General features: G+C 46.1%; 2 protein-coding genes across 2 annotated transcripts; both read left to right on the top strand.

Moving 5' to 3' along the window:
- Positions 1–10,545: 10,545 nt before the first annotated feature.
- LOC124670841 lies at positions 10,546–42,971 on the top strand. The gene is made up of 6 exons (XM_047207312.1): positions 10,546–10,579; positions 33,118–34,191; positions 35,071–35,075; positions 36,395–36,487; positions 42,110–42,689; positions 42,916–42,971. The coding sequence occupies exons 1-6, from the start codon at positions 10,546–10,548 to the stop codon at positions 42,969–42,971; spliced, it is 1,842 nt and encodes a 613-aa protein (XP_047063268.1).
- An 8,238-nt stretch (positions 42,972–51,209) lies between these two features.
- Positions 51,210–56,419, top strand: LOC124677312 (dynein assembly factor with WDR repeat domains 1-like). The gene is made up of 8 exons (XM_047213312.1): positions 51,210–51,476; positions 53,275–54,423; positions 54,600–54,690; positions 54,894–55,051; positions 55,127–55,178; positions 55,286–55,365; positions 55,462–55,555; positions 55,674–56,419. Exons 2-8 carry the CDS (start codon positions 53,356–53,358, stop codon positions 56,168–56,170), a joined length of 2,040 nt encoding a protein of 679 aa, XP_047069268.1. The 5' UTR covers positions 51,210–51,476; positions 53,275–53,355; the 3' UTR covers positions 56,171–56,419.
- Positions 56,420–59,779: the final 3,360 nt, after the last annotated feature.

The following is a 59,779-nucleotide window of genomic DNA, read 5'->3' as shown; positions in this document are numbered from 1 at the left end:
ATCGAATCATTGTCTGCAAACCCTAATTTTCATAATCGTCGAGTACTTTTCGGCTGAAACCTTCGAGATCTACTTGCCCTCTACTTCTAACTAAACCCTAGCCTACAATCCATAGGCATTGACAAGTTAATCCCTTGTCACCTTGCCCACTGTGATAGATTTGTCGATGAAGTCGTAACTGTCGACATCGCTTGAGTCATCGCTTATATATGAGTCCGCGGATGACTCGAACGATACGTCGCCGAAGATCTTGGCGAGTTTCTCTCTTGCTCTGGTGCTGACGTAACGTGTTTCCGAAGTTTCTTCTTCTCCTGACTCGGTTGACGATGTATAGCTTGAAAAATCGGAATCGACCGCCGACGATCCCGACGAAATCGGAATTTCGACACGATACGATCCTTCCTTCTCGACGCGAAAGTGAAACCTTCCGAACGTCATCTCCATGGGCTCCGCCAGATACGCATATGCATCCAAACGGGAGGGTGGGTGAGGAACAAAATCGATAAGACCGAGCAGCGATCCGTTTACCTCGATCCATTGTGTTGCTTGCGGTTGACGATGTCGAAGATCTTGAACGTGCCATCGAGATCAGATCCTTACGCCTCTAGTTCCCACAGTACGGCGCCAATTGACAAGGTATCGACTTGTCAATGCCTATGGATTATAGGCTAGGGTTTAGTTAGAAGTAGAGGGCAAGTAGATCTCGAAGGTTTCAGCCGAAAAGTACTCGACGATTATGAAAACTAGGGTTTGTGAACAATGATTCGATGATCTCTTCGTCCCTCGACTCCCCCTTTATATAAGAGGCGGAGCCGAGGGTTTCGTTTTGTACAAGTTACAGAGTCCAGGACGGTTTCCAACTCATCCCGCCAGATTACAAACAACACTTCCTATTACAACTCTACTTTCCTTAATATATCTTGGGCTCCCGAATCTTCTTATTCTTCGGGTAGTGGGCCTTCATTAAACCCCGGGTACTATCTTTGGCAAGCCCATTTGGGATGCCTATGTCAGCGCGAGCTTGCCAGGTTTGACGAGATCATATCTGTATCTATACTTGTTTATGCCTTGAGTCTGATGGGTTCGTTGCATAGAAAACAAAATAATTTCCTACCGCCAAGACGAATAAATCCAAGATCTAATCTATGGAAAAGCCAAGATCTAATCTATGAGATCGGAGCAACGAGATGAATGTGAGACTAACCCTCGAAGATTCCAAAGCCTACGAGATTAGATCTCGTTGTTGATGTAGTCGATCATCCAGTGCTGCAATCCGGCAGCACTTCCATACTCGGTCGTGCGTACGGTGTCGATGAAGCCCATCCTCTCCCCATTCCAGCGGGCAGCGGAGGTGTGGTAGATCCCCTCGGAATCCCAGCAGCACGACGGCATGGTGGTGGAGGTGGAGGAGAAATTCCTGCAGGGCTTCGCCAAGCCTGCGCAGGAAGAAGGAGGAGGGAGAGAGGGGCGGCTAGGGCTTGGGGGATGATGTGCTGCGCCCCAGCCCTCCCTCCCTCTTATATAGGCGTGGGGGGGCTGCCTTGGCCCCTCCTCCAAGCCTTTGGGTCGGCCAAAACAAGGGGGCAACTTCCCCCCAAGTTAAGTCCCTATTTTCAAGGGATTTGATCTTATCCACTTGATCCAACCACATGGGCCTTGGGGGGCTGGTGTGCTTGGCCCATGTGGGCCTATGTGACCCTCTCCGGTCCATGTTGGTCGTCCGGGATAGGTGGGCCCCACTATGGTACCCTCCGGAACCTTCTAGAACCTCCGGTACAATATCGAAAAATCCTGAACTTTTCCGGTAACCCTGAAAATGACTTCCCATATATGAATCTTATTCTCCGGACCATTCCGGACCTCCTCGTGATGTCTTGGATCCCATCCGAGACTCCGAACAAACTTCGGTATCCATCTCATATTCCGAATCTACTTATGTGACATCGAACCTTAAGCGCGTCACCCTACGGTTCGTGAACTATGCAGACATGGTCGAGACTCCTCTCCGACCAATAACCAATAGCGGGACCTGGAGATCCATAATGGATCCCACACATTCAACGATAACTTAGTGATCGATTGAACCATTTACATACGATACCGATTCCCTTTGTCACGCGATACTTTACTTGTCCGAGGTTCGATCATCGGTATCTCCATACCTTGTTCAACCTCGTTACCGACAAGTACTCTTTACTCGTACCGTGGTATATCATCTCTTGTGACCCGGTGATACGTCTCCGACGTATCGATAATTTCTTATGTTCTATGCCATATTATTGATGATACCTACATGTTTTATGCACACTTTATGTCATATTCGTGCATTTTCTGGAACTAACCTATTAACAAGATGCCGAAGTGCCGATTCTCGTTTTCTGCTATTTTTTGTTTCAGAAATCCTAGTAACGAAATATTCTCGGAATTGGACGAAATCAAAGCCCAGGGGCCTATTTTTCCACGAAGCTTCCAGAAGTCCGAAGTCGAGACGAAGAGGGGCCACGGTGTGGCCAAACCCTAGGGCGGCGCGGCCCCACCCCTGGCCGCGCCGGCCTATGGTGTGGGCCCCCCGTGCCGCCTCCTGACTTGCCCTTCCGCCTACTTAAAGCCTCCGTGACGAAACCCCCAGTACCGAGAGCCACGATACGGAAAACCTTACTGAGACGCCGTCGCCGCCGATCCCATCTCGGGGATCCAGGAGATCGCCTCCGGCACCCCGCCGGAGAGGGGAATCATCTCCCGGAGGACTCTACACCGCCATGGTCGCCTCCGGAGTGATGAGTGAGTAGTTCACCCCTGGACTATGGGTCCATAGCAGTAGCTAGATGGTTGTCTTCTCCTCATTGTGCTTCATTGTTGGATCTTGTGAGCTGCCTAACATGATCAAGATCATCTATCTGTAATTCTATATGTTGTGTTTGTCGGGATCCGATGGATAGAGAATACTATGTCATGTTAATTATCAAGTTATTATACATGTGTTGTTTATGATCTTGCATGCTCTCCGTTTCTAGTAGAGGCTCTGGCCAAGTTTTTACTTTTAACTCCAAGAGGGAGTACTTATGCTCGATAGTGGGTTCATGCACGCATTGACACTGGGACAGTGACAGAAAGTTCTAAGGTTGTGTTGTGCTGTTGCCACTAGGGATAAAACATTGGCGCTATGTCCGAGGATGTAGTTGTTGATTACATTACGCACCATACTTAATGCAATTGTCTTGTTTAGCAACTTAATACCGGAGGGGGTTCGGATGATAACCTGAAGGTGGACTTTTTAGGCATAGATGCAGTTGGATGGCGGTCTATGTACTTTGTCGTAATGCCCAATTAAATCTCACTATACTTATCATGTCATGTATGTGCATTGTTATGCCCTCTCTATTTGTCAATTGCCCGACTGTAATTTGTTCACCCAACATGCTTTTATCTTATGGGAGAGACACCTCTAGTGAACTGTGGACCCCGGTCCATTCTTTAATACTGAAATACAAATCTGTCTGCAATACTTGTTTTTACTATTTTCTCTGCAAACAATCATCTTCCACACAATACGGTTAATCCTTTGTTACAGCAAGCCGCTGAGATTGACAACCTCACTGTTTCGTTGGGGCAAAGTACTTTGGTTGTGTTGTGCAGGTTCCACGTTGGCGCCGGAATCTCTGGTGTTGCGCCGCACTACATCCCGCCGCCATCAACCTTCAACGTGCTTCTTGGCTCCTCCCGGTTCGATAAACCTTGGTTTCTTTCGAGGGAAAACTTGCTGCTGTGCGCATCATACCTTCCTCTTGGGGTTGCCCAACGAACGTGTGAAATACACGCCATCAAGCTCTTTTTCTGGCGCCGTTGCCGGGGAGATCAAGACACGCTGCAAGGGGAGTCTCCACTTCTCAATCTCTTTACTTTGTTTTTGTCTTGCTTTATTTTATTTACTACTTTGTTTGCTGCATTATATCAAAACACAAAAAAAATTAGTTGCTAGTTTTACTTTATTTATTGACTTGTTTGCTATATCGAAAACACAAAAAAATTAGTTTACTTGCATTTACTTTATCTAGTTTGCTTTATTTACTACTATTAAAATGGCTACCCCTGAAAATACTAAGTTGTGTGACTTCACTAGCACAAATAACAATGATTTCCTATGCACACCTATTGCTCCACCTGCTACTACAGCGGAATTCTTTGAAATTAAACCTGCTTTACTTAATCTTGTTATGCGAGAGCAATTTTCTGGTGTTAGTTCTGATGATGCTGCTGCTCATCTCAATAATTTTGTTGAACTATGTGAAATGCAAAAATATAAAGATGTAGATGGTGACATTATAAAATTAAAATTGTTCCCTTTCTCATTAAGAGGAAGAGCTAAAGATTGGTTGCTATCTCTCGCCTAAGAATAGTATTGATTCATGGACTAAATGCAAGGATGCTTTTATTGGTAGATATTATCCCCCTGCTAAAATTATATCTTTGAGGAGTAGCATAATGAATTTTAAACAATTAGATAATGAACATGTTGCTCAAGCTTGGGAAAGAATGAAATCTCTCGGTTAAAAATTGCCCAACCCATGGATCGACTACTTGGATGATCATCCAAACCTTCTATGCAGGACTAAATTTTTCTTCGCGGAATTTATTGGATTCAGCTGCTGGAGGTACATTTATGTCCATCACTCTTGGTGAAGCAACAAAGCTTCTTGATAATATGATGGTTAATTACTCTGAATGGCACACGGAAAGAGCTCCACAAGGTAAGAAGGTAAATTCTGTTGAAGAATCCTCTTCCTTGAATGATAAAGTTGATGCTATTATGTCTATGCTTGCGAATGATAGGACTAATGTTGATCCTAATAATGTTCCATTAGCTTCATTGGTTGCCCAAGAAGAACATGTTGATGTAAACTTCATTAAAAATAATAATTTCAACAACAATGCTTATCGGAACAATTCTAGTAATAACTATAGGCCATATCCTTATAATAATGGTAACGGTTATGCTAATTCTTATGGGAATTCTTACAACAATAATAGGAATACACCCCCTGGACTTGAAGCCATGCTTAAAGAATTTATTAGTACACAAACTGCCTTTAACAAATCATGTTGAGGAAAAGCTCAATAAAATTGATATTCTTGTTTCTAGAGTTGATAGTCTTGCCTCCGATGTTGATCTTTTGAAATCGAAAGTTATGCCTAATAGGGATATTGAAAATAAAATTGTTACTACAGAAAATGCCATCCAAGTTAGAATTAATGAGAATATAAGATTAATGGTTGAACTGCGTGCTAGGTGGGATAGAGAAGAAAATGAAAAACTAGCTAAAAAGGAAAATGTAGTTAAAGTTTGGACTATTACCACCGCTAGCAATGCTAATAATTCATATGTTGCTGCACCTCCTACTATCCATGATAAAATAATTGGTGTTGGCAATGCTTCTACTCCTAGTGCAAAGCGCGCAAAATTACCTGAAACTGTTAAAACTGCTGAAACTGCTTGTGATAAAACTGCTGAAATTTTTTCCAACCTTGGGGATGATAATCCCATTGCTTTAGATTGTAATGATTTAGATTTTGATGATTGCCACATCTCTGAAGTTATAAAGTTCTTACAAAAACTTGCTAAAAGTCCCAATGCTAGTGCTATAAACTTGGCTTTCACAAAACATATTACAAATGCTCTCATAAAAGCTAGAGAAGAGAAACTAAAACTTGAAACTTTTATTCCTAGAAAGCTAGAGGATGGTTGGGAGCCCATCATTAAAATGAGAATCAAAGATTTTGATTGTAATGCTTTATGTGATCTTGGTGCAAGTATTTCTGTTATGCCTAAAAAAGTCTATGATATGCTTGACTTGCCACCATTGAAGAATTGTTATTTGGATGTTAATCTTGCTGATAATGCTAAAAAGAAACCTTTGGGGAAAGTTGATAATGTTCATATTATGGTTAACAATAACCTTGTCCCCGTTGATTTTGTTGTCTTGGATATTGAATGCAATGCATCTTGCCCCATTATATTGGGAAGACCTTTTCTTCGAACCGTTGGTGCTACTATTGATATGAAGGAAGGTAATATTAAATATCAATTTCCTCTCAAGAAAGGTATGGAACACTTCCCTAGAAAGAGAATGAAGGTACCTTATGATTCTATCATTAGAACAAATTATGATGTTGATGCTTCATCTCTCGATGTCACTTGAGTTACACTTTCTGCGCCTAGCTGAAAGGCGTTAAAGAAAAGCGCTTATGGGAGACAACCCATGTTTTTACCTACAGTACTTTGTTTTTATTTTGTGTCTTGGAAGTTGTTTACTACTGTAGCAACCTCTCCTTATCTTAGTTTTATGTTTTGTTGTGCCAAGTAAAGTCTTTGATAGAAAAGTAAGTACTAGATTTGGATTACTCGCGCAGTTTCAGAATTCTTTGCTGTCACGAATCTGGGTCTATCTCCCTGTAGGTAGCTCAGAAAATTATGCCAATTTACGAGCATGATCCTCAGATATGTACGCAACTTTCATTCAATTTGAGCATTTTCGTTTGAGCAAGTCTGGTGCCATTTTAAAATTCGTCAATACGAACTGTTCTGTTTTGACAAATTCTGTCTTTTATTTCGCATTGCCTCTTTTGCTATGTTGGATGAATTTCTTTGATCCATTAATGTCCAGTAGCTTTATGCAATGTCCAGAAGTGTTAAGAATGATTGTGTCACCTCTGAATATTTCAATTTTTATTATGCACTAACCCTCTAATGAGTTGTTTCGAGTTTGGTGTGGAGGAAGTTTTCAAGGATCAAGAGAGGAGTATGATGCAATATGATTAAGGAGAGTGAAAGCTCTAAGCTTGGGGATGCCCCGGTGGTTAACCCCTGCATATATTAAGAAGACTCAAGCGTCTAAGCTTGGGGATGCCCAAGGCATCCCCTTCTTCATCGACAACATTATCGAGTTCCTCCCCGAAACTATATTTTTATTCGGCCACATCTTATGTACTTTGCTTGGAGCGTCGGTTTGTTTTTGTTTTTGTTTTGTTTGAATAAAATGGATCCTAGCATTCACTTTATGGGAGAGAGACACGCTCCGTTGTTGCATATGGACAAATATGTCCTTAGGTTCTACTCATAGTATTCATGGCGAAGTTTCTCCTTCGTTAAATTGTTATATGGTTGGAATTGGAAAATGCTACATGTAGTAACTCTAAAATGTCTTGGATAATTTGATACTTGGCAATTGTTGTGCTCATGTTTAAGCTCTTGCATCATATACCTTGCACCCATTAATGAAGAAATACTTAGAGCTTGCTAATTTGGTTTGCATATTTAGTTTCTCTAGAGTCTAGATAACATCTAGTATTGAGTTTTGAACAACAAGGAAGACGGTATGGAGTCTTACAATGTTTACCATATGTCTTTTATGTGAGTTTTGCTGTACCGTTCATCCTTGTGTTTGTTTCAAATAGCCTTGCTAGCCTAAACCTTGTATCGAGAGGGAATACTTCTCATGCATCCAAAATACTTGAGCCAACCACTATGCCATTTGTGTCCACCATACCTACCTACTACATGGTATTTATCCGCCATTCCAAAGTAAATTGCTTGAGTGCTACCTTTAAAATTCCATCATTCACCTTTGCAATATATAGCTCATGGGACAAATAGCTTAAAAACTATTGTGGTATTGAATATGTACTTATGCACTTTATCTCTTATTAAGTTGCTTGTTGAGCGGTAACCATGTTTCGGGGACGCCATCAACTATTCCTTGTTGGATATCATGTGAGTTGCTATGCATGTCCGTCTTGTCTCGAAGCAAGAGAGATCTACCACCTTCATGGTTGGAGCATGCATATTGTTAGAGAAGAACTTTGGGCCGCTAACTAAAGCCATGATTCATGGTGGAAGTTTCAGTTTGGACACATATCCTCAATCTCATATGAGAATAATAATTGTTGCCACATGCTTATGCATAAAAGAGGAGTCCATTATCTGTTGTCCATGTTGTCCCGGTATGGATGTCTAAGTTGAGAATAATCAAAAGCGAGAAATCCAAAATGCGAGCTTTCTCCTTAGACCTTTGTACAGTCGGCATGGAGGTACCCCATTGTGACACTTGGTCAAAACATGTGCATTGCAAAGATCCGGTAGTCCAAGTTAATTAGGACAAGGTGCGGGCACTATTAGTATACTATGCATGAGACTTGCAACTTGTAAGATATAACTGTACATAACTCATATGCTTTATTACTACCGTTGACAAAATTGTTTCATGTTTCCAAAATAAAAGCTCTAGCACAAATATAGCAATCGATGCTTTCCTCTTTGAAGGACCATTCTTTTTACTTTTATGTTGAGTCAGCTTCACCTATCTCTCTCCACCTCAAGAAGCAAACACTTGTGTGAACTGTGCATTGATTCTTACATACTTGCATATTGTACTTGTTATATTACTCTATGTTGACTATTATCCATGAGATATACATGTTACAAGTTGAAAGCAACCGCTGAAACTTAATCTTCCTTTGTGTTGCTTCAATACCTTTACTTTGATTTATTGCTTTATGAGTTAACTCTTATGCAAGACTTATTAATACTTGTCTTGAAGTACTATTCATGAAAAGTCTTTGCTTTATGATTCACTTGTTTACTCATGTCATCACCATTGTTTTGATCGCTGCATCCACTACATATGTTTACAAATAGTATGATCAAGGTTATGATGGCATATCACTTCAGAAATTATCTTTGTTATCGTTTTACCTGCTCGGGACGAGCAGAACTATGCTTGGGGATGCTTGATACGTCTCCGACGTATCGATAATTTCTTATGTTCTATGCCATATTATTGATGATACCTACATGTTTTATGCACACTTTATGTCATATTCGTGCATTTTCTGGAACTAACCTATTAACAAGATGCCGAAGTGCCAGTTGCTGTTTTCTGCTGTTTTTGGTTTCAGAAATCCTAGTAACGAAATATTCTCGGAATTGGACGAAATCAAAGCCCAGGGGCCTATTTTTCCACGAAGCTTCCAGAAGTCCGAAGACGAGACGAAGAGGGGCCACGGGGTGGCCAAACCCTAGGGCGGCGCGGCCCCACCCCCGGCCGCGCCGGCCTATGGTGTGGGCCCCCCGTGCCGCCTCTTGACTTGCCCTTCCGCCTACTTAAAGCCTCCGTGACGAAACCCCCGGTACCGAGAGCCACGATACGGAAAACCTTACCGAGACGCCGTCGCCGCCGATCCCATCTCGGGGGATCCGGAGATCGCCTCCGGCACCCTGCCGGAGAGGGGAATCATCTCCCGGAGGACTCTACACCGCCATGGTCGCTCTCGGAGTGATGAGTGAGTAGTTCACCCCTGGACTATGGGTCCATAGCGGTAGCTAGATGGTTGTCTTCTCCTCATTGTGCTTCATTGTTGGATCTTGTGAGCTGCCTAACATGATCAAGATCATCTATCCGTAATTCTATATGTTGTGTTTGTCGGGATCCGATGGATAGAGAATACCATGTCATGTTAATTATCAAGTTATTATACATGTGTTGTTTATGATCTTGCATGCTCTCCGTTTCTAGTAGAGGCTCTGGCCAAGTTTTTACTTTTAACTCCAAGAGGGAGTACTTATGCTCGATAGTGGGTTCATGCCTGCATTGACACCGGGACAAGTGATGAGAAAGTTCTAAGGTTGTGTTGTGCTCGTTGCCACTAGGGATAAAACATTGGCGCTATGTCCGAGGATGTAGTTGTTGATTACATTACGCACCATACTTAATGCAATTGTCTGTTGTTTAGCAACTTAATACTTGGAGGGGTTCGGATGATAACCTGAAGGTGGACTTTTTAGGCATAGATGCAGTTGGATGGCGGTATATGTACTTTGTCGTAATGCCCAATTAAATCTCACTATACTTATCATGTCATGTATGTGCATTGTTATGCCCTCTCTATTTGTCAATTGCCCGACTGTAATTTGTTCACCCAACATGCTTTTATCTTATGGGAGAGACACCTCTAGTGAACTGTGGACCCCGGTCCATTCTTTAATACTGAAATACAAATCTGCTGCAATACTTGTTTTTACTATTTTCTCTGCAAACAATCATCTTCCACACAATACGGTTAATCCTTTGTTACAGCAAGCCGGTGAGATTGACAACCTCACTGTTTCGTTGGGGCAAAGTACTTTGGTTGTGTTGTGCAGGTTCCACGTTGGCGCCGGAATCTCTGGTGTTGCGCCGCACTACATCCCGCCGCCATCAACCTTCAACGTGCTTCTTGGCTCCTCCTGGTTCGATAAACCTTGGTTTCTTTCTGAGGGAAAACTTGCTGCTGTGCGCATCATACCTTCCTCTTGGGGTTGCCCAACGAACGTGTGAAATACACGCCATCACCCAGTCACATGCTTGCAAGCTAATTAGACGACATTCCACCGAGAGGGCCCAGAGTATATCTATCCGTCATCGGGATGGACAAATCCCACTGTTGATCCATATGCCTCAACTCATACTTTCCGAATACTTAATCCCATCTTTATAACCACCCATTTACGCAATGGCGTTTGATGTAATCGAAGTACCCTTCCAGTGTAAGTGATTTACATGATCTCATGATCGAAGGACTAGGTAACTATGTATCGAAAGCTTATAGCAAGTTGAACTGAATGACTTGATCTCATGCTATGCTTATTTGGGTGTATGTCCATTATATCATTCACCCAATGGCATGACCTTGTTATTAACAACATCCAATGTTCATGATCACGAAACCATGATCATCTATTAATCAACAAGCTAGTTATACAAGAGGCTTACTAGGGACTCCTTGTTGTTTACATAACACACATGTATCAATGTTTCGGTTAATACAATTATAGCATGGGATGTAAACATTTATCATGAACACTAGGATATAACAATAACTAATTTATTATTGCCTCTTGGGCATATCTCCAACAGTCTCCCACTTGCACTAGAGTCAATAATCTAGTTTACATTTGTAAAGATATAACACCTTGGCCTTCTGGTGCTTATCACGTTTTGCTCACGGGAGAGGTTTTAGTCAACGGATCTGACACGCTCGTAACGTATGTATTTTGCAATTCATTTGCGTCTCAACGCATCACTCATTTTCCAAATGAGTCGGCATTAATTGTATATGCTTAGTCCTCTGGTGGAACCTTAATTCCGCAGTCTGAAATAAGTCACTAATATTGTCACACACAATATAGCTTCAAAGTTCTGATACTATCGGAACTACACCAAGTTCTCAAAGAACTCCTCGACTTAACATCCTCAGTCATTGTCAAAACAATGATATACTCTGCCTCCGTTTGTAGAATCCGTCACAATATTTAGAACTCATCTAAATCTAGCATAGACTTCTTCTAGCTCATTGTGCTACCTTTTAAATAACACTTAGCCTAATTGAGATTGAAATTTTATTTTTACATGTGACCAAACTAATATCGGTGCAACACCTTACATTGATTTGTTTGTCATTACCCATACAAAACTATATATATATCCTTGGTTCTTCTAAAGCACTCAGGGATATTCTTACTGTTGTCCAATGATCATTACATGAATCATTCTGGTATATGCTCGTAACACTTTAGAGCACATGACATCTGATTTTGTACATATTATTCATGATCTAAAATCACTCATGTGTTTTTACTCATCGAGTGTGCCAAATACACTCAAATCTTGTTAAAACTTCACATGGAAAAGAACACCTTCTTAATATTTTTATATTGAACTCCTTCAATATTCATTCTATGTACTTTGACCTAAACTTATTATGTGTTTCAATCTATCTTCATAGATCTTGACACTAAATATGTTTCAGTCCATATCCTTTCATTGAAGTTAATTCTCAATGAAACCTTTTAATCACATCAAGTATATAATTACATCATTTATAATCAATGATATGTCATCCACATATAATATTATAACTATGTCTCAGCGCTCCCACTTAATTTCTTGCAAATGCAAGCATCTTCATCGTTTCTGATGAAATCAAAAAATCTTTGACTATTTCATCCGGTGAAGATTCCAACTCCGCGATACTCACTTCATCCAATTGGAGTTTGTATACCTATCTAGTATTCCACGGACTAGCAAAACTCTTTGGTTTGTATCTAGTATACATCCTTCATACACACTTCTGGTAAGGAATGTATTTCTGCCATCCTACTATCATATCTCATAAAAGAAATATGTAGCGATTACTAGAATAATCCATATAGACTACAAGCATCGCTACGGAAGATCTAATCTTATCGTAGTCAACTCTTTGAACTTTGTCGTAAACTACTTTTCGACAAGTCGAGCTTCTTCAAGGATATTGTATCCAAGTCCATCAATTTTATAGATCCATTTACTTTCAAAAAGTATTCACCTATCTTGGATTTCATGGCGCATAGCCATTTTAACGGAGTCAGGGCCCATCATAACTTCTTTGTATGTAGTTGGTTTCTCATTGTTCAAAATCAATCATTTGTCCACAAATCATTTATTTGATCACAAAGTAAACCACATCTACAAGGTTCAATAGGTACTTTGATCTACATGACTATAACACTTTGTAGACATGGGAGCCATGATCGTCGTGGCCGCTTCCGGAACCATTTCCGATGCTGCGCTATTCTGATCATCATGCTCAGGTTCATAAACCTCATCAAGTTCTATTGTCCTCCCACTCAAATACTTCGATAGAAACAATTTCTTGGAAATAAGTAAGAAACATCGACAAACACTTTTGTCTTTGACTTCATAGTGGGAAGAATTCCCAATCAATTCTCTGGGATAACCAACAAAGACATTCATCCGATTTTGGTTGTAAACTCATTTACTTATGCTACGCATACCAAAATTTAAGAAAGGACTATTAGGGTTATACCCATGCCATAACTCATATGGTGTCACTTCATCGGATTATGATGACGCTCTATTTAGTGTAAAAGCGGTAGTCTCTAAAGCATAATACACAAAAATATAATGGCGTCATTTTATTTTATCTCATCATTAATCCAACAGGTTTGGATACGTCTCTCGGATACTCCATCATCACTATGATACTCCAAGAAACGTGAGGTTGTAGAATAATTTCACAACTCTCTTAGATGTTCGCTAAACTCGTAATTCAAATATTTCCACCATGATCCAACCATTGATATTTGACTTTTCTATTACGACGATTTCCACTTCATGCTGAAATTTATTTGAATCCATTCAAATGTTTCAAACTTCTTCCTTATCGAATAAATATATCCACATATATATACTCAATTCATTGTTGGAAGTTTTCATGAAGTAGAAGAATCTCCCGCACACAACTATGCCCAGTGAACCACATACATCATCATGTATGTTTCCATTAAGTTAGTTGCCTGTTCAACTCTTGGCCTATGAACGGTATTTTAGTCATTTTCTTTAGAAGAGATTTGCAAGCGCCAAATAATTAAGAAATCAAATGACTCCAAAAATCCATTTGCATGGAGTTCCTTCATGCGTTCCTTTCTAACATGACCTCAATGGCGGTTCCACTAATAAGTGGAATTCACATCATTTGCCTTATGGCATTTTAGCGTCAGCGTTATGCATGTGTGCTTCACCATAAAGATTTATAATAAATTATCCATCATACATGGAAGGCTGTTACAATTTGAACAACTCATTGTTTTCATTTAACCAGAACAAAACAACAATTATAAATTTCTTTATTATAAATCTGAATGGCTAGACAGAATGCCAACGACGAACATAATAACACTTTATTTTTGTTCCAGACGTGCATTCCTATCATATTCCTTTTCAGTGCTTGATGTCTACGCATGCTTCTATTCCTGTAGACAGTGTTGGGCCTCCAAGAGCAGAGGTTTGTAGAACGAGCAGCAAGTTTCCCTTAAGTGGATCACCCAAGGTTTATCGAACTCGGGGAGGAAGAGGTCAAAGATATCCCTCTCAAGCAACCCTGCAATCACGATACAACAAGTCTCTTGTGTCCCCAACACACCTAATACACTTGTCAGATGTATAGGTGCACTAGTTCGGCGAAGAGATAGTGAAATACAAGTGGTATGAATGAATATGAGCAGTAGTAACGGCGCCAGAAAAGTGCTTGCTGGCGTGCAGTTGATGGTAAACATGCAGCAGAACAGTAAACAAGCGGTGTTTGCAGTATTGGAAACAAGGCCTAGGGATCCTACTTTCACTAGTGGACACTCTCAACATTGATCACATAATAAATAAGTTCTCTTCCTTTGTGCTACATATACTCTTGTTTGATAATGAACACCATTCGTTGTGTAGGGCTACAAGAGCACCTCAATGCCGGAGTTAACAAGCTCCACAACATTCGGCATTCATGTTTAAGTAACCTTAGAGCATAATAGATCTTTGCAATCTAAACCGAGTACTAACATAGCATACACACTGTCACCATTACACTATGAAGGGGGAATAAATCACATCAATACTATCATAGTAATAATTAACTCCATAACCTACAAGAGATTATGATCATAACCTACGCCAAGTACTACACGATGCACACACTGTCACCATTACATCATGAAGGAGGAATAGACTACTTTAATAACATCACATGAGTAGCACATAGACTAATAGTGATACAAAGCTCATCATATGGATCTCAATCATGCAAAGCAATTCATGAGATCATTGTATTGAGGTACATGAGAGAGAGATTAACCACATAGCTACCGGTAGAGCCCTCAGAGTACTACTCCCTCCTCATGGGAGACAACAGCGGCGATGAAGATGGCGGTGGTGTCGATGGAGATGCCTTCCGGGGGCACTTCCCCGTCCCGACGGCGTGCCGGAACAGAGAGTCATGTCCCCCAGATCTTGGCTTCGCGATGGCGGCGGCTCTGGAAGGTTTCTCGTACCGTGGCTTTTCCGTATCGAAGATTTAGGTCAGGGAGCTTCTTATAGGCGAAGAGGCGGAGTCGGAGGGGGTACGGAGCCGCCACACAATAGGGGGCGCGGGCCCTAGCCTGGCCGCGCCAGCCCCATGTGTGGGCCCCCTGTGGCTCTCCTCTCGGTGGCTCTCGGTGTTCTGGAAGCTTCGTGGAATTCTAAGATGCTGGGCGTTGATTTCGTCCAATTCCGAGAATATTTCCTTACTAGGATTTCTGAAATCAAAAACAGCAGAAAACAGGAACTGGCACTTCGGCATCTCGTCAATAGGTTAGTTCCGGAAAATGCATAAAAACGATATAAAGTGTGAACAAAACATGTAGGTAATGTCATAAAACAAGCATGGAACATAAGAAATTACAGATACGTTTGAGACGTATCAAGCATCCCCAAGCTTAGTTCCTACTCGCCCTCGAGTAGGTAAACAATAACAATGATAATTTCTTAAGTGACATGCTACCAAGCATAATCTTGATCAGCATTATTGTAAAGCATATGAGATGAATGCAGCGATTCGAAGCAATGATGAAGACAATGAGTAAACAACTCGAATCATATAGCAAAGACTTTTCATGAATAGTACTTTCAAGACAAGCATCAATAAGACTTGCATAACAGCTTAACTCATAAGCAATAAATTCTTAGTAGAGGCATTGAAGCAACACAAAGGATGATTAAGTTTCAGCAATTGCTTTCAACTTGTAACATGTATATCTCATGGATAGTTGTCAATATAATGTAATATAACAAGTGCAATAGGTAAACATGTAAGAATCAATGCACACAGTTGACACAAGTGTTTGCTTCTAAGATAGAAAGAAGTAGGTAAACTGACTCAACATAAGGTAAAAGAAAGGCCCTTCGCAGAGGGAAGCATTGATTGCTATATTTGTGCTAGAGCTTTTATTTTGAAAACATAAAGAGAGCATAAAAAATAAAGTTTTGAGAGATGTTTGTTGTTGTCAACGAATGGTAGTGGGCACTCTAACCCCCCTTGCCAGACAGACTTTCAAAGAGCGGCTCCCATGAAATTTTATTTTTGGGTGGCACTCCTTCCAACCTTGCTTTCACAAACCATGGCTAACCGAATCCTCGGTGCCCGCCAACAATCTCATACCATGAAGGAGTGCCTTTTATTTTAGTTTTATTTAGATGACACTCCTCCCCACCTTGCTTTCTCAAGCCATGGCTAACCGAATCCTCGGTGCCAACCAACAATCACATACCATGGAGGAGTGTCTATTTGTAACTTTATGAAAGTTAATTAATTCGGGCTGGGAACCCCATTGCCGGCTCTTTTTGCAAAATTATTGGATAAGCGGATGAAGCCACTAGTCCATTGGTGAAAGTTGCCCAACAAGATTGAAAGATAAACACCACATACTTCCTCATGAGCTATAAAACATTGACACAAATAAGAGGTAATAACTTTTGAATTGTTTAAAGATAGCACTCAAGCAATTTACTTTGGAATGGCGGAGAAATACCATGTAGTAGGTAGGTATGGTGGACACAAATGGCATAGTTTTTGGCTCAAGGATTTGGATGCACGAGAAGAATCCCTCTCAATACAAGGTTTTGGCTAGCAAGGTTATTTGAAGCAAACTCAAGTATAAAACGGTGCAGCAAGACTCACATATGAACATATTGTAAGTATTATAAGACTTTACATCGTCTCCTTGTTGTTCAAACACCTCAACCAGAAAATATCTAGACTTAGAGAGACCAATCATGCAAACCAAAATTTAACAAGCTCTATGTAGTTCTTCATTAATAGGTGCAAAGTACATGATGCAAGAGCTTAAACATGATCTATATGAGCACAACAATTGCCAAGTATCAAATTACTCAAGACATTATACCAATTACCACATGCAGCATTTTCTGTTTCCAACCATATAACAATGAACGAAGCAGTTTCAACCTTCGCCATGAACATTAAGAGTAAAGCTAAGAACACGTGTGTTCATACGCAACAGCGGAGCGTGTCTCTCTCCCCCACAAGCATGAATTTATTCAAACAAAACAAAAACAAACAGACGCTCCAAGTAAAGTACATAAGATGTGACCGAATAAAAATATAGTTTCAAGAGAAGAAACCTGATAAGTTGTCGATGAAGAAGGGGATGCCTTGGGCATCCCCAAGCTTAGATGCTTGAGTCTTCTTGAAATATGCAGGGATGAACCACGGGGGCATCCCCAAGCTTAGACTTTTCACTCTTCTTAATCATAGTATATCATCCTCCTCTCTTGACCCTTGAAAACTTCCTCCACACCAAACTCGAAACAAACTCATTAGAGGGTTAGTGCATAATCAAAAATTTCACATGTTCAGAGGTGACACAATCATTCTTAACACTTCTGGACATTGCCCAAAGCTTCTGAAAGTTAATGGAACAAAGAAATCCATCCAACATAGCAAAAGAGGCAATGCGAAATAAAAGGCAGAATCTGTCAAAACAGAACAGTCCGTAAAGACGAATTTTTAAGAGGCACTGGACTTGCTCAGATGAAAATGCTCAAATTGAATGAAAGTTGCGTACATATCTGAGGATCACGCACATAAATTGGCAGATTTTTCTGAGTTACCTACAGAGAATCCTGCCCAAATTCGTGACGTACGTAAATCTGCTTTCGCGCAGTAATCCAAATCTAGTATGAACCTTGCTATCAAAGACTTCACTTAGCACAACAATGCAATAAAATAAAGATAAGGAGAGGTTTCTACAGTAGTAACAACTTCCAAGACTCAAATTTAAAACAAAAGTGCTGTAGTAAAATAAAGACATGGGTTATCTCCCAAGAAGTGCTTTCTTTATAGCCATTAAGATGGGCTCAGTAATTTCAATGATGCTCGCGCAAGAAATAAGATTTGAAGAAAAAGAGAGCATCAAAAAGCAAATTCAAAACAAATTTAAGCCTAACATGCTTCCTATGCATAGGAATCTTGTAAATAAACAAATTCATTAAGCATAATGCAACAAGCATAGAAAGATAAAACAAGTGTAACTTCAAAAATTTCAGCATATAGAGAGGTGTTTTAGTAACATGAAAATTTATACAACCATATTTTCCTCTCTCATAATAACTTTCAGAGGCATCATGAACAAACTCAACAATATAAGTATCACATAAAGCATTCTTATCATGAGCTATATGCATAAAATTATTACTCTCCACATAAGCATAATCAATTTTATTAGTTGTAGTGGGAGCAAATTCAACAAAGTAGCTATCATTATTATTCATATCATCAAATATAGGAGGCATATTGTAATCATAATTAAACTTATCCTCCATAGTAGGTGGCACCAAAAGACCACTATCATTATAATCATCATAAATAGGAGGCATATCATAATCAACATAAACTTTCTCCTCAATACCCGGAGGACTAAAGAGATCATTTTCATCAAAACCGACCTCCCCAAGCTTAAAATTTTCTATATCATTAGCAACAATGGTGTTCAAAGCGTTCATACTAATATTACTACTAGCATGCAAATAAGGTTCCATAGGTTTTTTAATTTTCGCATTAAACCATTCATGTCTTGACTCAGGAAATAGTTTAAAAAGCTCACAGATGTTTTCCATTATGCCTTACTAGTGTAAAACAAGAAATAAAAAGATGCAATTGCAGGATCTAAAGGAAATAGCTTCGAGCACTCACAACGGCAACAAAAAATAACTTAGTTACCTGGGACCGGAGTATGAGTGCCTTTTACCTTTCCTCCCCGGCAACGGCGCCAGAAAAGTGCTTGATGTATACGCACGCTTCTATTCCTGTAGACAGTGTTGGTCCTCCAAGAGCAGAGGTTTGTAGAACAGCAGCAAGTTTCCCTTAAGTGCATCACCCAAGGTTTATCGAACTCACGGAGGAAGAGGTCAAATATATCCCTCTCAAGCAACCCTGCAATCACGATACAAGAAGTCTCTTGTGTCCCCAACACACCTAATACACTTGTCAGATGTATAGGTGCACTAGTTCGGCGAAGAGATAGTGAAATACAAGTGGTATGAATGAATATGAGCAGTAGTAACGGCGCTGTAAAAGTGCTTGCTGGCGTGCGCTTGATGGTAAACATGCAGCAGAACAATAAACAAGCGGTGTTTGCAGTATTGGAAACAAGGCCTAGGGATCCTACTTTCACTAGTGGACACTCTCAACATTGATCACATAATAAATAAGTTCTCTTCCTTTGTGCTACATATACTCTTGTTTGATAATGAACACCATTCGTTGTGTAGGGCTACAAGAGCACCTCAATGCCGGAGTTAACAAGCTCCACAACATTCGGCATTCATGTTTAAGTAACCTTAGAGCATAATAGATCTTTGCAATCTAAACCGAGTACTAACATAGCATACACACTGTCACCATTACACTATGAAGGGGGAATAAATCACATCAATACTATCATAGTAATAATTAACTCCATAACCTACAAGAGATTATGATCATAACCTACGCCAAGTACTACACGATGCACACACTGTCACCATTACATCATGAAGGAGGAATAGACTACTTTAATAACATCACATGAGTAGCACATAGACTAATAGTGATACAAAGCTCATCATATGGATCTCAATCATGCAAAGCAATTCATGAGATCATTGTATTGGGGTACATGAGAGAGAGATTAACCACATAGCTACCGGTAGAGCCCTCAGCCTCGGGGGAGAACTACTCCCTCCTCATGGGAGACAGCAGCGGCGAGGAAGATGGCGGTGGTGTCGATGGAGATGCCTTCCGGGGGCACTTCCCCGTCCCGGCGGCGTGCCGGAACAGAGACTCCTGTCCCCCACATCTTGGCTTCGCGATGGCGGCGGCTCTGGAAGGTTTCTCGTACCGTGGCTTTTCCGTATCGAAGATTTAGGTCAGGGAGCTTCTTATAGGCGAAGAGGCGGAGTCGGAGGGGGTACGGAGCCGCCACACAATAGGGGGCGCGGGCCCTAGCCTGGCCGCGCTAGCCCCATGTGTGGGCCTCCTGTGGCTCTCCTCTGGTGGCTCTCGGGTGTTCTGGAAGCTTCGTGGAATTCTAAGATGCTGGGCGTTGATTTCGTCCAATTCCGAGAATATTTCCTTACTAGGATTTCTGAAATCAAAAACAGCAGAAAACAGGAACAGACACTTCGACATCTCGTCAATAGGTTAGTTCCGGAAAATGCATAAAAACGATATAGAGTGTGAATAAAACATGTAGGTAATGTCATAAAACAAGCATGGAACATAAGAAATTATAGATACGTTTGAGACGTATCAGTCACTTAGGCCATTGTATTCTTGTATTGCGTTGTTTTGTATGACACCTCATACCAACCAATATGGTACAAATACCCAAGAATTTCATTGTGTGACCAAAACAAGAAATACATTCATAACATGTATATCATCTATATACACCTGAGCTAGACTTTCTAGTCTTTTCTGTCTTTCTGCCAAAAATCTTTTGTAGTTTCTCTTTTAGCTTTCCTCATTCTTAGAAAACACTTCACCTTCAATAAATTCTAGGTCCATTGGTCAAATACCAATAACCTTGAGGTTCTTACTTTGAAGTTCATCATCACATGACAAGTGTTCCAGATTTCACTATTAGTAACCTTTTAATGTGATGAACAATTTCACTCATAATTTTTATCCATCAAATCATGACGACTTTCCGAGACCATGTCTGTACATGCTAGGCTCGTAATGTTTAACCTTAGTACTCGTATGTGCAAAATATGGCTTACACCCGTTGTATGCACACCTAGAATCTATAAGACCCGATCATCACGTGATGCTTCGGAACGACGAGTCTTAGCAACGGTGCATACTAAGGACGATCACTTCATGGATGTGCGAATATCATTAGTGCCCAACTAGTTGGAGGATTGGGACACCTAGCGTCTTCAACCTTCATACATTCCCATAAAACTTATGAGTTTATGTAGTCTCACTAGATTATATTCTATCATCTTGCAATAAGGTCTTAGATATCACATATATCTCATACCTTGCTTATTTCTGAAAACAAAATTTCCAGCTCCTTACTTATCAAACGGATTTGAACTTCAAGTTTCACGGAGACAAGACGATTTGGTACTAATTGAAACCATTGCTCTTTGAATCATCAATGTGAGGTTTACTAAAAGTTTGCATTAGGACTTAATCATATCTTGATTCTTTAACAATACGGTACCAGTCCGTAAAGTTACTTGTCAGACTTAACAGTATATCTATCTCAATTACAAGACTAGCGCATGGTAGATAACGGATGCCAATTCTAAATATTTAATTCAAAATACTATTCAGAATATGTTCATGATAATTAGTTCATGTTTTAATCTAATTACTAATGAACTCCCACTTAACACAACATCCCTCATAGTTTTTTAATGGTACACGATCCATATCCACTACACCAAAACCGATCATCACGTGAGATGATGTAGCTTCAATGGTGAACATCAACATGTTGATCATATCATCCATATGACTCGTGTTCAACCTTTCGGTTTCTCGTGTTCCGAGGCCATGTCCGTACATGCTAGGCTCGTCAAGCAAACCCAAGTATTTTCGCGTGTGCAACATGGCTTACACCCGTTGTATGTGAACGTAGAATCTATCACATCCGATCATCACGAGATGCTTCGAGACGACGAACCGTAGCAACGGTGCATACGAGGGAGAACACTTTATTATCTTGATATTAATGTGAGGGATCATCTTATAATGCTACCGCCGCGATCTAAGCAAGATAAGATGCATAAAGGATTAACATCACATGCAATTCATAATATGTGATATGATATGACCTTTCTTCTTGTGCTTTTGATCTCCATCTCCAAAGCACATGAACATGATCTCCATCATCACCAGACATTGCACCAAGGTCCATGGCGCCGCTTCATGGTTGTCCATCACTTATAGCTACTATAACAATTACTTGAAATAAAGCTATTACATGATGAATAGACACGCATGTCTTAACAAATTTAAAGACAACCATTAGGCTCCTGCCGGTTGCCATAATATAATAATGAACATCTCATACATCAAATATAATCATCATCACATCATGGCCATATCACATCACCAAACTCAGCAAAAACAAGTTAGACGCCTCTAATTTGGTTTGCATATTTTACGTGGTTTAGGGTTTTCGAGTAAGATCCAATCTACCTACGAACATGAACCACAACGGTGATACTAGTGTTGTCGATAGAAATAGTAAATTGAATCTTAACTATGGTGAGAGAGACAGACACCCGCAAAGCCACTTATGCAATACAAGTTGCATGTCAAGCGTGGAGCAAGTCTCATGAGACGCGGTCATGTAAAGTTAGCCCGGGCCGCTTCATCCCACCATCCCGCAAGATCAAAGTACACATAACTAAAGACAACAAAAGCATCAACGCCCACAAAACCATTGTGTTCTACTCGTGGAACAGATCTATGCATAGACACGGCTCTGATACCACTGATGGGTTCGTTGCATAGAAAACAAAAAAAATTCCTACCGCAAAGACGAATAAATCCAAGAACTAATCTATGGAAAAGCCAAGATCTAATCTATGAGATCGGAACAACGAGATGAATGTGAGACTAACCCTCGAAGATTCCAAAGCCTACGAGATTAGATCTCATTGTTGATGTAGTCGATCATCCAGTGCTGCAATCCGGCAGCACTTCCATACACGGTCGTGCGTACGGTGTCGATGAAGCCCGTCCTCTCCCCGTTCCAGCGGGCAGCGGAGGTGTGGTAGATCCCCTCGGAATCCCAGCAGCACGACGGCGTGGTGGTGGAGGTGGAGGAGAAATTCCTGTAGGGCTTCGCCAAGCCTGCGCAGGAAGAAGGAGGAGGGAGAGAGGGGTGGCTAGGTCTTGGGGGGATGATGTGCTGCGCCCCAGCCCTCCCCTCCCTCTTATATAGGCTTGGGGGGCTGCCTTGGCCCCTCCTCCAAGCCTTTGGGTCGGCCAAAACAAGGGGGCAACTTCCCCCCAAGTTAAGTCCCTATTTTCAAGGGATTTGATCTTATCCACTTGATCCAACCACATGGGCCTTAGGGGGCTGGTGTGCTTGGCCCATGTGGGCCTATGTGACCCCCTCCGGTCCATGTTGGTCGTCCGGGATAGGTGGGCCCCACTATGGTACCCTCTGGGATGTAAGTACTTGGGTTACTATGGTAAATTGGGCTTTCATGGTGCTCATAGAATCCTCTAAGGACGCTATGCGGTCTGTTTTCCTTTCCTTTCTCCTCTCATGGCTTTTATCAGGAAATCTCTTCCTTTCCGCAGGAAAGCCATACTTCCACGGAACGGAGCCTTCTGTGCCCCGTGTTCGTCCTTCGTGTTCTTTGTTCCCAAGGGCGCGTGTCAGCTCATCGTTCTCTCTTTCAGGCTGGAACCTCCCCGCCTCCACTTCCTTATGTGCTTGTTCCAGGGCTTCAATGGGGTGCTTCAAATGAGCTTTCTTATAGATACACTTCCCTGTTTCTTTATCCAGCTTTCCCCTAATCCCGTAGAACCACTCCTTCGACCGTTCGGTCCAACCGTGTGTCCCTAATCTGATCCCTTTCTTGGTCAGTTCCGCCTCAGCTGCCTGCCACTTAGGACGGTTAGCCCTGTATCCACCTGGACCCATAACTTGGTGATATTTCTTCAACGCAGCATTTGCCTTATTTGTTTCCAACCTTTTCTTAAATTCTTCTGACTCCGTGCTGTACTTCACGAATTCGTCCCAGTGATTTTTTACCTTCTCACTGTCCGGAGTCTTGTCTTTCTTGATAAGGACGCGCAATCTTTTCTTGTGGTTTTTGAATAGTTCGGCCATCTTCTTCAAAGCAAAGTCACGGACAGCCTTCTCCATTTGTGCCTTTTCATCGGCATCCCCCTCTGGAGGTCCTACGTTGAAATGTGCCATGAGCTTGGTTAGAATGCTGTTTTTGGCTACATTATCGATATAAAGACCTTGAGCTTCTTCCTCTGCAGATAGCTCTAGTCCCTTCGGCTTGTTCCAATCTCGAACGGTGATCGGGATGCAGTCCCTAACAAGCACTCCACATTGAGCTATAAATGACTTTGCATGCTTCTCTGGAGCAATCGGTTTACCATCCTTAGCGATATGGGTGATGTCGCGCCTAACACCGTCGTCCAACTTTTTGGCCGGGCCTCGCTTCTTCGACTTTATAGAAGAAGTGCTCGATCCGGAGGGCTAAAAAAGAAATAATTCATCGTTAGTACAATTTAATTAGTCAATGCATCTAGTCAGCAGCGGCTTAATTTATATACCTGGGTGATAACTACGGTTCCATCACCGGAGCCATTATGATGATCTCCTTCCTCACCGGAGCCATTAGGATCTTCTTCCTCATCGTAGCCATCTTCTCTTCGGTCAATATTCTCCGCTCCCTCACTGGAGTCATTCAAAAAAGTTGGGGTGACATCGTCACCACCATCATCTAGAATATCGTCGTCGCGATCATCCAGAGTACCGTTGGCTATGAGGCCAGCCATGAATTTTTCTTGGGCTTCGTCTCTCGTGTCCATCCATGCTTTCTACAACGACTTGCAAGTTATATATAGGAACCATCATATGATCAAATTAAGGATAATGCGAGAAAACTGAAATTGGAGTTACATATATAGTTATTAATTAAGGATCGATAATGTAGTGCTCGAAAGCGAGATAGTGCAGTTACATGCATACATAGATTTTATTTAACCCTAATACATCGATCACTACTAGAACCTCTCAACGGCGCCGACCGGGTGCTGAACCGCGCCGGCTGAACACCCAAAGCCACAGAACAGTAACATGGTCATAGCTAATGTGAGATCCCCGCATAATTGACCATCCGGTCCTATAATAGGTGTCTAACGCATACATGTAACGGCGAACGTGCTCGTCCTCCTCTATAATGCGCTGACCTACCACCTCCGGCGGGGCCGGCTCCTCCGAAACGATCGTAGCCCATGCGACGTCCACCGGAGAATATCCGGGTCGACGACGGGACCCGGATTCCGAACCAAGATGCGCGCCCGGAAGATAACACCTCCCGGTGCCACCCGGCGGAGCCCAGTCCCGGACCTCCCTCATCGACATCATCTGCTCCAGAATGGACCCTCCACGACGCGGCGGCTGGCGCGGCATCGTTGCTACGAAACTAAATCGTATATGTACTAACATAAATAAAAAAACATGATATTGTGCTAAATAAAATAACTATATATACATACTAACCCTAACATTATTTTTACTTAACCACTATTTCTAAAATTATTTCTAACTAACAAATTTCACTAACAATTCTAACTAACAATTTTCACTATCATTACTAAAAATATATTATTTCTAACTAACGAATTATTTCTAACTATTTCTAACTAACAATTTCTAACAAATATTTCTAACAAATAGTGCTACACATATTTCTAACAAATATTTCTAACTAACTATTTCTAACAAATATTTCTAACTAACTATTTCTAACAAATATTTCTAACTAACTATTTCTAACATATAATTTCAATACTTTTTTACTAACAATTATTCTAACTAATAAAATTTATCTAACAAATATATAGTTTTTAATTTCTAACATATAAATATTTGTAACACAAATTTCTTAACTAACACTAACTATTTTTCTAACTATTTATCTAACATATAAATATTACTAAATATTTTTCTAACTACACCAATTAATCTAACAAATAAATTAAAAAAAACAAAAAAAGCCTAACTTGTGGCCGGCCGGTCGGCCGGCCGGAGGAGGAGAACGCGGCTGGGCGGCGCTTACCGGCGACGGAGCTGGCGCGATGGCGGGGAGGCGCGCGGCGACGTCGGACACGCGCGCGGGTCGGAGAGATGAGGCGCGGGCGCGCGGCGGCGCGTGGGGGAGGAGGCGGGGGGCCGCGGCAGCAGCGGCGGCGGCGCGCGGGAGACGAAGCGTGGGCGGCGGTGGCGGTGGCGCGCGGGCGATTTTGGCAGCCTGGCGGCATCGTGCTCTTCGTCTCCGCGGGATTGATCTCCGCGGAGACGAAGGGGCGACAGTTATAGCGGCACCCCCCTTTGGTCCCGGTTCGTGGCATGAACCGGGACCAAAGGCCCCCTTTGGTCCCGGTTTGTGCCATCGACCGGGAACGAAGGCCTATTTTCGCTGCGTTTTTCGCTGCGCATGCAAAATTGGCCTTTGGTCCCGGTTTGTGGCACAAACCGGGTCCAGAGGCCAAATTTTTAAATTTTTTCGTTCCCGCCTTATTTCAAATCAAAAAAGGGCTATGATATATCAAAATGTTTAGAAAAATCTCTATCTAATAAAAGTATAATTTACATATGAATTTAAATATAAATTTAAATAACTTTTGAATTTGAAGCCGCCGCCGCCATCGTGCCACACGTGTCCCTTCCACGTGCCATGCCCCGCCACTTTCCCGCGCCACGTGTCGCCGCTCCTTCCATGTGCCACCGCCGCCACCGCCGCCATTGTGCCACACGTGTTCCTTCCCCGTGCCACGTGTCGTCGCCGCTTCCACGTGCCTCGCCCCGTCGCCGCCGGCGTGCAACGTGTAGATGCCACTTCCACGTGCCATGCCCCGCCGCCGCCCCATGCCACCTATCGCCAAACTTGTCGCGTCGCTTCGCGTGCTATAAAGCGCCGCGTGCGCGCGGAACTGTTGGAGATATGCCCAAGAGGCAATAATAAAAGTATATTTGTTATCACCAGATTTTGGCTAAATCAGGAGGTGGGCCGCGATCAAGATGGGCTTGGAAGATTACATATGGAAGAACTATGAAGCGGCCTTGCACGGAGAATTTGGGCTAGTTAGCCCGTGTATCTTAATATAATAGATTGTGTATCGGTTTAGAAGTTAGAGTTTATCTCGTGCACGGTTTAGTGCACGCCCTCATTAGAAAGTCCCCTGGACTATAAATATGTACCTAGGGTTTATGGAATAAACAACAACTCACGTTCAACCCCAAAACAAACCAATCTCGGCGCATCGCCAACTCCTTCGTCTCGAGGGTTTCTATCGGGTAAGCGACATGCTGCCTAGATCGCATCTTGCGATCTAGGCAGCACAAGCCCCACGTTGTTCATGCGTTGCTCGTATCGAAGCGCTTTTGATGGCGAGCAACGTAGTTATCATTAGATGTGTTAGGGTTAGCATTGTTCTTCGTTTAAGCATGCTTACGTAGTGCAACCCTTGCATATCTAGCCGCCCTCACGCCTATCTCAGGCGTGGGGGCGGCACCCCGCTTGATCATTATTTAGTAGATCTGATCCGTTACGATTGCTCCTTGTTCTACAAGGATTAGTTTAATATCTGCAATAGTTAGGCCTTACAAAGGGGGGGAGGATCCGGTGGCACGTAGGGTGGCGTTCGCAAGTCCTAAACGGGATGTTCCGAGGATCAACTTCATGTTGGTTTTGTGGCCTTGTTTAGGATCGGCTTACGAGCACCGTGCGTGGCCGCGAGGCCCAACCTGGAGTAGGATGATCCGATTATGCGGTGAAAACCCTAAATCGTCGTAGATCTCATTAGCTTCATCTTGATCAAGCAGGACCACCAAGTATTCGTGCACCCCGCACGGATCATGGGTGGATCGGCTCTTTGAGCCGATTCACGGGATAACCCGAGAGCCGATCGAGGCTCGTATTTAATGTTTACATGTATGCCCTGCGAGGAAACTAAGCGAGGCATCCCCATCACCTTCCCGACCAGGTATAGGTCAGGTGGCACGCCCTTGCACTTCGCAACGCCGCGTGTGACCGAGAAGAGCATTGCGGGCCGTCGCTCGGAGGGGTCTCGGCCAGCCGCAGCTCTAGGCTCTTCCCGGCTCTACGGTGTTGACAAGGCCGCTGCCCGACGGTGGGTTTTGGCGGTCAACACATTCTGGCACGCTCGGTGGGACCATCGTCTACATCAACCACATCGCCATCTACATCCGAGATGGCGGACGGCACGCCAGTCACATGCGACGAGATCAAAGCCATCCTCGAAGCCGCACTCTTCGGCTCTTCCCACCGAACCCACTCCCATGGCGTCAGGGGGAGGGGTTCCACGCCCGAAGGCGCACTTGATGGGAGAGATCTCTCCACCCCGTCGGAGGAGCGCACCGGGTCTCCGAAGCATGGGGATCTGCCCAAGGAGCTCGGAAGGAAACATGACGGGATCAAGGCAACCCTTGGAACCGAACTCCTCGGCTCCGCCGAGAAGACCCGGCCGCACGATATCAGGCTCGGTAGAAACCCACGTCCGGGTCCCGGTGTCGACACGGTGGATCTCAGCCACCCCATAGATCAGCCAAAGTTTTCCTTTGGTGTCAATATGGCAGGATCTGCAAGCCGCCATGACAAAGAGGAAACAGAAAGCAGCCACTCCCGTGGCAAGGATGAAGAGGGAGCCGATCCGTGCGACCAACCCCGAGGTGAGGACAGGCAGTACCTGGCAGGAGAGGGAATAAGAAGCATGCGGCATCAACGCCCACACTCCAAGCACCCTCTCAACAAATACGAGCAACACCACGACCGACGTCGGCGCTACGACGCGGACGATGAAAGGAATTTCCGGTCTGATGCCGAGGTCGGAAGGTACCGCCAACATGGTAGAAGCAACAACGGGTACGATCGTCGCGCCGAAGGGAGGCCAAGGGGGCAGAGTGACATGGATAAGCACTCGGGACTGCCCGTTCTTCAAACATTGCTTGGGACTCGGGGATGAGCCGATTGCCAACAATCGAGGACTGCCCAGAATGCAAACAAAGGAAGAAGGGTGCCGCTAACGTGTCTGTGTTCAGCCGGCTAGGGCCTTTCCCGCATCGGAACAAGCGTGCTGAGTCCCCTCAGATGGAAGATCTCGAGGAGCTAGAGGACGGTGGTGAAGAATACAAATATCATCAGCCCAGATGGTGCCCTGATGGGCTCAGCCGTTCCCAGAAGCAAAGAGTCCAGCGTCTGCGTGGGTTGGAAGAAGCTGAAAGATTATACCTGCGCACGCTAAGGAAGGCACGGCCTGATCTGGCCGCCAAAATTCTGCGAACCCTGGACGAGGAAGGTCAGCCACAAAGAAAAGAGTGGCGCCCCGAACAGAGAAAAGCCGATGATGAAACATCGGCTGGCACAAATATGGTGTTTATCCTCCCTTCGGAGTTCAATGCTCCAGGATTAGACGAGACATCCGTGGCACAACTTGATCTGCGGCCCACGGCCGGTTATCTTTGAGAAGCCACGAGACAGGAGCTACGGGCATCCGAAGGCCCCGTACTTACGAGGGTATATCGATGGGAGGCACTGTAAACGGGATGCTTGGTGGACACCGGAGCGGCAGTTAACATCATGCCGTACTCCATGCTACGTCGGCTGGGACGCTCGAGTTCGGATCTAATCAAGACCAACGTAACGTTGAGCGACTTCAACGGCCAAGCGTCTGAGGCACAAGGAGTTCTGAATGTGGATCTGACCGTAGGAAGAAAAACCATCCCTACGGCGTTCTTTATCGTTGATAGCACGAGCGGTTATCGTTGTTTTGCTGGGAAGAGATTGGATCCACGCCAACTGCTGCATTCCCTCCACGATGCACCAATGCATAATACAGTGGGATGGTGATGAGGTAGAGGTCGTCCAAGCCGACGACTCGGCCGAAGTTTCAACGGCTGGCATGAACGCATGGGAAGCAGCGGGCCAAGAACCCCTCTCGGGCATCAAATTGGACGACTGCGAGCGCATCGATGTGACAAAGGGAAGGGTTAAGCTAGTTTTATCCACTGGCCTGACCATGTAGTTGAAGCCAAGCGATGTGCGAGTTGGCGAGGCTGATCCTTGTGATCGGCCCCAAGGGTCTATGAAGGAGCGGTACAAAACCTTCACTGAGCAAACAACGTGGAGGCCGATTCCAATAATCGGCCGCGAATATCCTCACCATCCATACTGCCCGGGTTCAACACATTCACGGTCCATCGAGCCGATGTCATCAATTCTCTTGACGAGAATCGGCTCGGGGGCGCCAAGTGGATAAAACACGAGGGTATGCAGTAGAAGAGTCTCATCCTTTGATGGTGGATATTGGAGTATGGGGGCCGATACACAAGTCGGCCGAAAAAATTCGAAAATTTTCAGGAATAGCCGATGCACAGACATCGACTTAAGAGCAGGGGGCTAGTTCCCTCCAAGAATCTGGAGGGCGTCAGAAATGCGAAGACGTTCTCACCGGAAGTTGCTTCAGCCTGCCGAAGATGATGAGCTGATCTGATCAGCAAGGCGCAAGGTTTGGACTGAAGAAGCTCGGGGGAGGGCGGCTCGCCCTGAAATTCCCTCACTCTAAAGAGCCGATTTTTCTGAATCGGTTGATACGGCGTTGCGAGTTGGAAACCAAGGATGATTGACGTGATCAGCTCGCTGCTATTCTCACCCGACTAAGGCCCGGGGGGCAGCTCACCTTGAAGGCCCGGGGGGCAGCTCGCCTTGAAGGTTCTCTGCTCCGGGGAGCCGATTTCGTTTGGATCGGCTGAACTCTGCACCACAAGTTACCTGAAGAATGGTGCTTATGTTGCAAAATTATCATAGCCGGCTGGATCGGCTGTATGGACCCTCGACGGAAGGGAGGTGATCGGCTGGTGGCCCTGCAGGATAGCTCTCTTGGACAAGGTTGAGCCCGCCCCGAAATCTCAATAGTGATGATCCGTCCTTTATCCTCGCCTTGGCTGAGGCTCGGGGGCAGCTCGCCCTCGAGGTTTAACCAACTCGTCGAAGTGGGCTCACTCTTCGTGACGGCTCGTTCAAAGACGGTGATTATGGTAGAAGGAAGCTGCCGGAGCGAGCGAGCGAATTCGGAGAGGATGATGTAAAGGAGACCCGACATTATTTCGGGAGTTCTGCCGCTAGGTTCAACATGCCATCTTGAGAGATCTGCGGATTTGCGCGAGTAGGGCTTGGCCTTGTTTGGCAAGGAGTTTGGGTGTGGGTGGATCTATCTCGAAATCTAGTGTGGGAGACCGATGCGATGCCATCGGCTTGTTGGGCATTGTCCAGTTTGGCAATCGGCAGAATCAGAAGGAAAGACAATCGGCTAAATTATCATAAAGGGAATCGGCAAAATCGAGTTGGGGAATTTCTTCATTGATAAGCCAGATTTCTTACATAGAAAAGCTGATTGCTCTCAAAAGGAAATACCAGGGGGATACATTGCCCCGTCTGCTATTGCTAGCCCTATGCTAAGACCCTATCTAGGGGCCGCTGCTGCCCTCGTCGTCGTCGTCGCCGTCGTCGCCACTGCCGGCGCTGCTCCCTGCCGGCTCGTCATCGCTGCTCCAGCGGCCGCCGATAGGACCCTCGTCGTCTTCATCCTCTTCGTCAGCGTCGTCGTCACTGTCGACGTCGCTGAAGTTCCCGGGCCAGAGGTGGCGGCGTTTGGCCGGCGGCTCGTCGGAGGAGCTGTCTTCATCCTCCTCCTCCTCTCCCTCCTCCTTCACCTCCTCGGAGGTGGTGAAGTCCGCCCGGGAGAGGCGGTCGTCTTCGCTCTCCTCCACCGCTTCCTCGTCGGCAAGGAAGCGGAGGTCGCTCTCCCCGTCGGTTTGGGATTTGTCATCCTCGGACCGGACGGAGGAGTCATGGTCCTCTTTGTCCCACTTTGTCGGGGCAAGGATGTCGTACGCCGCTTGCGTACCCCACGAGGGCGTCGACTCTCGGATGGGAGAGGACACGTGGGAAAGATCCGACGAAGAAGAAGAGGAAGAGGAAGAGGACATGGTTGCAGGGGAGGGTTTTTGGAGTGCTACTGCGGAAGGGGTGAAGAAGAGAACTGTTCGTTGCGACTAAATAAAAGGAGGTGGGGGTTTTTAATTTCCGAGCAGTTCTCGAGGACATGGTGCCAAAACTGTCAAATCGTGCGAGAGGAGTTGGGAAGGCAGGTCGTCATGATGAGGCATGCTGCGGCAGTTCCGCTCTGCCGTGACACGACCCCTCCGAGGAAAAAACGAGTGGTTTTGAAATTATCATTACCAAAACCAGGGGGCATGTGTTATCACCAGATTTTGGCTAAATCAGGGAGGTGGGCCGCGATCAAGATGGGCTTGGAAGATTACATATGGAAGAACTATGAAGCGGCCTTGCACGGAGAATTTGGGCTAGTTAGCCCGTGTATCTTAATATAATAGATTGTGTATCGGTTTAGAAGTTAGAGTTTATCTCGTGCACGGTTTAGTGCACGCCCTCATTAGAAAGTCCCCTGGACTATAAATATGTACCTAGGGTTTATGGAATAAACAACAACTCACGTTCAACCCCAAAACAAACCAATCTCGGCGCATCGCCAACTCCTTCGTCTCGAGGGTTTCTATCAGGTAAGCGACATGCTGCCTAGATCGCATCTTGCGATCTAGGCAGCACAAGCCCACGTTGTTCATGCGTTGCTCGTACTGAAGCGCTTTTGATGGCGAGCAACGTAGTTATCATTAGATGTGTTAGGGTTAGCATTGTTCTTCGTTTAAGCATGCTTACGTAGTGCAACCCTTGCATATCTAGCCGCCCTCACGCCTATCTCCGGCGTGGGGGCGGCACCCCGCTTGATCATTATTTAGTAGATCTGATCCGTTACGATTGCTCCTTGTTCTACAAGGATTAGTTTAATATCCGCAATAGTTAGGCCTTACAAAGGGGGAGGATCCGGTGGCACGTAGGGTGGCGTTCGCAAGTCCTAAACGGGATGTTCCGAGGATCAACTTCATGTTGGTTTTTGGCCTTGTTTAGGATCGGCTTACGAGCACCGTGCGTGGCCGCGAGGCCCAACTCTGGAGTAGGATGATCCGATTATGCGGTGAAAACCCTAAATCGTCGTAGATCTCATTAGCTTCATCTTGATCAAGCAGGACCACCAAGTATTCGTGCACCCCGCACGGATCATGGGTGGATCGGCTCTTTGAGCCGATTCACGAGATAACTCGAGAGCCGATCGAGGCTCGTATTTAATGTTTACATGTATGCCCTGCAGGAAACTAAGCGAGGCATCCTCATCACCTTCCCGACCAGGTATAGGTCAGGTGGCACGCCCTTGCACTTCGCAACGCCGCGTGTGACCAGAAGAGCATTGCGGGCCGTCGCTCGGAGGGGTCTCAGCCAGCCGCAGCTCTAGGCTCTTCCCGGCTCTACGGTGTTGACAAGGCCGCTGCCCGCCGGTGGGTTTTGGCAGTCAACAAGATCCTACTCCGTCTCCCTCCAAAGCCATCCTCCCTCCCACAGGCCTCCCTCGTTTGCACACTCTGGCGCAGCATCCTCTCCGATCCCAGGTTTCTCAAACGCTTCCGGAAACACCACCAAAAGCCTCCTCTGTTGGGCTTCTTTGTAGGGTATACTGGCAGTAAACACAACTTCGTTCCTGTCATGGACACAAAGCCTGACCGCATCTCAGCTGCACGCTTCTGCGTGCCCAAGAGTAGCAGGGACTTCCTCGGCTGCCGACATGGGCTTGCTGTCTTTATCAAGTGGCTGCGCGAGACCGTTGTATGGGATCCCCTCACCGGGCAGCAGCAACGCGTGCCTTTTCCACCAGGGCTTGTTAATGCCGAAACTGACACTTTCTGGGACTGGCACGCAGCGGTGCTATGTGTTGATCCTGAAGATGGGCATGTGCATGGCGATTGCTTCTCCAGCCCGTTTAAGTTAGTTTTGACGTGTGGTGGAGACACACAAGCGTCCGCTTGCCTCTACGAGTCCAAGTCTGGTGCATGGGGAAATATTGCATCAACGCCGACTACAGATGAGATTCTTCAGATAAGGCCCAGTGTCCTCATTAGGGATGCACTTTTCTGGTTGTTATGTGAAGGTGACATTCTTGCGTTTGATATTGAAAGCCAGAGTCTTGATGTGATCGAGAAGCCGGTGGATGCCCAGCCGGTGGATGCCCATGGTGCCGCCGGCTATTCCTTCCAGCTCTTACGGACAAATGATAGTGGCCTTGGCTTCGCAAGCATGTCGAATCTGGGCATCCAATTGTGGAAGAGGAGCTCCAACTCTGATAATGTTGTTGGATGGGTGCTGCAGTCAAAAGTCATTCAACTAGATGGACTCTTTCCACAAGGAATGCCTAGCGACCACAAAATGGCAGGGATGGTGGGGTATGATGAGGAGTCAAATGCGATTGTTCTGGCTACTTATATTGGTGACTTCATGCTTCAACTTGATTCGATGCAGTTCATAAGAATTTCCAAAAGAAATTGCTGGAGTAGTAAGCTGTATTATCCTTACAGAAGTTTCTATACTGCAGGTAATACATCTTTACCTCACGTGCAAACAGATTCATTCCAGTTACTATTGGTATGTGTTTGATGTATATTTGTTTCTATGATTAAGGATCGACTTGGTCTAGCTTGAGTTATTTGTCTCTTTATGGGTATGGTTATCTTATGGCAATTTGGAAATGTAATTATGTATATTATTGTTGGGCTAAATTAAGTCTAAAACAGAAATGTAACTATGGCTATTGCTGCTTGGCCATTTCTGTAATACTACATACTTTGCTCATATTAGTATTTTCATCAGAAGTTTTCTAACAATTGTAAACTGGTAAAAACAACCACACTGTAAAAGAACATATCAAAACCATCTGATGTGTGATATAGTTAATCGATCGACACATTTGGAAGCTTAAAGCTTGTTATTGTTTTTTTTCCATTCAATACATTTCCGCAAGATAATGCTCATCTTAATACCAGTCATTTACTCATGGCAACATGTATTTTATATATGTATTTTAAAATAATACCAGATCTTTATATTCGAAGACTACTAAGTGATGCACATTTTGCACGGAGGTTTCTCGATCTGTTCATATTTTGTGTGGGGCCATTGGACAAAGCTAGTACAGATTCTCTCATGAATATTTTTGGATGACTGAATATGCAGAGTCTTAACATGTCTTGTTAAAGGTTATTTATTATTCTCTGTACCTGACATGGATGTGGCTTCATTTACTGTACTTGTCACAAAAGCTTACCCTGCCTTCTCATTGGTCCAACTTCTCCTTGTTTTTTCATTGGTTTGTTCTGCTTCTTCTGCTTGTAGGCAGGGGAGTTGGGTGGAAATGGATGGATCAGAAACTCTGAACATATATGAGATCTGTTAATTTGATATGTTGGTTGAACAGGTGAGGTAAATTTATCTTTTTCTATGTGCATGTGTCCTTGTCTTAGTTAATCAATTTGTAAGATCATGCATGATTTGTTTTACGTTTCTAGTGCATTAATCTAAGAAGTTTCTAAACTATCGAGTTCTTCATTTGTAAAAAGCATGCATTTGAGTTAGATACCAGACATTTTAGCTCTGTACTGTCAACCTTTCATGCGCACATGAGACTCCAAAGGAAATCTCAAATGACTTGCGCAAATGGAAAATGTTACTATCATGTGATGTTCCTTTTTTTAAGAATGTCTTCCACTTTTTCCCCTCCAGTTCTGCATTTGTGACACATATTACCCATCTAGTGAAACTTCTATCGAAATATCCCATCTAGGAGACTTTGAACATGGTTTACCGCAGTTTATCATTTTGCTTGTTTTTGTTGGATAGGACCGACAAAAGTTGTAAAGATCGGAGTTCATGTCCAGACTTCTCTTATCTATCTGTTCCATTCCTTGTCGTCGCTCTGATATCTTTGAACCCCGTTTATCACCCCACATCTTGCTCATTGGATACGCATCAGAAAATGAGGGTCCAAAACTTTTTAAAGAGATAGTACAAACAATTTTTCACTCGGCTGGGTAATCAGTGTCACAAGTGCATAACCAGGGGGTAAAAAGTGGAGTTCACTCTTCTTTTAAGTTTTTACTGCAATGTTGCGGGCATTGGCACTTAAGACATGATCTTTGTGATATCCCTGTTTGCCTAGGTTCATTAGAGTGTGCTACTTGGTGATATCACCGTGTAGATTTTGGCATGCTAAATATGTCCATCCTGACCCTTGTTCTATTTCGGGTGGGGAACAGAGACTCTATTTGAAGAACCAAGGGTGTCAGAAAGGTCTTGTATTAAAGAAGAGACCTGGGATTTCTTTCCTAACAGCTGGTCGTAGCAAAAGCTGGGTGATATTTCCTGTGTTTCTTTCCTAGAAGTTGCCAATCACAAGTTAGTGGGTACTGGATTAGGATGCTATATGTAACAGGACTAGCTGCTCCTACACTAGTACTTCTTAGTTGGAGAATATCCTGTGTTGCAGACTTGCAGGTTGCAGCCCAACATTCCACTGGCTGCAAGTTATGTTATTTGTTCAAGTGTCCTGTCAACTGAATTTGGTTTTAGTTAGCATTGTGCTGCTCTAGCAAGGAGCAAGATTAACTTTCAGTTCCAACTGCCTTTCCGTCTTGTGCGTGTCAGATATCGTTTGTTTAATTGTGTCATGTGGGATCATATACCCTTTCCATTGCTGATGCAGCATCAGTGTGATGCTGCTTCACTAAGTCACTGAATTTAAGTCTGAGGCTGGGTTCTACCAGGGGCTCATGGGGGCGGCGGGGGAGGAGAAAGTATTCTCCCTTGCCGCGGACCTTTGGCCGGAGGGGGAGCAGGTCTCTGAGGGGGAAAACAAAACAGAGGGCTGGAGCTTACGTTCACAGCTGGATGTGGTGCTTGCGGAAATGAAACCGGACTCCGCACCGGGCCATTGGTGGCTTTCTTTAAGAATTTTTGGGAGATTCTTAAAGGACTCATCCTGGCCATCCTGAATGATTTTGCTCTAGAGAGAGTTGACATTGCGTGTTTCAATTACGGCATTATTTCCTTGATTCCGAAAGTTAGGGGAGCCGATGCAATTAAACAGTACCCATTAACGTTATTTTTCAATTCATTGCTAAGGCGTATGCCACTAGGTTAACCCCGTTTGCTCATAGGACGATAGATCGGAGTCAGACGGCCTTCATTAAGGGCCGCTGCATACACGAGGGAGTATGAGCACTTCATGACATTGCTCACGGCGCGTTAAGAATCTCAAGGGCTTGCTTCTTAAACTGGACTTTGAGAAGGCATATGATAAAGTCAATTGGGAGTTCCTTCGCGAGGTCCTACCGAGAAAGGGTTTCTCGGCGGGTGTGGTTCACAGACTTTTGCAACTTATCTCGGGTGGACAAACTGCAATCAACATCAATGGCGAGGTCGGATCGTATTTCTGAAATGCGCGTTGGGGTGCGCCAGGGGGATCCCCTGCCCCCATCTTCTTTGACTTCATGGTGGATGCCTTGGTGGCCATCCTGTCCAGGGCCAAGGAGAGCGGTCACATCCAAGGGGTTGTGCCGTATCTAATTCCAGGGGGAAATACTAATTTACAATACGGGGACGATACGATGATCATGATTGAGCCTTCAGACCTAGGGATCGCAAACTTGAAACTCCTTCTGTTGTGCTTTGAGAACATGTCTGGACTTAAGATTAACTTCAATAAAAGTGAGGCTGTCTGATGCGTGCAGTTAACACACGTTCGTTGGGAACCCCAAGAGGAAGGTGTGATGCGTACAGTAGCAAGTTTTCCCTCAGTAAGAAACCAAGGTTATCGAACCAGTAGGAGTCAAGGAACACGTGAAGGTTGTTGGCGACGGAGTGTAGTGCGGCGCAACACTAGGGATTCCGGCGCCAACGTGGAACCTGCACAACACAATCAAAGTACTTTGCCCCAACGTAACAGTGAGGTTGTCAATCTCACCGGCTTGCTGTAAACAAAGGATTAGATGTATAGTGTGGATGATGATGTTTGGTTGCGAAGAACAGTAAAGAACAATTGCAGTAGATTGTATTTCAGATGTAAAGAATGGACCGGGGTCCACGATTCACTAGTGGTGTCTCTCCCATAAGATAAATAGCATGTTGGGTGAACAAATTACAGTCGGGCAATTGACAAATAAAGAAGGCATAACAATGCACATACATATATCATGATGAGTACTATGAGATTTAATCAGGGCATTACGACAAAGTACATAGACCGCTATCCAGCATGCATCTATGCCTAAATAGTCCACTTTCAGGTTATCATCTGAACCCCTTCCGGTATTAAGTTGCAAACAACAGACAATTGCATTAAGTATGGTGCGTAATGTAATCAACACAAATATCCTTAGACAAAGCATCGATGTTTTATCCCTAGTGGCAACAGCACATCCACAACCTTAGAACTTTCTCTCACTGTCCCAGATTCAATGGAGGCATGAACCCACTATCGAGCATAAATACTCCCTCTTGGAGTTACAAGTATCAACTTGGCCAGAGCCTCTACTAGGAACGGAGAGCATGCAAGAACATAAACAACATATATATGATAGATTGATAATCAACTTGACATAGTATTCAATATTCATCGGATCCCAACAAACACAACATGTAGCATTACAAATAGATGATCTTGATCATGATAGGCAGCTCACAAGATCTAACATGATAGCACAATGAGGAGAAGACAACCATCTAGCTACTGCTATGGACCCATAGTCCAGGGGTGAACTACTCACACATCGATCCGGAGGCGATCATGGCGATGAAGAGCCCTCCGGGAGATGATTCCCCTCTCCGGCAGAGTGCCGGAGGCGATCTCCTGAATCCCCCGAGATGGGATTGGCGGCGGCTGCGTCTCTGGAAGGTTTTCCGTATCGTGGCTCTCGGTACTGGGGGTTTCGCGACGAAGGCTTTAAGTAGGCGGAAGGGTAGGTTTAGGGGCGACACGAGGGCCCCACACGCCAGGGCCGCGCGGCCAAGACCTGGGCCGCGCCGCCCTGTTGTGTCGGCGCCTCGTCGCCCCACTTCGTTTCCCTTTCGGTCTTCTGGAAGCTTCGTGGAAAAATAAGACCCTGAGCGTTGATTTCGTCCAATTCCGAGAATATTTCCTTTGTAGGATTTCTGAAACCAAAAACAGCAGAAAACAACAACTGGCTCTTCGGCATCTCGTCAATAGGTTAGTGCCGGAAAATGCATAATAATGACATATAATGTGTATAAAACATGTGAGTATCATCATAAAAGTAGCATGGAACATAAGAAATTATAGATACGTTTGAGATGTATCACTCTCGTCACAGGGGTGGATGACACAAAGAGGCTAAGGGTAGCCGACTTGCTAAACTGCAACCTTGGGAGCCTACCGATGACATACCTGGGGCTGCCGGTCTAAAACAAGACCCTGTTGGTGGCGGATTGGCACTTCTTGACGGAGAAGGTGGCATAGGGTTGACCCATGGCAGGGGCTCTTTCTAGCATCTACATGGAGACTAGAGTTGACCAACTCCTCTCTGTCGAGCCTTCCGATGTTCGCCATGGGGATGTACCTCCTTCACGAGACGACACACGGGGAGATGAATAAGTCCCCGCTTCTTTTGGGAAGGAGTGGGTAACAAGAGGAAGGACCACATGGTAGACTGGGCTACGGTTTGCAGACCTCGAGAATTCGGGGGGCTGGCGGTCATCAACACGAAGCTCATGAACATTGACTTAATGCTAAAGTGGATCTGGAAACTCTACTAGGGAGCTGAGGGTCTAAGGGCGGACCTGATCAGAGCAAAGTACCTAGGAGGGAATGATATCTTTTCCCCGTTGGTGCCGACTAAGGGGTCTCAGTTTTGGAATGCCATCCAGAAAATGAAATGGTATTTTAAGCTAGGGGCTAGGCACAACGTCGCTGACGGAAGACGCACGTACTTCTGGTTAGATTGGTGGACCAGAAATGGTCCACTGAGGGAATTGTTCCCCCGCCTATTTCAGTGTTGTGACAACCACTTTGCTACGGTGGCTGGGGTAAGGGATGCCAGTGGTTGGTGAATTCTCTTTAGGAGGGCTTTTGGCCTTGCTGAGACGGTGGAATGGGATAACTCGTGTAGGATCTTCGATCTCCACCCCTATTCGGAAGGAGGATGAGGTGTCGTGGGCCCTAGAGGCCTAAGGGGAGTTCTCCACCAGGTCTATCTATGTGCGACTAACGCAAGGGGTGGTAATAACACACTCAAGGAGGTTTGGAAGACGAGGGTTCCTCTGAAGATTAGGGTGTTCTTGTGGCAACTCATCAGGAGCCGATTACCCTCCGGGGTGCAGGTAGCGAAGCGGAATGGACCGACTAATGGGGTATGCACCTTCTGTGGGGAGCAGGAGGACTGCAACCACATCTTCTCATGCCATCTTGCGAAGTTGGTGTGGGCGGTAGCTAGGAAGCTCCTACAGTGTGACTGGAATCCAGTAGGGGCTCGGCAGTTTATCTCTCTCGTCCAGAGACTTCGGGGTCCTTGCGTAAGCTAGCATGGTTCACCTTTGCGGTTCAATGCTGGGCGCTTTGAAATATGATGACAAACTAACTATGGAAGAGAAACTTATCAACAACCACGCTGATATCTTCTTTCATATGCACTCCTACATGCAGAGATGGAGGATTTTGGTTAGACCGAAGGACCGAGGGATGATAAACGCGGTGATGATAGAGGTTAGGACGCTAGATGCGAGGACGAGACCCGGCGCGTGAGGACTCGAAGCGGCCGCTACCTATTTATCTAGATGCTTTGTGTGGACTGGTTTATGAAACTCTTGTAGTCTCCCGATGAGGTCTCTTATGTGTGTGGATGGTTTGTTGAAGCCGAGAACGCTGCGTGTTTCTATCTGTCATACTATGTTGCCGTATAGCTTTAGGCTGCTCATAGTGGGAGTAACATAGGTAGTAACATCACACACCCCAAAGCATGTTGGTGACATGGCATATCAATAAATGAAGAAAGAGAGTGGGGTGGTAACTAGCTATGTTACCATAACATCACACTTCTCAAGACAAGATGAGTCTACAATCTAATAAATATGGCATGCATGACACCACATATATGTAACTACCCACTATGAAGGTAGTAACATAGGGTAGTAACATACACCATGATACTACTCTATGTTACTCCCCACTATGACTAGTCTTATATATAAAGCTAGACCTATAAACTTATGTTTAAAAAGAAGTTAAGTCTGAGTCTGGGCACAGTTAGCCATGGTCCCACGTGATAGAGGAAATTGCTCTCCTTATCACCACCAGGGCCACGATCACAGTCGTACATGAAGATAGTGAATGGGATACTTTAGTAGCATGAAAACAAGCAGACACGAATACAGAAGCAGCGTGACGTCTGACAGTTTAGTGCTCCGCCGCATTGCCCTCGTACCACCACTGTCCATTGCCGCGACGAACTGGCAGGGCATATATACTTATTAATGCAATCGGTATCTCGGTGCCAATGATCCTGACAGCCAAACATGATCTCCTGGTCTCCAAATCCTACCATATCCCAATGCCGATACGGCCCCGATCGGTTTGTGTAAGACTAATCCAGGAGATTTAAGCGGGGGCATCGATCATCGCACCATCCCCTGAAAAGGTCGCGGAGGTAGAACATGCGCTGTGATCGTGGCCATCTCGCGGCCATGAATCACACAACATCAAGGCGATCACACGGAGTAGCCGAAAAGTGATGGCTTGTCCAGCTCCAACCATGAAGCCATTGGTTGCGCTGCGCCAGTCCACCGCCCACCATGTGCATGCACCGGCTGCCGCGGTGGCCGCGGACGTGTAGGCCGGAACGCGCACCACTTGGAAGCAGCAGCGACACTGGGAGAGAACTAAACAACGCATGCGTGCCCATGATTTGGTTCAATTCGCCCGTAAAGGTCGCCACATGGGCACATAATCTATGTCCCATCACCGCTAACGTAAGTACAGCCAGCTGAATCATGGACACTAGTACACGTACAGAAGGGAGAGCTTCAGGTACGTCCAAGTTCACGGTGGGCGAAAAGTTAGGCCATCACCCATATTTATGTCGATATTTACGGCATCTTTCCAGACTCAAACGGACCAAGCTTTCCGCTCATCGGCTCATACGCGGCCACCGACATCGATGTCTAGGAGCTGTTTGGCCGACGTTCAGAAAAGATCAACGCATTGAACTTGCTAGACCCGCCATCCAGGCTGCAAGCGGGGCGGGTTGCGGCTGACCGCTACAAAGCATCACGGGACAACTCCGTGTCTGCGGACGCTCGCGGCTTGCTGCGACATACCGCTTGAATTAGCGCGGACAATGCGGCAGGAGTGGGGCGGCCGCATCGTCCCGCAAACTTGTACGCGCTGATCAATTCTTTTCCGTTCGCTAGCTAGCTGTATACTGGACCGTTTTCCGGTTGCATGTCAGACACCATTGCCTAGCAGAAAAGAAAAGAAAGCACAGAGCGGAAGCATAGCGTGTCGATGGACTGATGGAGGCGGTGGCTCTGCGTCTAGAAGTGCTACATCTCCTCCGACAACGGCCGCTGGTTCATGGACGTCCTCAACATCGCCGACGCCGCGGGCCGCAAGGTCGCCGAGCCGACGGGCTGCTCGCGCGCCTCGAGTCCGCTCTCTCCGCCGCCGCCTCGGCCGCCAACGCTTGCCGAGGGCGTGCGACACGCCGGCCAAGGAGAGGAGGCTCTGCGTGCTCGAGCTCGTCGGCGACGAGCGCCCGGGCCTCCTATCCGAGGTGTTCGCTCTACAAGACCTGCGCTGCGGCACCATCGACGCCAGGACATGGACGAACGGCGGCCACGTCGTCGCGCTAGTCTGCATCCGCGAAGAGGACACCGGCGCGTTCATCCACGAGCCGGTCCGGATCAGGCGCATCGAGTCCTGCCTCCGGCACGTCCTCCGCGGCGGCGTGCACGGCTTGGTTGACGCGGCGACGGTGGGCAAACTGGACCGGCGGCTCCACCAGCAGCTGAACGAGGACGGGGAGGCTGGTAGGTGCGCTCCTGTGGAGGGGCCTACGTCCTCTACCGTGACCGGCCGAAGCTGTTGTTCCCCGAGAGGAAGGGGAGAGGGAAGAGGAAGTCGGGGCATCAACAAGGAGGGAGGCAGCGACGTCGGCGACAGAGGGAGGCGGCGGCGGCCGGGTCAACGAGCCGTCGGCCTTTTCGGAAACGCTCGATCTCTCTGGTCTATCTGTCATTTTGCGGGACTTTGCAGCTCTGCGGGGTGGCTTGCAGACAACGCGGGCTGACCGCTTCGGCCCGCTCGAATGACACGGTCAGCCTAGCGGCGCCGCGCGGGCCTTTTTTGCGGGGCGGCGTAGCGGCGAAGCGGTATATCCCGCACCGCTTGCAACCTGACCCGCCATCAACACCGCCACGGCTCCAAACAACGCCACCACCCTTCTTGAGTCCATCAAGACGCGTCCATCACCGAGAACCCTATGCACCGCGCCGTCGACACTCAGGAATAGATGCAAACTGGAGCCCCTCTAGCCAACGCAAAAAAAAAAAAACGATGCCCTCGTGAGGGAGAACGCCATGATCCGAGAGATCTAGATCTAAGGTTTTCTTCGAAGCTGCCCGGACAAGGAGACGATAACGACCGCAACAAAGAAGCTCCTAGATGATGTGCCCTCCATGAAGGGTATGATGCTAACTTGCTAAGAGCGCCACCATCACCAGATCCAAGGATCTAGGGTTTCATCCAAATTTAAACAAATCTAAGACATCCTTTTATGGGTGAAAAGGTACATTTCACTTCATCACATCTAGTACCAAGTAATATTCACTCATGACTCCTCTGATGTTGTCCCCAGGTTCTCTGTCCACATATATTTGGCGATGACAATTCGTCGTGTAAGCCAAGAGAAGAACCACTTACCTTGCCAAAAAAAATATGGGTGCGTTTGGTAGCATGCGGCCTCCTTTTTTGCATATGGGCTGAGAAACGAAACGGTTCGTTTGGTTTCTCGGAAGGCCTCCGTGTTGTGGCCCAACCTCCGGCGATGTCATGGTAGTATTCAAGTTCGTGGTCGGCGGTATGGTGATGCTTGTGACGGGCATGAACGGTGGTGTCATGGTGGCGTTTAGCTTCATGGTCGGCGACGTGGTGATGCTCGTGACCGGCGGTGCTATGGTGGTGTCTGGCTTTGTGATCGCCGACGTACCGAAGCTTGTGAACGTCGGTGTCATGATAGTGTCTGGCTACGTGCTGATGCTTGTGATGGGTGAGTTAAGGTCACCATGTTACCATATAGTTGAAGCTAGAAAAAGCATGCGATCAATCAAACAAATTGGCATTTGGGTTTTTTAACCCGAAACTCGTCTGGAACAAGATGTGGCCATGCTACCAAACGCGCCGTATAAAGCGAAGCATTATCTTCTTGCGAATCCACTCGATCAAGTTTTTTTTTTTGATTTTAAAGAGAGTATTTTTTACATTGACGATATGCAGAGGGGAGCATGGTGTATGCAGAGAGTATATTCGTTCAAAATCCCTATCCTTTCGCTCGCAAAAAAAAAAAAATCCCTATCCTTTCTCTCAGAGAGAGACGAGCATGTTGTGTGCATACCGTATACTACCGTACATCGCGCGGCAAGTGACCCAAGTGGCCATTTTATCGTGGCGCATGCGGCCCACGCGGGGGCGATACGATAGGATTAGCGCGGCCTAGGCGTGGACTAACCACTGCATCACACGGCTCCTTGATAAACATAAACAAAACAACCACCTCGCACCAGAAAACTTTTGGGAGTTATTGCGAGGGGATCCATGTCAAACCTACGGAATCTGCTCTGGGGTTTTGTCTGAGCCAAGCTAAACCCAGGATTGGACGGGTCGAGCCGAGAGCCACATGATTATGGGCTTATCTAAGTGCTATCCGTGCTGTTTGGAGGGCATCCTTTGACTCCACAGTGCAGAAAAGCTTCGCGATCGCGTCTGCTCGCTGCCACCAGTAGAATATTTTGTCTAGTGCTGTTTTGTTGTCGTGTTCAGTCGCTACCCTACAATTAAGTGCCTATATTAAGGGCACACTGCCCTGCTTCTTCATCTAATCATCTGTGTCCAAACACAAACTGCTTACCCTACCTGAACCTGAACCCATCCTGATATCTGCCGCTGCATCGCTTCTGTTCTTGCAACTCCTGAAGAATTAGCCAGCTGCTCTGTTCTGCTCCTCTGGAAAAAGCTTAGGTGCGTGCTAATATAACCTGTCAGCTCCTTGTTTCATGGTCATGGTGCATTGTTGCAAGTTTAGCTCCTTGTTTACTATAACCTCTCAGCCTGTGAGATGTCTTCATCCTGGCACGTTCTGAAAACTCCTTCAGACCTTGCTCGGTGGTGTCTTTTCAGAGCTGCGCCCGTCTATTGCAGCTTAGCTTCTGACCCACTCTCGTTTCTCAGAGCTAGTTTCCTGCCGTGCACAGCATAACCATCTGATTTGCTTTTGATCGTTTCTTTGAGCGTGCATTCTGACGCCCGACTAGAGACCACCGACGACTTCGAATCTGTGTGTTTTTTTTTTTTCGATAAAGACTTCAATTCTGTGGCCACAGCTTGGCAACATTTCCTTGTCAAGACTCGACAGCCAGAAAACATTCATATATTCTTCTCTGGAGAAGTCATGCATCTCCTGCTTTTGCTTAGTTATTATCGTCGACTTTTCAAGTTCTAGTCGAAAAATAAATATAACTCCAAATATTTGGTCTTGGACGAATACCTGAAATAGTACAGCCATATGGCAAGCTGTAGCAGGAGCAGAAGAAATCGGAGGAAGGTGTGTCCAGCACAGAGTCACAACTTGTGAACCATAGTATATTATGCAAGCTGCTGTCTTTGCCAGATTAGATCCCCTAATGCGTGTGCTGGAACATTTTTCTTTGCTACAAACCATTTTTCTGTAGCCACGAATAACGTTGCGTTAACCTGACCAGGTCCAAACGCTAAACATCCACATCATATCTGGAAGGGCACCACCGGCCAGCCATTCTCCCAGCCAACCTTTTGTTTTCAGGAAATTTTCCCCGTGAACTAGCAGTACATGTTTGTACTGTACTTCAACATGTGAGGCTGGTAGGAAGAGAGCAGTCCAGAAAAGAGGATCCATCTTGTTGTGCGATCACAACAAGGTCTAAAAGTCGAACCATCCTTCCTTCTTCCGTTAAAAAGACGTATGGTGGAGTGGTGGGTTATCTGAAGAAAAGCCTCCAATTGGATCGATGGGGAGAAGAGATAGGTCGATGGATGCTAATATAATCCAGGCCACTAGCTCTTATTAGCGCCATTCACCCCAAGTCATGTCACATGGATCACTGTCCCACTTCCCCTTTATCCGTTGTGGTATTGTGCTTGTTGCGAATTAACAACTTTAGCCGAGAGAGTAAACAAAGGGCTTGTGCTTGTGTAGATAGATGCATGCGGAAGAATCGGGATGTGTTCCAAGGGTGAGGATGATAAGGACGAGTGTGGCGTTTGTGAGCTCGAGCTCCATGTAGCTAGTTCCTTCGAAAAAAAAATGAACCGGCTTTTCAAAGTTTCAAAAATCTGAAAAAATGGTTGATATATTAAAGATGTACTCCATCCGTTACATAATTCTTGTCGTTGTTCTAGTTTAAATTAGAACTAGAAACCACCACAAGAATTATAGAACAAAGGGAGTATGATACAAGTGTGTGTGAAATCTCAATACGTATAGTTTATACCTTGGGTTACATAAAAGAAAAATTATAGATCTAAGTTTAGTGGACGATTAAATTTCTAGACCTTCAAAATTGGTTAGCTCTTGTCATTTTTGTCTAGAGAAGAGTATTTCACATTGACAGTTTAGACACTTCTAATATACTGCATACTTATTAGAAATGACTTGGGGTGCTTCTTTGCGGCGGTGTGCGGCCTTGGCCATGGCTGTCTTGCGGGAAGTGAGGTCGCGGGGACGCTGCGCATGGTACCTGGCTAACACATTGCGATTAGGTTGGGGGCGACTTGGCTAGGTTTGGGACGGAGCTGCAGATAGATGGCTTAGGCGGCATGGGTGTAGCAGCGTGGCGGCACAGCTAATGGGACTTGATCGAGACCTAGCAGGCGGCTGGGCATGATCTTGGCCTAATTGGTAGTGCTACTGCGTCCGGACGACGGTCACCTCGCGTGGCGGAGGGTGGATCCCCTTCCCTGGCTGCCGTTGGCCTGATGGATGTTGGCTATGTGTCGGCCTGCCCTGTCCAATCCGCCGGCCTTGCGGTGTTGTGGCTAGGCCATGGGCTCGAGTTAGTGGGATGCCGGGGCGGCGGCCCTGGAAGGTGGACTGCGCGGTTGGCTCTACGGCGGGCAACGTTGCGGTGGTGGTGGTCTCACTCTTCGGCCATGAGGATGGCGTGGAGCGGACGGCGGGAGATCCTGGTGTTGGCGGCACTTCAGCTGTGGCAGCTCCCAGATCGTGGTTTGGGAACCTTCCTAGGGGGCAGCGGGCGGCTGAGTTCTCGGGCATGGTGTGAGGCTACTTCCGGGCGAAAGCTCAGCGCCGAGGCGCCAACGACGGCGATGCCTGCGGGTGTCGTATCCCTCTTGGGGGCGTCGTTGTGGGTACCCTCCCCGCGGTACGGCTCCGGGTGAAAACCCTAGACCTCGCGGTCTCGACGATGGTGGCGTAATGCGTCGTTACCCTCTTGGGGGCGTCGTTGTGGAGCCCCGACTCGACTCGGTCTGTTCCAATGTCGTCGTTAGTGTTGGTTTTCCTTGTTCTTTTTTGTTTATCCTTTGATCTGCTTTGTAAGAGGTTCTCCTCTCCACCATGTATCGGTTCGGCCGTTGCGGCTTTATTTATAAAGCGGGGCGAATGCCTATTTCGAGGAATATACTGCATACTTATACACATCTAGTTTTTTTTCAGTTTTTTCTACAACTTTAAATACCCTTTCTTACTTTTGCTACAATATTTTTTTCTCTGGTAACAACTTGGTAGTAAGCCTCATCTATTTGTGTAACTTAGTGAGCACAAAAGACATATAAGAATGCAGTAATTGCTAGCGCTTATGGATTTTTTTTTGAAAAGAGGGCAAAAGCTTTGCCCTATTCCATTAATTAAGGAGAAGTAGAATAGTTTTACAAGGCACCCGATTACACCCTTGAAACAAAAAAGGACCTACTCTCGCGGCATCAAGTTACTCATACATTTATCACCCGCCAAAATCCATAGTTTAGCCTCTTGCTTGATCTTATTGAAGAGCACGGAGGGTGGCGCTTGCTTGCTTTTAAAGACCCGAGCATTTCTTTCATTCCAAAGTTCCCAAGACACGAGGAAGGTTAACGATGCGACGTCCTTGCGCTTGGTCATCTTGCCCCACCATGGGTGAAGAGAAGTGGTCGGCCAAAGGTTGGGGTCAAGGGGTTGGATGCCAAGCCAAGTGTTCAAAAGGCCCCAAAGGCGGATGGTGTAACGACAATTGACAAGAAGGTGATCAACGGATTCTAAAGCATGTTTGCAAAGAGGACAATCCCGACCATTAGGCCAACCCCTCTTCTCCAAGCGGTCATTAGTCCAAAGCCTATTTTGAAGCGCAAGCCACATAAAGAGCTTATACTTGGGCGGTGCCCAAAACTTTCACACCAAGGAGGCGACCGGGGAAAGCGTGGCTCCGAAGAATTGAGCATGGTAGGCGGAGGTAGAAGAGTAGATGCCATTATCGGTGAGGTTCCAAGAAATCTCGTCCTCCACGTCCTCATTAAGAGAGACCTCGGAGAGTTTGACCCAAAGGGAGATGTACTGGTGAAAACCGCGTCCAAGTTAATCTTGGAGATCCAACCATGATTGGACATGGCCTTGTTGACTTTCCAATTCTTTCTAGTGGAGATTTTGTATATGAGAGGGGCGATGTCGATGGGCTTTATGCCATTAAGCCACGACGCCTTCCAAAAAGGAGTCTTCTTCCCATTGCCCACCACAATGGTAGTTGAGGCGTAGAAAAGGTCCATGTCCGTGTCATTGCAAGGGTTGCCAAGACCCACCCAAATTTTGGACGGCTCTTTCCATTCCTTCCAAGGCCACCGTAAGCGAAGGGCACGGGAGAAGAAGTCGACATTAAGAACCCCAAGGCCACCAAGATTTTTGGGCCTACAAACGATATCCCAATTGACCTTACATTATCCACCGGAGACCTTATCGGTGCCCGCCCATAAGAAGGCTCTTTCAATTTTCTTCATGTTGACCATAGTGCCATTCGGGACATTGAGAGATGTGAAGTGGTATATAGCTTGAGAGGAAAGGACGGATTTGACAAGAGCGGTGCGACCCGCGAAGTTAACAAGTTTCCCATTCCAAGTGGGGATTTTCCGGGCCGCTTTGTCCTCAAGAGATTGAAAGTCCGCCTTACGTAGACACCAAGGGGAGAAGGGTAGCCCAAGATATTTCAACGGGAAAGTAGCCCTAAGAACCGGGGTGCCATGAAGGATATCGTCAAGGTCGATGTTGTGGCAACAAATAGGTACAACGGAGCTCTTGTGGAAATTGGTGCATAGACCCGTAACTTCGCCGAAGGCATGAAGGATGGCGGTGAGGTTTTGCACATCATGCTTAGAGGGCGCAATGAAGATTGCCGCATCATCGGCATAGAGGGAGGTCCTCAAAATGGTGGTCCGTCTAGCAAGCTTGTGAAGCAACCCATGAATGGAGGCAAGCTCGAGGATTTGGGTGATGGGGTCTATAGCAAGGACAAAAAGTAGATATAAAGACGACATTGAACACTAGTAAAGACGACACCTAAGATATTATAGTGCACGGAGTCATGGCTCCGGTGGACGGTGCTGGCATGCGTGTCATGCTCTTGCGAGGGGCGGGGAAAGGGAGAGCGTGTGCATGACGAGGGCACTTTATAAGCAGCAGTGCGGGTGGATGTGGTCGCACCGGTGCGCGCATTAACTCCAGCAACGCTTTTATAGGCAGCGGTGTGAGTGGGCATGGTCGCGCCGTTGTGTTAGTGGCGAGTCACAATGTCGCCGTATATATTAAAGATTGTTTTCTCCCTCAATGACAAAATTCTAGTCATTGTTCTAGTTTAAATTAGAATTAAAAACCAACCCAAGAATTATAGAACGGAGGGAATATGTTATAACTGTGCGTGAATGTCAATACTGATAATCTATACTTTGGATGACATAAATAATAAATTATAGATCTAAGTTTAATGAACGATAAAATTTCTGGACCCTTAAAAATTTGTTAGCTCTTGTCATGCTTGTCTAGAGAAGAGTATTTCACATCGATAATTTACACACCCCTCCTAGAAGGTATTTTTTGGTTGGTGGGAGCACATACTTTTACACATCGAGATTTTTTTTCAGTTTTTTCTACAACTTTAAATACCCTTTCTTACTTCTGCTACAAAAAATTGTTTCTCTTGTAACAACTTGGTAGTAAGCCAGAACTCTTTGTGTAACTTAGTGAGCACAAAAGACATATAAGTATGCAGTAATTACTAGCGCTTATAGATTTCTTTTGAACACTAGTAAAGACGACACGTAAGATATTACACTGCATGGAGTCATGACTCCGGTGGATGGTGCTGGCCTGCGTGCCATGCTTGGTGAGGGGCGAGGAAAGGGAGAGAGTGTGCATGACGAGGGCACTTTATAAGCAGCAGTGTGGGTGGATGTGGTCGTACCGGTGCACGCATTAACTCCAGCGGCGCTTTTATAGGCAGCGGTGTGAGTGGGCGTGGTCGTGCCGTTGTGTTAGTGGCGAGTCGCAACGTCGCCACGTGGGCAAGGTGCGGGGAAAAGGTGTGGTGGCCGCTTCTATGCCCGCTCGTGGAACCATCGCCGACATTAAAAGAACCTAACGAGCTCTCTCCCGACAAATTAAGGAATGTTGACCGCCAATGAGTCGCTGCCAAGGGTGACCAGCTTGTCAGCTCCGATGTGTCGGGACTCGGGACTACCACGACTGCCCCTTGAGTTAGGGCTGTCGTGAAAGTGTCGGACAAATAACTAAACCGGACATTCTCCCCCAGTAGTGAGTTGGGGGGGCATTGGTGGACGCCGATGGAGATGCTAAGTCCCGGTCTGTTTGCATAACGGGGTAGTCGTGGACGAAAAATGCAGTTGTAGATGCAATAATAAGCGGCAGTTATTTTATTTGTCCATTTATACACATTTTGAATTTCTTCCGTGGTCTTCAACTAGAAATATGAATACTAGCTAGCAGTAAGGATGACACGCAAGACATTTCACTTTACAGAGTCATCAACCAAGTAAACCAAACGTTCCCTGTCAGCACACCTACCAGGGCCTTGCCTTGACCGCAAGTTTGAAAAGAAGCCGAGGGACCCCAAAAAAGAACCGCACGGCAATGTAGAAACTTTTCGCAAAACTCGTTTGGAATGTTGCAATTCCGCCGGTAATTCCGTTGGTATTCACAAATTAGTAAAACTGGCAAGGACGACCCGGCCCGGAGAATGCGACTGGCGCCGATTTAAGACCGCGTCCATTAGAAAGGAAGAACTGGGAGGAAACAACAAGGACGCCTAGGAAACCAAGACCGCAAGGTACAAAGAGGAAGAGTCTCCCAAGAACACCCCCAATCCCAAGCTCTCCTACCCAACCAAACCGGACCCAGCCCTCCTCATTCCCCCTGTCCCCCCTCGAACCCTCCGCCCGGCTCGGGATCCCTGTCGGCAGCGGCCGGAGCTCGGCCGCTCGGCCGGAGGCGCCGGCGGAGGAGGAGGAGAAGCCGTGGTGGAGAACCGATCCTTGTCGCCGGCCCCGTCCGTCCTCAAGCGGAGAAGGTCCGATTCGCGCGCTCCTTCACTTTTTAATCTTTCCGTTGCCGGTCGATCCGTGCTTCCTCGTGGGGGAATGGCACAGTGATTTGCCATTTCTGCTCTTCCTCCCCTCCCCTCTCTGGTCGGTGTGTTCCTGTTTTAATGGAACAGTTCGTGGCCCGCGCGACATGCTTCGTTTCTTTCGTGGTCGATTTTGGATCGTAGCCCTGTTTTTTTGCTCGCGCCAAGCGAGATTCAACTCTGGATTTATCGTTTAGAAACGGAAATTTGCCGCGGTCCCTTGATCAAAGCACAGCCCAATGCCAGTTTAGGAAAAAAAGGCGAATTTCTTTTTGCTGTCATTTTTTTCATTCAGAAACGGATGAGCGCTGCTCTTTTTCGCACAGTACCACCGTTTGGCGATCAGATTGTTCCCATGAATGGGCGCCGTGTACTGCTTGCCGATATCGCAACTAGAAGAACCGTTTTCATTCACATCGCATTTACTACTATCCTTACCGGATTTCAGTACTTGAATACCGCCGGTACTTGAAACGCATGGAATCTGCGGAAGTAAAATCCCACCGATTCCAGATCATTTTCGAGAAAAATTGCGAGGAAGAGTACAAAATTAATTATTAAGACCCCAAAAAAAAACTCTCATTTCCTTCACTACAAATCTCTGCGAAATCTCTTGTTTCTGACCAGGTACAGTAGATCGCTCCCCCCTCTTTCACCCTTCGATGATGATGGGCAGCATAAAGACGCGGCCTTTAATGGCCAACCACGCGCCTACGCCCGAGCCTTTTGGCCGGCCGTCGGCGCTAGAACACAAGCTAGCAGTTAATAGGATAGCCGGCGTTCGGCGGCATCGCACGTCGCTGCGCTGGGCCCGAGCTTTTCTCCGGCCCTCACCGCACGCGGCAGCGACAGTACACGCTACGGTGCCGTCCCCCTGCTATGCGAACGCTGTTGAAACGAAAGTACTAGTGCTGCTACCCAATCTTTTACTTTTGTCCATGCCTAGCCTTTCCTCGGGATCTGCGCGGCTGCGCGCCATGCTGCCTTGTTGCCTCCGCCGCCCGCCCGTGCGGGTTTGGTCGCCTGCTTCGTCTTCTGCTGCTGCTGCCGGCGGGGTGCCCAACGTGGGTGGTAGTACGGTTTGGCGGCGCTGTGTTGGCGAGTTGTTGCCTTGTTGGTGAGCAGGACGCAGGGTGTCATGCCTTGGGGGCTCAGACAGGTTCCTCAGGAGCATCTTCATTTTTAGTTGGAGGTGGGAGAGAGAGAGTGACAGGGAGAGCTCTGGGCGGCTTGTGGTTGTGTCCTCTTCGTTCTTTCCTCGGGCTTGTGGACCTGGTAAGCCGTTTCTTTCTTGACGGAAATACCAGTTGACTCACTCCAATGGTCTTTGCTGATTGTTCAGTTTCGTTTGTCTTGAGTTCATCTAGAAGTATTTGTGCTTGCTCTTGTTTCTTCGGTTTATCATATGCTTCTTTTTGTTGCTGCACAGTTTATTGATTGATTGTTCTTGTACTAGCGCTAGTTGCATTGAGCAATCAAACTAACCATCTCATGGTTTACCCATTTCCCTGGCTACCTGCAAGAAGAATTTAAGTGTAAATAATGTGCGATTTTGGGTGACAATAGAACTGATAAAGTTGATCCATAATCGAGGTGGATGGATAGTAACTTGCCATATCAAGCACACATTCCTTTCTCTTGTGCTCAATTCATTTCATTGTACTCCATGTTTTTCTCACGTTCTCCCCTCCGTGCTGTAGTCCCTATATTATGAGGCTGATGTTTGTGTTGTCAATTGCAGATGACACTTTGACAAGTACTCAGCCTTCAGCGTGGTTCTGAAGACCTTTCCCCCGATTGCTTTTCTTGGTCTAGAAGTAACATGCCAAGATCCGACTCAGATAGGGATGATATTTTCTTTGATGCATTTGAGGATATTAGATCAGTCAGGGAGCCTTCATCCTCGGATGATTGTAGCACGAGTGGTGAAGGATTAACACCAAGGGCACTAGAGTATGAGGTTTGGGCAAGTGAGCCCATGAGTGTTGAAGAAAGGAGACGGAGATTCCTGCAGGGGATGGGATTTGATGACCTTGGTGCTGCTAAAGTGGATCTTTCTCAATGCCAAGAAGAAATAACAACCATCGACTCTCCTGCTGACTCGCAGGAGAGAACTAGCAGCAACATCTCTTCTCTGGATTCATCTGTTCCTGAGAGTGAATCATCATTTGATGCTGCCTGTTGCATAAGGGATCTGGATAGTGGAAAGAGATATGTAGTTCACAATGGTGGGCATGATGGACTGACTAGCTTTCTGAAGGAGGTTGCGACCGATAAGGTGCTATCTCTTCTGGAGTTTGAAAGCCTGGTTGGTGTTTCTCGATCTGTTCAGAAGCTATTACGAAGGGCATATTCTCACAGCCCTGCAAGAGAGACCAAGGGGGCTGTTGGCACTAAGAAAATGGATATCAGAAGCGTGTGCAAAAACTTCATGAAGAAGAGGAGTTTTGGCGGAATATGCAAGTCTGATGTCCATGTGAAAAGCTCCACAACAAGTGTACCATCCAGAACAAAAGTTCAGCACCGAAAGAAGAAAAATGCTGAATTCTCTGCTGTCTATATGGGTCAGGAAATCCGAGCCCATGATGGTTTAATTAGAGTGATGAAATTCAGTCCGTCTGGCTGGTATTTAGCTACTGGCGGTGAGGACTGTGTTGTTAGGGTATGGAAGATTACAGAAGTGGATGCATACTCTAAAATGTATGGTGGAGAGAACCACCCTCATGAGTATGTAGAGAAAATTAAAATTCTTAAACCGAAGCAAGTAGATGGACAGAGCCATACACTTGCAGTAGTGCCCAATAAGGGCTTCCATATTACCGAGAGCCCGTTACATGAATTTCATGGCCATACAGGTGATGTCCTGGATATGACATGGTCAAAATCAGATGTAAGTTTCTCTCTTGATTTTCTAAAGCTGCCATAGTTCTCATGCTCATCATCAATCTATTCACCTGAATTGTCATGATTATCTATTAACATGTTTCATGTATCTTGAACATAACTAGATTCCTATTTTGTTGTTTGTTTCATTTTCTTACCTTCATTGAATTTGTTTCCTTGTAGTGTTTGTTGACTTCATCAAAAGACAAGACAGTCCGCTTGTGGAAAGTTGGCTCTGATGCCTGTCTTGGAGTATTCAGACACAAAGACTATGGTAAGCTGACATATCGTCGAAGAACTATTATGTATGCTTTGGTGCCCGAATGCCTTGCCCATTGATGATTTCTTACTTTATTCTAGAAGTCTTATTGTTGTAGTTGCAAAAAGTACTTATGATATTGTGCAGACTTTGAGCCATTGCATTTTCAATATTTTCCTGGACAAGAGCTTGACTTTCCTTTGAAACTGTTTGAACAGTGACTTGCGTTCAATTCAGTCCCACTGACGAGAGATACTTCATCAGTGGCTCAATAGATGGTAAAGTTCGCATTTGGGATGTTTTAGACAAGCGGGTAGTTAACTGGGCTGATACGCGGAATATCATCACTGCTGTTAGCTACCAATCAGATGGAAAGGTTTGTATCTGATCAAAATGCTATTGCACATAATTTTGCATAAATGGATGCTAAATTCATGATTTTGTAAATCAGGGTTTTGTGGTTGGCACGACTGGAGGAGTATGTCGCTTCTACGACCAATCAGGTACTTGAAGATCATCACTTACCATCCATGTGGTTTCTATCACTTCGAAGGTCTCTAAATCTCTGTTCTGTATGAGTACTCTATAACTTAGCATCTTGTTTCTGTAGGTGAAGACATTCAACTAGACAAAGAATTATTTATGCAAGGGAAGAAAAAGTCTGCCTCCAGTCGGATAAAAAGTCTGCAGGTACGATTTCTGTGTTGATAGTTTCTTGATTCTCTACTAGTACTTTAAGAAGCAGTTGTGATGCAAATAAGCTAATTTGTTGTTGCTGCTTCGCAGTTATGCACAAGTGATTCCCCTAGATTTCTAGTTACATCAACAGATTCTAAGATCCGAGTTGCTGATGGTTCTGATATCGTCCAAAAGTTTAAAGGTATATATTTTTTGCAGCAGTTTCCATCCTTCATTTGGTTATAAAGTTACCATTTTTTCATCTTCTTGCATTACACGTTAGTAATCATAAAATCACCATTTTCTACTTTGTGATGCAGGTCCTTGGAAGTCAAAGTCTCTGTCATCTCCATCCCTAACATCGGATGGCAGATATCTTATATCTACCGGCAAGGATTCCAATGTGTACATATGGAATTTTGAATCAAGCAGCAAGTTACAAAAAAGCGAAGCCAAGTCGGTCCGTTCTTGTGAAATGTTCTTCTCCAAGGACGTGACAACCGCGGTACCATGGCCAGGAGTGCGCCATGACAGGCACGTCAAGCCTTCCTGCTTGACGGAGAAATCTGTTAGCGCGCCCACTTTGCGCCATCAAGGAGAAAGCCGTTCCCCTGGGGCACGGTTCCTCACAGATGTCACTAGGGGGTCCGTGACATGGCCAGAGGAGAAACTCTCCTCTGCGAAGACCGTGAATGCTCCCCGGCTAGCTGATTGTCTCTCGGCGATATCGGCTGCTTGGAACATGGTGATCGTGACGGCGAGCCACGGTGGAGTGATCCGGTCGTTCCACAACTACGGCTTGCCTGTGACGCTGTGAACTGCTGTCTTGCTGAGACTGCCTTTTGAAGAGAGAAGCTAAGAAGTGTAAGTTTGGATATTATTAGATCTACTAACGAGTGACGACCTTAAGATTTTTGTCAATAGTGTTAGGAGTGTGGTGGAAGAAGGGTTTGGTATAGTAGCACCATGAAAAAGTGGAGAATGTGTTGCGGTGGGGTCTTGAACTTCTGAAAAGGAGATTAATCATTGCTGATGATTTGTCTATAGGTTCTCAATTTCATTTCTTCGAGATGGCCTTGGTTGATTTTTTGTATGCCAATAGTCGCATTCCCTGTTTATGATTCATCCTTGATTCCAAAAGACCAGACCATCCAGGTCCTTGTGTTTTGGCTGCTGCATTTTAGTCAGTCAAGATAGTGAGGGGAACTCACATCAGTTGCTTCTGGTCATGATCAGGAGTTGAGGACATTAGTTATTTCGCTGCACTCTCGCAACACGCAATTCTCCTGTGGTGGCTATTGCGCGTTTGGTGCAGAAAGCGCCACTAGAATGGACGGTCCGTTTTCCTGTCAAAGAAAAGAAGAATGAGCGGTGAGTTGGTGGCGGGAAATGCTCCAGCTCAACGCAGGGGGAGAGCCGCACGTTTCGAACTTGGTGGCGTCACTCGCACCCGTCACTAGCTGGATCCGCCCCATTCTAGAGTTGCAAAAGCTTGCACGTTCCTGACGTCGACGTTCACGAGATGCTGCTGGTAGGATCCACACGCACACCACGGGGCCAAGGCAAACACTTCTTTTTTATGGAACGACCCAAAGGGGCTTTGCTTGATTAAAAAGAAAGTTGCTCGGTTAAACGAAAAATCAGAATAAAACCGATACAACCAGAACCAAAGCCCCACACGAACGCTCGAACAGCAAGGGCCGAAACCCAGACTTCACTTTCACTTAGGCCATCTCCAACGGGGCGACCCATCCCGCGCCCGCGCGTCCGGATGGGTTCAGTCGGACAAAATCCCGGCCCAACGCGGGGACGCACCACAAAAGCGGACGGCCACGGCGTCTGGAACGACGCAAACCCGGCCCAAATCTGGGCTAGGTTTGCGTGGCCGCGGATGGCACGCGCCATCCGGACGCTGGTCGTCTCGTCTCCCTTGGGCCCACCTGTCGGTGACCCGGGAGGCTATTAAATGGGGGCTGGAGGGGATCTGGCCCTCCACTCCAGTCCCCACTCCACTCCCCGAGCGAAACCGCCGCCATGGCCCCGAAGCGACGGTTCGCTCCCGGAGCCAACGACGACGAGGCGAGCCGCCGTCGTCCGCCGACGCTGGGGCCATCCTGAGGAAACCGAGGCGGCCTCCACATCGGAGAGGCCGCCCGCGGCGGCGCGGCATTGCCGCAACCGCCACCGCTGCTGCTCGAGCCCAAGCCCGAGTCCTCGGAGGAGGACCCCGACCTCCGCGCCGCGCTGCTCATCTCGGCGGCGGAGGAGGACGCGAAATGGCCGCACCTCCATGCGGCCATTCGCACCTCCGAGATGGAGGAAGCGGCCCGGCAGGCGGTGGAGGAAGCCGAGGCCTGGGAGCTGTACGCCCAGGCCCGCCAGGCGCGACGGGAGGAGGAGGAAGCGGCGCGGCGGGAAGAGGCCACGCGCCGCGCGGAGGAGCAGCGGCGCGAGGAGCAGCGACGGCAGGAGTCTCGGCGCCACGCGGAAGAGGAGCGGCGCCAGAAGGCCAGGTGCCGCGCCTGGCAGGAGAGGGAGCAGCGCCTCAGGGAGGAGGCGCTGCTTCGTGCGCCACCGCTACCTCGGGTGGCTCCGGACCCCCACTCGGCCTGGGAGGAGGCCCTGTGGTCTCCGTGGCCGGAGTCACCGGCGCGCTCGAGCCACAACAGTGCCTCGCCGCCCGGGGACGTCGTCCACGACGACGACGACACCGACGACGCCCACAGGGGCTAGGCGGCGCACCGGCGGCCACCGCGCCGCCGACCAAACCCTAATAGAGGGTTTTTAGTTTAAATTTTAAAGCCCATATAGAGGGCTTCTTTTGTTAGTTATTTCCCCAAAATAGGGCTATGTACAAATTTGCCCAAAATAGGGCATATGTTTAATCAAATTTCGTTTAAATTTGCATTTTTACTTTTTTTTCTATTTCTTCGATTATGCGCTGCGTCCGCGCGTTGGGCGCAGCGTGCGACCCAAACGGACACGCGGATGCGGGCCGCTGTCCGGGTGTCCGCGTGACAAGGTATCAACTTGTCAATGCCTATGGATTGTAGGCTAGGGTTTAGTTGGAAGTAGAGGGCAAGTAGATCTCGAAGGTTTCAGCCGAAAAGTACTCGACGATTATGAAAACTAGGGTTTGTGAACAATGATTCGATGATCTTTTCGTCCCTCGACTCCCCCTTTATATAGGAGGCGGAGCCGAGGGTTTCGTTTTGTACAAGTTACAGAGTCCGGGACGGTTTCTAACTCATCCCGCCAGATTACAAACAACACTTCCTATTACAACTCTACTTTCCTTAATATATCGTGGACTCCCGAATCTTCTTATTCTTCGGGTAGTGGGCCTTCATTAAACCCCGGGTACTATCTTCGGCAGGCCCATTTGGGATGCCTATGTCGAGTAGCCCCGAGATTTTGCTTGAATCGTAGAGTCGGGGAAAATCTCCATCTGTTTATTTTTATTCGACAACTTAGACTTTTCTATATTTCTTCATATAAATTTCTATATTGTACAGGGATAATGGTAGTTGGGGCTAGTTCATCGACGGATCAGGTACTAGTTAACCGCTCTAGTGGCAATCCGCAAAAACCTACTTCAAGATCACGTCCCTGGACATGATCTCGGGATACTGGTGCAAACTTCGACAGGTGCCGCTTAAGGTCTTACCATTCCGTCGAGTCCCAGTCAAATTTATCGAGTACCTAACGCGTCCGTTAGGATTTTTCTTCGTATCTGTTGATACGGATAAAAATAGCGAGCGCAGTCTTCGGCGATGCCACGCCCAGCAGAACGGATCCGGGGTCTTACCTTCGCAAATTTGCGGCATTCGGAAATTGATCGCAACTTTGGCGTTCCGAGAATATATTGTCGAGTGCTTTTCCGGCTGTTGGAATGGCACATTTTATCGAGTCAAATATGACTTACATTGTTCTCCCGATGGGAGTATATGTAGAGTTAATTATAACTCGAAATATACTCTCTTGCTTTTCTTATCTTTTTTCTTTTTTAATTTCATCGGGCACGCGAACAGCGTTCCCGATGGGAGTAGCCCCTGAGGCTACAGCCAAGAACTTGTGCTTGGTTGTAGGCTCAACATTTTAGTCCACCTTGTCGCTATATTGTCATTATTTCCCGATATGATCTTCTTTTCATCTCTCGGGTGCGTGAACAGCGCTCCCGATGGGAGTAGCCCCCGAGGCTACAGCCAAGAACTTGTGCTTGGTTGTAGGATCCCACAATTTCTATATTGCCATACTCGAAATTTTACTTTTATCGAAGTAGCCCCCGAGCATTTGGGCAAAAACTTGTATTTGACCAAAGGTTCCCGAAGTATTCAAATAACTTCTCCTGTCGCCAATCTTCTTTTATTTTTCTTGTCGGCACGCCTCCCTTAGTCAAATTCACTTCATCTCTACTAATAGTCGG

The sequence above is a fragment of the Lolium rigidum genome, chromosome 7 (genome assembly GCF_022539505.1).
Source record: "Lolium rigidum isolate FL_2022 chromosome 7, APGP_CSIRO_Lrig_0.1, whole genome shotgun sequence".
Classification (NCBI taxonomy): domain Eukaryota; kingdom Viridiplantae; phylum Streptophyta; class Magnoliopsida; order Poales; family Poaceae; genus Lolium; species Lolium rigidum.
This window is presented reverse-complemented; position numbering and strand designations above follow the sequence as displayed.

Bases quoted from the DNA above. Each gene is read 5' to 3' on its own strand.
- LOC124670841 (XM_047207312.1), top strand. From the start codon at position 10,546: ATGGCGTTTGATGTAATCGAAGTACCCTTCCAGT. The intron at 36,488-42,109 runs GTCTCTGAGGGG...GTTGCATGTCAG, and splicing joins TTTGGCCGGAGGGGGAGCAG to ACACCATTGCCTAGCAGAAA. The intron at 42,690-42,915 runs GTAGGTGCGCTC...GGGACTTTGCAG, and splicing joins GAACGAGGACGGGGAGGCTG to CTCTGCGGGGTGGCTTGCAG.
- LOC124677312 (XM_047213312.1), top strand. From the start codon at position 53,356: ATGCCAAGATCCGACTCAGATAGGGATGATATTTTCTTTGATGCATTT. The intron at 55,366-55,461 runs GTACGATTTCTG...GCTGCTTCGCAG, and splicing joins GTCGGATAAAAAGTCTGCAG to TTATGCACAAGTGATTCCCC. The intron at 55,556-55,673 runs GTATATATTTTT...TTTGTGATGCAG, and splicing joins TATCGTCCAAAAGTTTAAAG to GTCCTTGGAAGTCAAAGTCT.